Source organism: Lonchura striata, chromosome 3 (assembly GCF_046129695.1).
Source record: "Lonchura striata isolate bLonStr1 chromosome 3, bLonStr1.mat, whole genome shotgun sequence".
In the NCBI taxonomy this organism is placed as follows: domain Eukaryota; kingdom Metazoa; phylum Chordata; class Aves; order Passeriformes; family Estrildidae; genus Lonchura; species Lonchura striata.
In genome coordinates this window covers 20,281,585-20,342,866 of record NC_134605.1, presented here as the reverse complement: position 1 = coordinate 20,342,866, position 61,282 = coordinate 20,281,585, and the positions used below count along the sequence as shown (strand labels likewise).

Here is a 61,282-nt window from a genome sequence, read left to right as displayed (position 1 = left end):
TCAGGGAAGCCTTCTGGAGGAAAGGGGAGAAAAAAAAACCCCAACTGATCTGAAGGCTGAAAATTCAAGCAGAGGTGATATTGCTTCGCCTTCCCAGATGCGAGAACCACCCTCATGTGTAAAAACAAAGATTTTTACAGCTAAATATGCTGGGAAAGGTCACAGCAACAGTATTGCTGGACTACTATGTAATTATCTCTAAGCTACATGCATTCACTCAGACTATTCAAAATAAGAATATTTACAGCTACCTGTAACCTCAAAACATGTGAAAGAATAACCACAGTCTGTGTCAAACTTAGACAACCATTTCTTCCAAATATATCTAATCTATTAGGTATTTCTTCCAACAACTCTCCTTAAAATACAGCTGGTGTGAGTACATAATTGCTGCAGTTAATGCTTTATTTTGAGAGTTGTGGCTCCATACAGAGGATAATTTCCAGCAAGTCATAACAGAGGAAAACACTCCTGGGAAATTTAACAACAAGCTCAAGGTTCTCAGAATAATATAGTGAATAACAATTAGAAAGGTATCATTAACATATGATACATGGCTGTGGTTTTGTCCAAACTAATTAGTGTTGTCCTCTTATTAGTCTATTAAGATGAACACTAAATCAAATATATTAATAGTGCACATATATTCTGTAATGTGTGATTTAATTTTGTTAGATACAGCAATAAAACAAGTCTCCGTTATCACCTACTGTTATCACCTGAAGTACTGAGAAGGTTATATTGTCATCAGATCCTAGAGAGCAAGCTTCCCTCAGCAATACCAGAGGGTTAAACAAATAAAAATACAAAAGATGGACCAATGTCTGCTTCTAATAGAGATAAACATCATGTCACATCTTGTTTTCCTCCTCTGGTGCTTCTGCCTCTCAGGCACTGGAAGAGCACACAGCATGTGTGTGCATTTGAGAGAAAAGCTGGCTCAGGAACATCAAGCTGAGGTATAAAATGGGATGGGAAATATTATTTCTGCTAGTAAGATGAGTTTTTCCCACCTGTGTGCTTTCCATAAGGTCTTCTGAATAAAGAAACAACAGACATCATAAATAATTATCTAGAGAAAGTAAACTGAAAAAAAAAAAAAAAACAGACAAGACTACGCTGCTGTATCCAGGGACCCGTTTTTTAAATTACCTGTCCTGTAACTAGGCTGTTGATCTTTGAGTCTCATCCAAGTAACTTGGCCAGAGCAATACAGAACAGCACAGAACAGCAAATAATCACAGTAATTTCATCAGCAAAAGATTCAAGCAATTTCTGCTTAAACAAGTGCTTTGCACAGAAGGGCAGAAGTTAGGCAGTAGTGTTTTCAGCAATTTCCAAGATGTCAAAACATTCCTTAGGTTCCAGGTCAAAGGGTGAAACCTTAATTAGATGCTCTTCAAACATCAGGGGCCAGCTATGGATGAATGTGACTGTAAGCAAATCCTGCTATGGACAGATAGGTGTTTCACAGATGTCTTCCAGACACATGCAGACATCTTAACCAACCCACAATGAATCACACATTGGGCTTTTTGCACTAATCCAGTCTTATGAAAGAAGTTTAAACGGGAAGGTGGAATGCTCAGCACCATCTGAGACCTGAGGCAGGCTCTGCAGACAAAGAGAGAACACAGTGCTTTCTGTTTGCAATGCTGTTTATTTTAGAAAAGCCCCTTTGATCATCTGAATGAAAAATGTGGGCAGAAAAGTCACAAATGTTATAAAACAAAGTTTATTCTGCAATATTTTGTCATAATGAATTGCATCTCTTTGGTAAAAATAAAATTTATAAACATTTTAATTAACAGAGATTAGCATACAAAAAACTAAACTTTTGTAAATCGTCTTTAAAACAGGTAAAGGACTAAACCAGAGGAAAAAGGGTTAGAATTGGTCACCTACTGGCAAAATTATTCTAAACAAACCCAAGGACATTGCTTATGCTACATTAGAAACAAGCTAACGGGAATGGTTTTAAAACAACTCTGGTTCATTTGATCAGAAAGCATTCTTACAATTCACTTTTAAATAAATAATAGTTACAATGAATTGGCAATTATAAAATGTTTTATATCACTATATGGCAGTAACATAATACTTTTAATTATGCACTTTTTAGTTTGAAGAAATGTACATTTATAAAACTGACTTGATAATGGCACTGGCAGTTAGGTGTGAAGAATGTGCTTTAAGATAAAATAGCAGGTGCAACATTTAAAATATTTTAACTTTTCAATAAATATTTTGACCACACCATTATTAACGTGTATGAGTATACTTTGCCTTAATTAAAGCTTGTACTTTTCAGGTTGATGAAAAGTTGCAAACCACACAACTTCCATTTTGCAGTTGGATTTAAAAACATTTGATGTGACTTCTGCAGATCAGTAATTTAGGATTGAAATCTGAAAAGCCAGTATAGGTTTGTACAGTAATCACATCAGATTTACCCTGAACAGAGCAACCTCCCATGAACACAGGTCTCATACACTTCTTCACTGCACTTAAAGAATTGAATGTGGTTCATTAATACTTTTCTTGCCAAAACGTATCCAAGTCAACCATTGGCATCAATACTTTACATATGTCACTAAAAAAACCCAAAGCCCAACAATCAAAATAACTTTGAATTATACCCCATTTATACTATATACACCAGGGTCTTTAACTGAGGTGGCAAACAAACCCAAACCCAACAGATATGTAAGAGAAAGGAAGGGCAGCTCTTCTCCCACTGCCAAGAGAGGTGTTCCACACTGAGCTGTCAGCCTGAGCTGCCAACGTGCGGGCAGAGGCCTGGGACAAGGCGGGGGCACAGGGCAGGGGCACAGCTCCTCTGCCTTCCCCTTGGGAAGCAGAGAGGGAAGACAGCAAAGCAGGAAGGGCAGGAAGAGCACGGCCCCGCTGCACTGCTCTGTGTCCCAGGGAAAGGCTGTGACTGCTCCCCCCTTCCACCACTCTGGTTCTCCCAGCTGGAAGGATGGATGGGATCAGCTGCTAACTGCTGATCAGGTACTGGTTCTCACTGGTCAGTGCATATGGTGATTAAATGCATTGTTAGCATCCGAATCCTCCAGATATGCTGAAGTCACTGTCACCAGCTTAAGGGTTAACAGCAGCACAGCCACACTCCCAATAATATCCTCCAAGTTTATCCGAGGCAAAAAATAATTCAGAACCAAATCAAACCATGGAGCTGACTATGAGCACAGCTTCCAGAATACCTAGACCTCGGTCCAGCTTTCACTGGAAGCTACAGAAAGCTGCAACCACTTCAGCAGGAGCCAGGCAGCAACACCCCTCTTAAACAGCGTGACACTGAAATCATGGCACCGAGCAAAACCTCAGGCTGCTCATAGTATTTCTGTGTATCTGAATCCTCCTTTTCACACTGACACAAGCTCTGCCCTTAGCAGTTTTCCATGAGAGTTCAAAAGCAACCCATGAGCAAGAAGAAGCAGTTCCACCAAGCATTCACATCTTCAGCTCCTGAAATCCTCAAAACCACTGTGTTGGTACTTAATTTTCATTTAAATGGCGAGTTTTACCCCTATTACCCATCAGTATTACATCCAATATCAGATCTAATTGGCTAATGCAGCACCTGTGACAGCCAGAACACACACACGTCTGCACACACGTTGCCCTGTTACAGGTGTAGGCTAACAGGAATGAAGCAGAGTATTTTCCTTCCCTTTCAATAAATAAAACAAATCATTCTTAAAACTGAATTGGAAAAAGAAAAAAAAAAAGAAAAAAACAACTTTTTTTCTCTCCTAGTGTTTGTGCTTTAAATTCCAAAAAACCAAGAACCTCAAATATTTCAGGCTTGATCCAACAGCCATTGAGTCAGCAGGAGCACCACCGTTGTCTTCAAGAGGCACTGGAATGGGCCCTCAGAGCAACAGACCTTCAGCAGCATGGCTGTGTTTGTACTGGAAGTAGACAGTTTAGGACAGACTTCATGAAGAGACTGACAAATAAGAAAAAAAAAGAAAGAAAAAAGGGGCAAAAAACCCACACTAGTCTAAGAAAGGCATTCAAACAGCCAGGAAAATACTCCCTTAGGGAAAGGTTAACTTTTGGCTGAATCCAGCACTGTTTTCAACAGTGGACATTGGTTTCCTAAGTGGCTCTGCTCCTAATTTTTACCCAGCTTGCCCAACACCTGGTGGAAGCAGTGGCTTCACGTTGGTGAGAACATTTATGGCACATCATGCTACCTTTCAGCAACAGGAAAGATGACCTTGGATAGCTGTATACAATTCTGCAACATACTTAAGGCATCCTTGTATGTACAGTACTGTTAAAACCCACTCCAACAGAACTGCTTACCCATTTTTGAACAGAAAAAAAAAAAGGCATAGTCTACAGGAAGATGTGAGTAATCACCACTGATTTTAAAAGAAAAATAGGAATAAAGTTCAACATATCACAAAAAATATTTTTTGGGTGAAGGATGTCTAGGAACTATAGAGAGATTTTCTTATTGCAAAATGGATTTGAATCCTTTACATGGAAGTCAGAGCCCTTAGACAGAACAAAATTCACCTCTGCAGATGGGGCCAGTGGAGATGCAAATATGATCCACAGTGTGCATCTGAACAAATGTATCTCTGAAAAAAAATAAAGTCAACTATCAAAAAGGAAAAAAAAATTAAGAAGTGACCATTAAGAAGTATGCTTTTGGGTTTTCACAATTCACGCATATCTTCTCATTTAAGAAGATTAAATATTTTCTTTTTAGGTGGCTATTTAAAAATAAATGGCTAAATTATAGTTTGCGCCAAAGAAAAAAAAGCAGTGAGTCCTTTTATGGCTTTGATCTCCCTTGTGAAGGGCAAAAGTAGAAGAGTATTGCCACAATTAAAAAAAATATATGTATATATTCAACACTGACAAACACATTATTTTTTCCTTTGCTTGTGACAGTGGGTCTTTGCAGTACTTATTAAGGAGCTCAAGCACGTTTGGATGCCAGCAAGGTGGAGCAGAGACCCTGCTGCTTCCTTCAGCTCCTCATCGATCTCCTGACAGAGCTCCTCGAGTACTTTCTTGCTGGGCTGACTCTCCTTGGAGGAATCTCCACAAGGCTGGGATGCGTAGCCGCTGTCTCCGAGGGGATCATCTTCATAGTCGCCGTCCGTGTCCACCTCGCTGTGAAAGCCCTCGCTGCCATCGCTGCCCTCGTGGCTGGCCTTGGAAATGAACTCGTAGACCTCGTCCAGGGAGGAGAGGGAGGACACGCTGGAGCGGGAGGCGCAGCGCTGGGAGCCCATGCTGCTGGCGCTGTAGTTGTGATCCTCGCTCGGGTCGATGTTGGCGGCCGCGGAATCGTTCTCCGGCAGGGTCACGGAGCTGGGGGCATCGAACGCGCTGCCGTAGCTCCTCTTCTTGGGCGTCTTCAGAGGCTGAGGTTTCTCACCTGTGAAAAACAACGGGTGTCAGTAGGCAAATGCCCCAGAGAGATCTCCTGCACCACGAGCACGCTGTGCCTGGCTGGCTGCAAGGGAAACTGAATTCCAGCACTTAAAAGTCACAATGTGCCCATTTACTGTCACCTACAGAGGACAAGTCACCACCTCATCTCAGCTAACAGCTAGAGAGGGAAATGATGCCTCAGGTTTTAGCTTTTGTATTTTCCAGATTCTGTATTGCTTTAGTGTGTGGTTCTGAGCTTCATATTAGGGGATAGTAAGCTCTCTACACAAAGTATATAGACAAAACAATTCCTTCTCTAGCTGGGGACAAAGGACAAATGATCCAAATCACAGGCCCAAAAGAATAAACAATGGTGGACTGAAGAGAGAAAAACAAGAAGGTTGGGACCTCATAACATAAAGCTGTAATTGGACAATTAACTCCAATATGCAAATGGATCAGAACTTACAAAAGTGTGAGATCCCATATCAGTTGCCCATTTTGTGACCATTTTGGATTCATTGTGGATGTAGCCCTGTCTGGGCTCTTGTGCTGCCCAAGGTGTATCCATTGAGGCCTTCAAATAAATCCCTACTTTATTCTTTAACGTCATCTAGTCTCTCTCCTAGGTCAGCCTTCACAAGGCATCAAAGTAGCCAAGAAACTCTTCTTACTGTCAAGTACAAGAGAAGGCAGGGATAGAACTTTGCAGAAAAAAATCAAAATTAACTGGGAAGAGAAAAAAAAGGCTGCTTCTAATAAAACTCTTGCAATGCTAGCTGAAAGAATAATTAAACCAGAATTGCTTCTTGACTACTCTTACTGTTTGGAAACTAAACCATACTTGTTTCCTGAAATTTTATAGAGAAAGTATTTAGTTACTGAGTAGAGCAGAAAAACAAGAGTAAAACGGGTTATGCTTACAGTCCAGCATCCCTTGCTGAATGGAAGTATTTAACAGCATCATTGCAGTAGCAGCATCAATATCAGATTCTGTGAAGCAGAAGCAGCAAAATGTTAGAACTCAGCCTGACAAGATGAGGCCTCTAAAATATACAAAGAATATATATATATATATATATATATTTGCCTGTACTGGCCTACACCAAAGAGCAAGGGTGGGGGGGAATGTACAAACTCAGAAAAGCATTACCCTTATACAGCTCAATGCTATTCCACATCAGTCTCATACCTTAACTATGACATTTCAAAGGCCGAGCTCTCACGTTGCACTCACCGAAGCCAAGAATCAGTGACACAATTAGACTTTCATGTGACAATGCTGTTGCTATACTTAACAAGTGCCTTTTGTTTGTACCAGTTGGGAGAGAAAGATTAGAGCCATGGCACAGCAAAGCACCTCAGCAGCTCCATATCCTGGCTGTGTGAATGTGTAGGGCCCAGGGCAGCCATGCCCATTAACGCAGCACTAATTCAGCACACCTCCCTCCTCCAGCAGAATTTTCCACACCAATAAGTCAAATGGAAGAAATTGAGACTGCACAGGGGGAAAGGGCACTGAACTGCTCAATCTAGAAAGCAGGGGGATCTAAATAATAAATAGGCATATAGAAAAGGTTGAGGTGAATTGTGGCACTGTCAGCTGCAGTGAGAAGCACTGCTGCAAAATGCCATCCTTTGCAGAGCAGATTGCTTACATTTCTGAAAGGCACCTTGAGGATAACAGGGCAGAGAGTGACATTTCTAACCAGAACAAGGTGAAAGGGAAAAGAAACAAGCACGCCTTCCCCACTCATTTCAGGACATGTTTGTGCCCTTTACAGAAGAGGAAATCCAATCCATTCTTTGGCTCACTTCTGCAATGGAGGAAGAATACTCCTTATACAGAACAGAAACAGATATGGAGGACTAACCAGGCAAACAGGAGCACAGAGATAGTGAGCTCTCACAAGAGCCTGGATGTCTGAGAGCAGATCACATCTGAGGTGCAGGCGGGTATGTACATATGCATGAGCAGTGAGTGGAGAGCAGGGTTGGAAGGGACTGGCAGCAAGCAGAACAGGCTCTCAGTTCTGCTGAACTGGAACTGTGGGGGGAACTGCTAAAGCAAAACATCAGCATTGTCATTTTTGATGGCATTTGCTTTCCTCCCCACATTACAAGCATTAACTGTATTACTGAATTTAAGGGGAGGGCAGTATCGGGAGGGGGATTGCAGAGTTTGTCAGTTTTGTCAGCATGGCTTCCTTATCTCAATAATTCTTCCTAACTTCACCCCCGGTCAAGGAGAAACTTGCAGAACATGACACTTTGGGAATGCTGTACCAACATGGGAAGGGGATTGAGCTGCTGTTTCCAACACAGGTTATAAAACATACACATTTTCCCCCTTGTTTTCCATGTCTTTCATTTTAAATCCAGCATATTTTAGGCTCTACCCCACTGTACTCATGTGACTTTTTTTTCCTTCTCCTTTGGCTTTCTTTGGCAGAAACAGAGCCACTGAATTCACAGGTCATATGCACCCAACTGACAAAAAAGAAGTAGAAAAATAAAGCATGAAAAATTACTTTGCTCCACTCGTGTAATCAGGAAGTGAAATATTCCCATTCCTTACTTGCTATCCCAAACATTTTATTTTATCATCTGATGTTGGTATATAAGAACCACCTCGTTAAAATGACAAGCAACTGGAGGCAATAATGCAATGCAGGATTACTGCCTACAAAGAGTAGGCAGTAATTCTGCACCTTAACACTCCCAAAGAACAAGGAGAGGCACTTCTGCAGTGGCCTCTTAGCAGTGCTCTGTGTCACTGATAATATGCTTTGGCTTCGTTTGTGATTGCTCTTCTCAACAGTGCACTATTTCCCAAATTTACAATTCTCCAGCAGAATGGCTGAGGAAGCACCTTATTACAAGGAATTCTGTTCATCTGCACAAGAGCTGCCCTCTGGGACCCCAGGAACATGAATGGCTTGCCTCTAATGCCAGAGAAATCCTGAACAGGCTCCCCCACATGCAGAAACTAAATGATACCAGATACATGTAATTATTCTGGCACCTCTGGTGTAGCTAAATGGATGAGGGAACATCAGACTGGAAACCTCCAAGCCTGTCACGGAACACACCAGCAAAATCCTTAGGAGAGGGATTTCTTGTGTTTTCCAACAAGCTCTGAGAACCCCAGATCCAGCAGCCCTGCAGCAGCCAGCCAGCCAAGGGATGTTTCCTTGCCACCCAGATGCCACCTCTGGGGTGCATGGCCATCATCACCTGTGGGCCAAGCAGCTGCTTGGTCTCCAAAAAGCCTTGGCTTTGCTGCAAAACCAAAGCTCCTGGTTTACACCCAAAAAACGGAAAGCAACCTTCTCACCTCTAAGCCTACTGAGCCAGCAAATCAGGGAGCTGGGTGTCTGCTCAGGTCCCACCTGGGCAGTACCTTTCACTATCCTGCTGAAAGAGCTGTAACAACACTCCTCTGCAACACATTTTGTTAGATTCAACCCTTTAAAAATGAGTACTGTTCACTTTTCAGCACTTAAAAATCAAAATTATTATTATTTTTGTCTAGGACAAGCCTAATTTGGCTTTATTAGCAAGGTGCAAGAGCTGTGCCCAACTGGCTCCTTCAAAAGAAATGCTGCAAGCCCCAGCACACTTTCTAGCTCCCTCTTGGTACCACAAGTTTTATATACTAACATTTACTGCCTTTGGTTGTCAGTTCTCAGCCAATAAAACTGATAAAGAGATGAGCAGCTTTCAGATTAATTTTCTGCTGAACTATTCATTAAGTAGGTCATACTTGGGAGTGATGCATGTGCTGTATACTTTGCTGTCAGAACAAGATGGCCCCAATTACACCTTGAACTACCCCTCATGGATTTAAAATTAACACAAATAGCTAACACAACTCATGTGCATTGTACTACATCTGGGTTCTTTTGTCATCTAGCAAACCCTCCAAAGCAGGGACAGAGACAACATCAGCTGGGCTGCAGTCCATGTTTGTGACCAAAACCAGGGCAGGAGAGTGAAAGGAAATTCCAAGTTTACCTTTGAGAGCTCGGCTGTGATTCTGCTGAAGGACTGAAGTCAGGTAGTGAGGGGACGACGACCTACTGAGAAAGAAATTCAACAGCTCAAAGTCAAGCCCTGATCAGGCAAATGATCTGTACAAAGTATAACAGACAAAATATTGTGATCATAGAAGGCTAAAAACAAAACTAATCCTATTCACCATAGGAAGGCAAGCAATTTCTGCCACCCTCAGTAGATAGCTCAGCACTGGTTCATAGTTTGTGTAGCACTATTTAAGCCATCACCAGCATTTGAAAAACACCTCCAAATACACTCCCTAAGCAAAGTCTTGTTGGCAACAGTCACTGACTTCTACAGATTTCCTATACCTGCCTAAAGGCTGGATTTTAAACAAAGATATGCATTTTTAGTACATAAAACCTACACGTGAACAAAACAATAGTTCATACAGGGATTCTCAGAGGACTGGTAAGGACCAGTTGTGATCATTTGCTTTTCCAAGAAGTGGTGGGCAATTAACAGAAACAAAAAGTAATACCAAATTAAAAACCAAATCAAGACAACTGCTGATTTTCAAGTTGATGCTATCCAGGGTGGTTTTTAATAATCAGACCAGCCTTGCCCCAAAGTACCCATAAATCCCTCACAAAATAAAGGGCAAGTTAAAGCTTTCACATGTTGTTTTTTTTTTTCCTGCTACACACCCAGCCCTAATTATTCAGTTTATTATAAATATATCAGTGAGCAGTTAGAAGTCAGTACAACAAAAATAGTACACACTATTAAAATTGCATGAAATGTAGCAATGTGCATCTTTTATAGTGCTGCTAGAACAATCTGAAGGGTGATGACAGAATTTTCAAGCCAAACGTGCAAGAGAAACCTCAACTGAATGGGAAAAATGTGCAAAAATAGGGTTCACTGTCTGGTATCTTTTCTTGTAGTACCCACAGAGTGCAAAGGGAACAGATCCAAAAGTGGGTGGGGGGAGAAAAATATTAAAAATAAAGAAAAACAGTGGTCTAACCCAAAATGGCTGGCTTTGCAGCCCTCAGACCCATTGTACAAAGAGATGCTAAAAATCATCATCCTTTTGTCTAAGCTCAAATCCTTCAAAAATCATGTCCACATAGTCAATTAATAGTCCCCAAAGTCAATTAATGCCTGCTATTGATTAAGACAAGCCATGCATAAGGTCTGAGTAAGATGAGGACTGTGGCTGTCCCCAGGGCTGTCATTTGTGTAGCACTAGAACTAGAATGCAGCCAGGGGCTTCACAAGGACTTGTTGAACAAGCTGTGCAGAAATAAAATGCATCAGGCATGCCAATCATCTATGATAATACAAATTTCAGTGTCACTAGACACAGATTACAGTTTTGGAAAGCTTCTGCTCAAAGCAACAGTATACATTTTATTTTAAAATCGTGCTGAATGATAGGCAGACTCCCCACAAATAATCATGAACACCAGTCTTCCCACTGGAAAATTCAGAGACTGCCACAGCTGAATTTTAGGATCACTCTGAATATAAATTTGGATAGCATTTCAGCTTCTCTCCAGCTGAACCTCTGGGCTTCCTCCCTCTCTACAACAAGGCAGATCCTTGGGGGCCCTTCCCCAAAATTAGGGCAGAATTTAAATCAAATCTAAGCATGGAAGTGGAAAAAATAAATCTGTTTTTCTGTGTGTGATAGAAAGTCACATAAATGTTTTTCACTGAAAGAAAATAAACCAGCTTTCATTAGGGAGCAGTTTGGTATCTTAATATGTTGTTTCTTATTTTCTTGTACTCATAAATATAAGCACTGCAAAACCCTTCCTGTGTTGAAGTCAGTGGGAATTTTGCCATGTGGCTTCATTAGATCCAGGATTTCCTTGTAATTGTTGGCAAGTGTGACTAGTACTTCAGTAAAGTGAAAAAAAAAGTTACCAAAAACAACAGCTTCAAATTAAAGTCCTGCTCTTCCAAGTACTTAGGCATGCAGATGAAATGCCTCCTTTCTTACTCCTAATTTTGATATGTTGCATTTATCCAAGTTAAGTAAACCACATTTAACACAACTTTAGCTGCACTGATCTTGGAGACCCTGGAGATTTTAAAAGCTTAACTAGTCAAGGCTCTGAACTCCCTGCCCTGGGCTGAGTCTGTCAATCCTCTGCACCTCTGGCAGGACAGACAACTTCCCATCTGGATTATTCTCTACATTTTAAAGTCTGGCTGTACTAACACAGACAGAGCATTGAAGCTTCCAAGGACCAAAGCTTCAACTGAGTTGTACCCAGAACCAGAGGTCCATCCCCTTACACAGAGACATTAAAGCCTGTAAAAGCATTATCCTCTAGAGCCCAATTACAGATATTTCAATAATCTTTATTCCCATAAACCCCAAGCAATACCACCAGTAATCCCATAGTTTCTAATCAGACTACTTCTTAATATTTAAATGTTTCAGAGTTATTTTAGTAGTGCTCCCAATTCCAAGAGCAAGATGGAAAACAGGATACTTCTGCCTGGCTTGTTCCAGCCCAGGAGGGTCCTGGGTTGAAGAGAGACCAAAGACAACTGGTTTTATCTTGTGGGTTACAAACCCCACTGGACAAGCCCATGCCACACAAAAGTCTCAAGCCCCTAAGGCTTGCACAGGGGTGCAAGCAGCTCCCAGGGTCAGTGTCCTACTAGACCCTGAGAAAATGTCTTCTCAGTGTTACCAGTCTTACATCCTGCTCCAGGAATCCCAGTTCCTCCTGTTTGTCAAGGAAACTCCTTGCAGTAAGGTTAAGGCATAGGGCAATGTACAGACACCTTAATGACCTTTTATCTCACCCGAATTCTTTCCTGAACTAGATAAACCAGCCACATGCCTTCCTCAGAACTGAGCTCACCCAATGTGCTGCGCTGCATTCTGTCCTCCTGCCTCCACAGGCTGACAGAGCTGCTGCTCCTCTTCCTCTGCTCAGGAACTCTGAGTCAAACTCTACATGAGTTTGACTTCAAATTCTCCAAAATCTAGTGGCTAATCTTAAACTGTTTGGGTAAGGAAGTCCTGCATGCCTCACCGCAGACTATGTTTATGGCTGTCTTTTCCATCCCTGCTGCAAAATGCAGAGCCTCAGAGAAAAAGAACCCTCTCAGGGCAGCATCTCAGCACTTCAGACTGTGGAAAAGTTGATTGTTTTTGACAAAAGCAAAGAACAGATACATTTTATATCTAGACAAGTGACTTACAGGAGAAAGACATCCACCTCCTCTACCCTAGCACAGTTCTGATGGACTGTGCTTGAAGGAGGATTTTGCTCCAGTTCCCAGGACTGCCTGCCCTCTTGCAGAAATTGGGCTCTCCAGAAAGCAGCCAGCACACCCCTGACCTTCTTCTTTTACACTCTCCCACAGTCAATAAGAGATTTGAACACAACCCAGCTGTGCTGCCTGGGAAGCCTGAGCTCATTGCATCTCCCCACCTCACCCAGCTGGTCCCACCTAAGGCCCACTCAAATTCTGCTCTTGGGTGGCAGCAGGTAAGAGCACTTCAACACCCACTGCCACCCAGAGCAATGTGTCCTGCTGGGATGAGAACTGCACCTACCTGGGTGGCGACGCCGGCGGAGTATAAAATGCAAGTGCTGAGGAAAAAGGCTGTTTTTTCAGTGCTTGGACAAGATTAGGTTTATATTTTGGGTCAACGCACCACAAGGACCCTTTTCCATTCACCTGCAATGAAAAAACACAGCAAATTAGAAAATCCAGGACCAGGCTGGTACAGTCCTTTCTAATTTAATATCCCCAAGTTGCAGCACAGTGCAGTGACTACATGACACACAACATCCACAGGCAGTTCCATCCTCGATGGTCCCAAAATTGAGAAAATGGCCCTGAGATCCTCATTATACACTACTGAAGCACCCATCTTGCAGTTTGGGACAGCATCCCCAAAACCCCTTCCCTAAAGCCCCATACCTATTCCCATTTGTCCCCTAAATGCTGTAAACTTTAACACTCAATATGCACAGCTGTGAGTTTAGGGACCTGTCCAGGCATCAGTAAACTGATCAGCCATCTTTTCTTTAACAGGTTTCTAGATAAGAAGCCAAAGCACCTTCCCCTTGGTTTAAATACAGACACATACTCATTAAATTTTACACCACCCTGGAAAAGGATCTTGCTCCATGTCCAGCTACAAAATGGATTATTCCCACTTTCTCAGAATCTGAAAACCTAATGAATGTATTTTTGATGCATCTAACAATGTAAGCACCCCTGTGCTAGTCATTCTCTATATTAAATTTGGTATATTGAAGCTTAAGGAAGATAAAGCACCTCTTGCTTATCTCAATACTTTCTTCATCAATTTACTAAATAAGGAATCATTTTTTTTGAGCCTGCTATTTCTTGCAACTTAATTAAATAGTTCTATTCTAAAATAGAAATTCTATAATCACTGACCTGACAGATCAGCTAAAAGCTCTGCACATAGCGGCACCAGATTTTTTGGGGAAAACAGATGCTACAGAAATGGAAATGTACATGGCTGAAGGATGAGGAAGCTGTATACCTGAACAGTAAGATCCTTCTAAAGCATTTCTGGGGGCTAAATATCAGAGCAGAAACCCAAGCTTCATGGAGAAGCTCCTGTGAGCCCACAGTGGCCAGCTGGTCTCCTGCCAGAATCATGGGGGCCAATAATACCAGTTTATGGATGGATGCTCCATGATTTACCCCAGACTAAAAACGACTCAAAAAGCATGTAAGTCTGTGGTTCTATTTAAGTCACAGGGGGTTTCTGAGAAGAGTAAATACCTTGCTATCAAGAGAGAAAAATCAAGCCAGGGAGAGCCCCAGGTGAGAGAGATGCAACTTCAACTGCAGCTAAAGCCACTACCTTTAAGGAAAATCTCTGAGCTGCTGCATCTCTCCAAGTTATTGTTTTCAACCTGAATCTTCCTTATACTTACCTTTTCATACTAAAACTGAGCGCAGCCTGTAAAATACTTATCAATAGCTTACTTTTAATTAATTCACAGCCATGGTGCTGGCAGGACGATTTAACCACCTAGATACTAACAGGAGGCATCCTCTCAGCTCGCTCTATCCCTCATCTCAGTGACAGACTTACACCCTGATCTTTTACTTATCCCAGAACCCCCTTTCCCAGTACCCCAACCATGCCCTACTGGCTTTTTTTTTTCCCCTCCCTTTCACAGTTTGGAGGCTGCTGCCCCCAGGGAGCAGCAGAAAGTCCCGAGCAGCAAACCAGTGCTTATCTGCTATCTTATCTGGTACTTTAGGTGAGCAGTTTTGCTTCATACCTCATTCAGTTCAGCTGCTGGGGGTTAGTTTCCCTCTTTGATCTTCCCAGCAAGGTACTCCTCCAGCTTGCTGCCCTGACAACATAACACCAGGATTTTGGGTGGGTATTGCAACAGCAAGCTGAACCCGGGCACACCCTGAAGCCATCCAGATACCGATAGATCCAATGCAACAGGCAGTAAACAGGGTGACTTCTTCTTTGGGTCATGTGTAATGTGAAACCACACTTCCACCCACCTTTGGAGACGCTAAAAGTAGACATTGAGCTGAGAGATGATGGAGCTGCTCCTGTGCTTGGCTTGCACCCTCTGCTTAGCAAAGACAGGGGGAGAAGTCCAGCCCAGGTCTGGAATCAAGAGTGTCAGGTGTTAGGGAAAAGCCTGCCACAGCTGGAGCTGGAAATGCCACAGAACCAATGTCCAACTTTAAAACAAGCCAGAACAGACTGTGCCATTTTTCCTAGCAAGGACTAATTCAGGACACTCTAAAATGCTAAACTGCCTCTGGAGGTTAGCATTTCACTTCAACAGTGAGGCAAGTGTTGGAATGAAATTGTAAGTGTAACTTTTACTTAAGATCTAGAGAAAAAAATCCCTCCAGAGTCAGTGAAAAGAGGCCACCAAGCTCTTCTTGCTCTGCAACTCAAAACAGGGGCAATCATATAGTTCTGAGTTTAGTTTTTGGTCTATCACCTTTTCTGCATCTAATATTTCTAATTTGACTTGCAGGAGTTTATCTAGGCAAAAGTGAAGAAAGGAAAATAAGTCCTGCACTTTGAAGTATTGGAGCTATTTTGTAAAGACAGTAAGTTTCCATCACCCAGCATTTCAGGGCTGGATTACAGAAATATGAGCTGGAAACAAAATGCCTCCATGATCCAGCCTTATCCTTTACCACCACCCCACCACAGCGCCACACTAGCCAGTGAGCAAAACCCAAGGAGTAGCCAAAGCAGAGCAGCTCAGCTGGTGCTGGTGGCTCAGGCTCCCTGCAGGCACAGGTCCCTGTGCTGCAGAGCTGTCCATCAGCTTCACACCTGGCCAGCAGGCCTGGCTCCATCAGGGATGGACAGTGTTCACCAGCTGTATCCATCTGAGCAAAGTGAACCATTGGAAAACACTGTGTGTGCAAGGAGGTATAAAATACATCCACCAAAAGGTTTACCACAGAAATGGCATCTCTCTCCTATCTCCACAGGCATACAGATGAGACCTCCCCTGCTCTTTGCTCATATACTTGAAAAGCTACAGATCGTTAAAAATAACCTACCATAAACACCTAAACCAGGTATTTACCAAGAAAATGACATTTGTTGAAGATATTCAAGCCCTGTAACCCCCAGCCTCGAGAAGAAACAGTGGCAGGGCCACATCCAAATTAATGTTTGATATGCATGCTCTTCCTACCTCTACACACCTTTTCTCCTCAGCATCAATTAATGAGTAACTCCCAATGCCATAATCATAAAAACACATCTAAGCAAAGAGCAGGGAGACTCCTCATGGCTTTTAGCCCCAAACCCTTTTTCACCTGAGGTCCTCCTGTGCTGTAGATCAGATGCTGCTCCCTCAAAAAAAGCAAAAGAGCAATGTCACAGTGTAGGCGCCTCTCTCCCCAACGCCAAGGCAGCACAACAGTGCTTAAGATGCAAAGAGCTTTAGCTGTATCTTCTGAGGATCACTGACTCACAATCACACCTCCACATCTTCAGGAGCACCAGGGTCACAGCAGGAGCACTGGAAGGCAAGCAGGTGTCCCTGGGACTGCTCCAGCATCACCCCCTTGATGTTCATCACCACCATTACACCAGAGACCCACTGGGAATCTCACCTGCCTGGCTGACTGTAGACGTTTTCTACTGCAGTTCTAAATGAAAAGGTATTTCATCTCATGGGTCTGTCACCTGGGGTAAACCTTGGCACACCACTTAGATACAGCAGCAGTGTGCTATGTGCACAAAGAGCAGGCAATGGTATTTTATCAGAGTGATGATGTCCATGCATCCTGATCCCATGGCACAAGAAGTTCCTCCTCTTGACTGCAATGCTGGATCATGAGGCATCTCAAGGCACTTACTTTCCCTTCAGCACCACTCATTAAAAGAAAACCACAACGTGTAATTTTTTCCAGTGGTCCAAGCAAGGACAGTCTTCCCCCAGTCTCTGTTGGATGCTGTCCCATGACCCCTGAAACCCTGCAGCCTGCAGGGATTTAGCTGGCTGATGCAAATATACACACAGAACAATCAGCCACAGATGTGACCCTCCAGAGCTACATTTGCAACATGATGGAGCACAGTCTGGTGGAAAGAGCTCTGCAGAATAAGGGAGTTGGTGCTCAGGGGGTCACCTGTTTGTGCCTTGGATATTCTGCTCAGATCTGCACCAGCAGGGCCTTGCAGACAATGCGCAGAGCACAGTAAGCATGGTCTTGCAGCAACTCTTCCAGGTCAGCACCAGCCACAATGATTCCAGTGCAAGTGTCCTGAAACTGCCCTGCAGTGCCAGCTCAAGGGGGGTAAGTGGGGAAAGATCAGCTTTCCTTCAACGTGCACTATCAGCATTATGGTAAAGATGAGGATAAACTTTTCCTTCTTTTGCTGCCTAACCTCAAAGAGATGATTTCACAGCTGACAGCCAGGAGCAACCACCAGGGAGGTGTCAGAGAGCAGAGCCTGCCCTGGGATGCAGGGGCACAGACCATCCATTCCCTACTGTCAGACATCTCGACTCTTCCAACGCAAGAGCTCAGATTCATTTGAAAGGCTGTAAAACCCTTCATACCTTGATGTTACCAAATAAACCAGGTTCCTCTGATACAACATGCCATGGACCTTTCTGCTTCCACAGGCACTTGGCATAGAAGGCTCATTGCGTGCTCCCTTTGAAATACAAAATGCCATCAACAAAGGAAAAAAAGGGAAAAAAAAACCCCAACATTATCTTGTCCTTTCAGGGAAGCACCCAGAGGCACGGCTAGCACATGGTTACATGCAACAGGATCAACAAAATGAGCTTGTGAGCAACTACTGCTTGCTCCAAGAAGTGACACCTGAGGAGCTCATCCAAAGGGATTTGCAGCATTTCCATTATCTGCCAGATCAACTCCCATGGGGTTCAGGCATGCTCCTGTGTGTCACAGAATTATTTTGCAGGAAGAATTTGGAGCAGTACCCTCATCTGGTCCTTTTCTAGGTGGGGAGAGGGTAAAGACTGAATTGCTGTTTGCTGGAAATGAGGAAGCTTCAGCAAAGTTTCAGGAGGGGCTTTTTTGGGGTGGTATTTTTTGGTAAGCGCAGTTTCTGTTCTTCAGAATTACACAGCTGTGCAGTTTCTGGAGCCCTGGGAAACCACTGACAGGGCACATCAGCATCACCTTGCTGGTAGCAGTGGGAAATATTGTGCATTTTGCTCTTCCTACTAGAGATGTCACATCGAGCAGCAAGCCATCCTCTGAGCCCAGCAATACCCATGGAGATGCCAGGGTAAGCAGGGCACCAGGCAGTGTCAAGCTCCTGCCACCCAAATGCCAAGACAACAAGTTTGACTGCTAACTCCTAACCCATGAGGCTGGAAAACATCAGAGCATTAAAGGCAGTTCCACAGGCAGAAGGAATTCATACCAATTTAGATTTCCCTTTCCTGCCCTAATTTTTCTGCAACTCATGTCACCTTCCCTGGACACAGCCACCCAGGCACTTCTGTCACCTAAAGCAGCATGTGGTCCCTGCTCAGATCCAGTCCTCCACACAGCAACAGCCTGAGCATCTCAGTTACCCCATTACAGCACCTTGAGCCACATTAAGAGCCCATCCTAACACTGAGCAGGATTCAGCAATGGGGTAGTTACTGGACTTACCACACTGCAATAAAAAGTCACCTTTTTTTCTCAGGGCAAATCTGCTGCTTGTGAAAACAACACCCTAACAATTTAATGCAAAAGCAGGAATACTGAGAAGCAGTGGTGTTCAGCTCTATCAGTACAAGGCAGTCCTCCCCAATGACCACTCAGCTCCAGGACCCCTCTCTACGGTGGGAAGCTGTCAAGCACTCCAAGCATTGCAGGCATTTCTGATAACAAGCCTGCTACCACCAACTCTGACCTCCAAGCACAGGACTTGTTTGTTGACTTTCAGTATGTGGTTTGTTAGTTTATTTAAGTCGGAGCCAGCTCTTTGAGGAACAAGATGGGGAATGAGAGAGGGAAGAAGAAAGTCAGTAGTAAAATCATATGTACAGAAAAGAGTATCCTTGACTTTAAGAAGTGCGTCTGCACCACACAGAGATGCACATCTTATAACAGATGTTAAAGCACTACAGTCCATTAAATGCAGGAATTAATATGGTTATTGGAAAGCTAGAGCTGTGCTAAGTGTAACAGGAGATCACAAGTGGAAGAGTCAATTTAATATCTGAGAAAGCTGTTGGACTGAGGAACATTCAAGCATCTAATCTAGTGAGCCCACAAGCAAGGGCACCTTGCAGGGGACCATATCTGCACCCAGAGGGGCAACATCCTTACTAGACAAGCAGGGAAGCTGGTTGGCATCCCATAATCTCCTCTGCTTGCCAGTGTGACTGTAGCCATGGCCATGCTGGAAAAGCAGGGAAGGAGGAACATACCCCAGAATTTCAGCACTGGAAAATAAAGAAAGCCCTGGTTTAGGAGACTTCATCAAGAAGAAATCCTAGGAGAGTTACCTGAAACTTCAGGCTGGTTATTTATTGCAGGCTAACAAAATTTTAAGCAAATGGAAACAAGAGTCCTTTGCAATTGCATGTGTGCCAGACTTAAAAAGGATACACCACAGCTGGGTGTACGTAGGTGAACAATAAACAACAAAACCCAGTGACTTTTGTCATCCTGTGATTTCACAGAAGCAGCATTTCCAAACCACTTCCATCTGCAAAAAAAGTGTTAATAACTGTAATAAAGTGTTCACAGTGGGGTGAAAATGACCCAAACAAAACATGCTTATGAACAACAGAAACTTCTCCATTTCTCCCTGGATTTTCAACCTGCTCCACCTCTCTCCTGCCAGGTCTCACCTTGCCATGGCTTTTCTCCACCTTTCGGAAACACTTGTTCAAGGAGAGGTTGTGTCGGACCGAGTTCTTCCAGCCGGTGGGGGCCGTGGCAAAGTAGGGGAAGCGGTCCAGGATCCAGCTGTAGATTTCTTTGACTGGCAAGCTCTTGTTGGGGGACTGCTCAATCGCCATGTAAATGAGAAGGCTGAAAGAGTAAGGGGGTTTGGAAGTGGAGGATTTCTTCTCAGGGTTCTGGTAGCAGGATGGTGAGAAGGACGGCACGCTGTCACCCTCGATGTCGTACAAGGGGCTAACAATGGGAAGGCCCTCGCTGCCGAGGCTGAAGTTTGTTAGCAGGTTAGTACTTTCGTGCAGCCAGTTCAAATTTGTCAGCTCATCATCAGCTGAATCTCTGTCCACCACGGTGGCCTTTGGCTTGCCGGCGTCACCCGTGTCAGGCAGGCTGCCCATCCCATGGCACTGCCGTAGTCCTGCGGCTTTTTCTGCTCCGGGCGTTTCAGCTTTCTTATCCGGAGTCATTCCAGTGACTGGACCCATTTAGCTTGATTGGTCTGCAACAAAGGAGATGGTCAGAAATCATTGCAAACTACCCTGATCACGTTCAGCAGGAGCACACCAAACCCAAGCACAGGGCTGCACCATCCCCATTGTCGCCTCAGGCCCCCAGCTGGGCAACAATTAGTATTGACTCCATGATTGCAGAAGGCTGATCAATTGCTTTATTATATCACATCTTATATTATAATACACTTACTAAGAAACTCGGTAACCCTTACAGCCAGTGCAATACAGCTTTGACCTAATTGGTCAATCTATCCAAATACCATCCAGTGTCTAATTAAGAAATCACCCTTTGGTAAACAAATCTCCATGACACATTCCACAAGTGCACAACAGCAGGTGCAACAAGTGGAGATAAGAATTGTTTCTCACTCTTTTCTCTGATCTTCTCACAGCCTTCCCCAGGAAAATGCCTGGGAAAGTCTGTGCCTGCTCTCTGTGGCCAGAGAGCTGCTGCCACAACCCAGGCTGTTCACTAAACATTGAAGCCACTGGCTAGAGCCAGGGTCCAACAGGAGCCTCCCAGTAAACTCATGAGCACAAACTCCCCTTGGTTTATAAGCAGAGCTTATGGGTAGCATTTGGAAACTGTTGTATCTATCTAGAAACACCAATTCAGACACAGAAATAACAGCTGTTTTCATGTCAACACCTGAAACCTGGAAATAACCTTAACAGGTAGGACCTAATCCATTCAGATCTCACATTAACTCTTAAGTTACCCATTATATTGTAAACTGATCCTGTTTAGAAGTGTTTGCCTTTCATGTCCAAAGAGTGAAAAAGGAATTGCAAAACTTAAACCAGCATAAAGTCTATTTGTGGTCTCAGTGCAAATGAAAGCTTTACAACCCCCTACAAGTCACAGTCATTCCCAAGTGCTGCTGCGTGGTTCTACCGGGGAAGATGTGGCCAGCCTATCTGTTCATCACCTGTGTCCCACAGAGCTGCCTGAGTCCAAAAGATCCTTTTCCCCTCCTGAAAGGGCTTGCTGCCCTAACCTGGGCTTCCCTGCAGACCAGAGAGCACTAGGACCAGTTCTCAAGAGGAAGGGACCAACCACTGAGGTGGCAGCTCAGACCTGCAGGAACACTGGCTCACCACTTAGATAAAAAACCCCAAAACAACAAAACACTGAAACCCTAATCATAATATTATTATCTATAAAACACTGTCACTCAATGCAAGGTCTAACAGCTACCCATGCTTTAGAGGCATTACACCAACAGATACCACCTTGCTTGTAGAGTTTCAGAAAGGGTCTTCTAGCAAACTGTGTTAAGGGAACAGCTGGTTTTTTGCTGCTGATGTGAGCACTGTGCAGATGTAGGGGATGTACTTGTACACACATATGTACACTACAGACATAAAACATTCCAACTATGAATGCAGCTCACAGTAGTAAATAGCACAGAGCCACACTGAGGTTCATATTAACTGTAAAAAGATCCAACAAAACAACCAAAGAAAAACCCAAACCCCATTCCAGTTCCGTGTCCCTGTAAGCTCTATCATTCTGGTTTCATGCTCCAGCTCCCAGTGCCAGAGCTCAAGATGAGGACATATCACATCTCACCAGACAGCGCTACGCAGTTACTGCATGTTTTCTTACACCACTTTGCAGTAAACACTTGTCTTCTTGCTCTTCCATCTCCTCTTACCAAGGGTCCACTGCCTGGCTGTGCCAGCCCCAGACCCAGCCAGCTCTAAGTTGGCAGCCTCACTGTGCCCCTGGCAGAACACTGCCAGCCTCCTTTTTTGGGAGAAGGGGAGTGATACGTGCAATGGAGGAGTGACGTGGTGACACAGAGAGGCAATAGGACAATCCATGTTATGCTCCCCAGCCCTGCCAGCCTCTGCCTGGTGCAGAGGTGCAGAATTTGTGCCTCCCCCAGGAAACACAATGTGTTTCCCACCAGCAGTTTTTGTTCCTCTCTTCATCTGCTCAAATGCTCTTGCACCAGCATAGCTGTGTTGACAATAGCACCTGCACTTATGCTTACCAGTAAAAGTGCTGGAAAACATCCATCAATTTTTTATTTTCTGTTTCTATTAAGTGCAGGGACGGGTATGATTAACTAGCAGCTCAGTCAGTATCAAAAAAAGAAAAAAAATTAAAGCTAAGTGAGCTGCAGAAATAGCTGGTCAAAAATAGCTTTGCTCTCCCTACAATTTACTTCTCCCCCAAGGCACCAGAGCAGATTTATATTGGCAGTCAGAGATGGCTGGCTTTAAACACAGCCATATATACATATGCTCATGTCACTTCTTCAATCCTTTCTTACATTAAAAAAACCCCAAAAACTAAACAAACAAAGAGCTAGTGATAAAATTCATACAGTGAGACAAACCCCAACTCTGCTGCAACGTGAGCTGCTCTGTTCTCTTTCTAATGATTAACTTTGCCCCATTGTTGAGCACCTCTTTAGGCAGCTACACAGGAGCTTACACCTCACAGCCGTGTTTTGGTAATTTTAGCTCCTGGTTCAGGTTGCACAAAATCTCCCTTTACAAACCCTTCGTAAGCATGGCAGATCAAGAACGTGCACATGCTGACATACACATGCAAGTCTGAGGTCACTGTACTCTTTTCCTAGGGGGCAATAAAATCTGTTTTCAACAAAAAAATGGCCTAGGCATGCTCAGTCTTCTCAAAAACATAAGGGAAAAATATAACAACTTACTAAGTTGGCACTTAAAATCAGGTGGACTTTGTGGTGCCAGTGCACTGTTTGTTTGCATGCCACTGTGTTTTAGCAGAGAACCATTAGCGTATTTAATGCCCTACATGAAAATAAAAACTATTTGCAGGTAACATACTGACAGTAAATAATATAGGTTTGTGTCACATTTCTCTTAGTAAATATATTATAAAAATCCACATCTCATTACCTTCTTATCCTAGTTCACCACCTCACACACATTCTACATGAACATATGAGAAATTAATTTCTTTTTTCTAGAAAGGTATAAAGGCCATATTAGACTATTATCAACTAATAAATAAGAAAAAATAAAGTCACAGGAGCAATACCAGTGCCACTGGAGCATATCTGAAGGCACACAAGTGGTCAGCTTGTGTGCTCTCCAGAACCCCTCTTCATTCACACAGACCCTTAATGACATCCAAAATGCACAATTTTTTTCTCTGTATGTGCTCTGATTGCCTATAAGCAGACACACCTGTAAGAACACAGCTTCCAAGATGTCATTTTCAAGATTAGCACATCCAATATTTGGCTTTAATGCTTTACATAAGGCTGATGGAATTCACCAAAGCCATCTTTGCTGTAAGCTGGCAGGGTTTTGTGCTCAAGGATAACCCAGCAGAAAAACCACACTAAGAGCAGGGAGAGGAAAGTGTGAGAAAGAAAAAAGCACAAAAGCAGCTCTCCAGTACAGATGTTTTGATAATTCCCATGGGGACAGCCCCAACCCTGTAAGCAAAGCCAAGAAGGCAACCTCCAGCCAGGCAAATGTAAAATTAATATGATTTAAGCACACCTCTGAAAATTAGGGAAGGGCTTGTGTTCTGCCCATGTGCTTTACCCTACCAATGAGTACAGTGACACAGCACACTGCTGTTTGCTGGTACTAACACTTCCAATGGGAAGCAGACCCTCATGCATCCAAATCCTAAGGAACTCAAGGATGTATCTCCTGTTGGTACCTTCTAAAGAAAGGCCAAACAAAGCATCTACCCCTTGAAGTATCACAGTGGAGGTGCACATCATCTTGCATGGTCATTACAGACAGAGGACTATGATTCCAGGGAAAGATGATTAAAAGGCTGCTAAGTCAACTGAGGCTACTCAAATAAAAGTTTAGGATGCATCAGAAAAGAGGCCAGAGACACAATCTTCTTCCAGCAATCTGATTTTTGGCATCACATAAAAGCCAGGAGCAGACCTCCCTGCTAATCCATGCCAGTCCAGCACCCAAAGCCCAGTGAAGACCTGCTCTTCCAGAGCACTCAAAACCCAAGCAGCAGAGCCCAGGTCTGATGGGGCTGGTTAAGGCTGCAGGTGTATCAAGGCAGCAGTTTAGAGATGCACAAACAGATCAGAAGAGACTCCATATCTCAAGGCAAGGTACTGGTTTTTTGCAGCCTTCCCTCTAACTCACTGGAGAGCTAAGTTTGGGAAAGGTTATGAGCACTGAAAGCTCCTCAGCCTAGCAGAGCACATCTGGGTTAAATCAGGTTTGCTTCCTCCCACAAAGATCCCCAGCTCTGACTGAATTTTGATGCAAGACCTTGAAGAAGAACCTGCTCTGTTCTGCCACAGGAGCAAGTGCTTTGATGTGACCACTTAATGAAGACCAAGTTGCTTTATTAGAAAGAAGGTCAGCCATTTAATGAAACTGGAAGTCCACTTGAGCAGATCCTCAGGAAAGCAGGGAAGCACGTTTACTTTGCTGCAGCCCTTCTTGGAAGAAGTCTCACCTCCAGCAGAATCCAGGCCAGAAGGACAAAGTTGTGGCAGATGCCACCATCCCACCAAAGGTGACCTCCTCCAAACTCAGCAGTGCTGCAGGTGTAAGTGTGCAAGTATCATTTCAGTGGACGCCACACTTGGACTCACTGAACTGGGAAGAAAGAATTCAGCCTTTTTGTCAGAAGGTGCCACAGCCTTGTCCGCACCAAGTCAGCATGAGAACAGAGCTGCTCTTGCTGCTTGATCCTTCTTCACAGTGGCATCAGATGAAAGGTGCCCTTTTGGCACCTGCACAGCATCAGTGCCCCAGGTTAGGACAACCTTCTCCACAACTAAATGCACCTTTTTATTTCTGTAGCACCAGCCAAGCAACTAGGTCACCTCTGTTAATAGTGGGAAGACCTGGAGCCTGCCAACAGCACAGTGATTTCCCTCCAGGTTTAAAAATAAAAATAAAATCTTACCGTGCATTGCCCATGTCTGAGGAGTCAGACATAATTTTAATACAGGAAAAAAGATTTTCAGCCATATCACACTTAATGACAGCAGCTCTGCACCCACTTTTTGCACCACAGGCTCAGGGTGTGCAGCCTTAGTTACAGATCCAGGCAGTTGTGCCCTACACACAATTTCTCAAGTTCTGTTCTGACACAAACAGGCTTTGTGAGAGTATTTAAGACAATTGGTGCCTGCTTTTGCATGCAAACAACTACACCAACAGCAAACTCCTCTATTGATTTTTCATATTCCCTTGAATCTACAAGAAGCATAAGGGCTTGTCCTGACTCAAATACATCAATATGTGCTGTCTAAACAGCCCAAGAATTAGACAAATAAATGACTAGCACTGCTCACCTCCCCAAGCTGAGGATAAACTTCCAAGTCATCAGGCACATAGCACAGGACCAGCTACAAGTCGTTGCATGTTGGAGGGAAGAGCAACAAAAAAATCCAACAAAAACAAACAAACAAAATAACCCAAACAAACAAACAAAAAATCCTGGCACGACTAATGCAAACCCATCAATAAAAAGCACCCATCTGCCTGACCAGGAGCATTAAAAGGATGACACCAAACCATTTTGCCCCCTACTAATTCAACCTTTCCCCCCACTCATCTCCCTTGTCTCGGGCTGCCCATGCCCTGCACACCTCCCACCCCTGCTGGAGGTCAGCTGAGTTCCTCCCCCAGCCCTGAGAAAGGCCTATATTTGATTATAACACTCTGTGATGTCATGTATCCAAGACAACTAAAGGCATTGCAGTCTTCTGAGGATAAAACCACCTCTCAGCCATAGATTTCAGCAAGCTGGGACCCAGTGTCTGTGGAAGAGATGAACCCCTGGGTGACAAAGGACACGCAGAGATGCTCCCACGGGCAGCACCTACAGCAGGCAGGGCTCTCTCCGCTCCTCCTGGCTTGCAAAGCAGAGGGAAATTAAAAATAATAGATTTTAAAAAACATTAAAAGGACACTTACCACCTTCTCAAATCCAGCCTGAAAATAAAACCAATCAACCAATGAACTGGACAAGCCATAAGCTCAGGGGCTTCATCTGAACCTTGGCATTGGTGGGCTCAAAGGGGAAGAGAGGCTTTCCAGGGATTTGCAGAAATACTTCCAAGCCTCTAATGTCAATGTTCTCCCACACCCTGTGATATAATTAAAGGCAGGGTGAGGAAAAAAAGTAACAAAAATCAATTCACGGGTCCAATATTAAGAAAAGTTAAGAAATTCTGCAATAGGGAAGGGATTAAACAAAACATTATGATAGTCCAGGGAGCAAGAGAAAGATTTCATCTAACTTTTTTCATAAAAGTTTGCATTTTTTAAATTAAATCCACACACAAGTGGGTTTATGTTTGAAACAAATATCTGAAAGGAAAATGATACATGAGCTCAGACATGCCCTGACCCCAATCCAGACCCTGTACATGACCCAGAGCCTCTGGGACATTTATTCCACTGCTGCCTTCAGAGACTTTGCAAATGTAAAGCTTTTCCAAAGGCTGCAGTAACTGTTGGACCTGATTCCCCGTGCCTCAGATTTAAAACATGCACATAATAACAGTCTAACAGAGAAACTGGGACATGAAAATAATAATAGAAAAAAAAAAAAAACAACCTGAACAAGCAGGGAAATTTAACTATTAAGAAAAACCTTTGGTGAGACACCAAAAAAGGGGAGGGGAGGGAAATAAGTGCTTTCAAGAAAAATGCTTTACAGCCAATAGCTTTTCAAGAGATGCTTATGGGTCATTTTCCTCAAATTCAATATTGAGCTTGCTAAGTGGACTAAAATGCAAAAAAAAAAAAAAAAGTAAACCACTGATATGATCACAAGTAAGCCATTTAAGCAAAAGACTTGCAAAATAATTCTGATGCTAATTCCAGGGTAACCCATCTATGTGTTTCTCTACTATCCTCTTGGAACAGAAGTGAACATAGCTACATTTCAGCTGGTGTCAGTACCAACTCACCAACAATAGAAGGCATAAAGCTATATTTTCCATACAGCTTTTCTGCATTTGAAGAACCAAAACTCCCAGTTTCCAGTGGAAACCCAACAACTTGAAGCTTCACCCCAAGCAACCCTTGTGCAAGATTTAACTGGAAAGCACCACTGGAGCTGTACATTACCAGTACAACTTCATGACTGCAAAGCTGTCCCCCACTTGCTGATTCCCAGCTCCTGCTCCTAAAGTGCAAGATTTCCTCCAGAGCCCAGGGAAGGCAAAGCAAATCTCTTCACTGTGCTGACCTCCCTGGCCAACTTACTTTTAATTTTATTCTACCAGTGTGGAATTTGGCTTTCTGTTTAAGCAAACACGCAGGCAAACTAAAAACTCTCCAACTTTTGACTACTCAACATCCCTAAACCAAACCAAACTGGCTGATAACTGGTCTGGGGATGATCCTCACAGAGCAGAGGATGAGGGATGGATGAGTGGATGCTGCTTTGCAGGAAGCTTCCCAGCTCCCACTCCATCAGCCCTACTTCATGAAAGTTTTCCAGGTGCTGAGGTCTCTTCATATCTAGTATTCAGCTTTTAGGCAACCATGTACTTGCCCCAAATCTAAGCACAACACAACCCAGTGACACTGTTGAAAAGAAAGCAAGCACAGGACCACGCTTAAACTGGGAATCTAAAAGTAGTGACAAACTGCAAGATAGGAATGCACTGAAAATAACCTGAGAGAAGATATGAAGACCGAGTGTGCAGAAGAGTAGGGGTGGGTGATGATGCCTGCAGTAGTCAATTTAATGGAGTTCTTAACATTCTCCAACCCTTGAGGAAAAAGTAGGCAGCACTAAGTCTAGTCTGAACATAACAGGAAAACATTTTGAATACACTCAGCAAGAAAAAAAAGTCAAAATCCACATAATAGACTTTCAGTATAAGTATTCCTATTTGCACAAATTACAGACTTCTCTTAAAATGGTCCCGGGTGCCCCTGAGCAACCACTCAATAAAAGGGGTATTCCTGCCCCAAACACAGCTGGCCAAGTTTCCCAGTTGCTGACCACAGGCCAGCACTGAGCACTCAGCAGCACCCTCCCAGCCTGGAGTGACCCAACCCTCGTGCTTCCACAGCCATAATGTTTTACAGGGAGCAGGCAGAGTACCAGGGATTACAAAGATGCTGACCGCCATCAGGTAGTATTTCTTCCATTCCATGTAATCTATTACCCAAGCATTGCGAGCTGTATCTTCTTGTTGACCTAAATCGTATTTTGGAAGCACCATGGAACATCACTGCCTGCTTTTACCCAGCATGGTGTAGGATGAGGCATGAGGATGAGATGGAGAGCACCATCACCAAATCAACAGGTGCAACGTGACAGGAACAAAAACACTCCTATCACATATAAAGATCGAGCCAGGAAAAAAGTGAAGCAGCATCCCAGGGGTTTCTTGTGTCTTCTCTGCGAGACAAGGGAGCCATTGGATTTGGAAAGAGACACCCCAGATGAAGGCATAGGGAGCTTGCCCATGTGGACAGAGTTTGCAAGCGAGCACTTGTCGAGAGCAGAGCTGGGCTCCGCTGTGAGTCACCCCGAGCCACAGGAAGTTGCTCAACACCATTTCAGTTGTGGAGCGGCAACACACGCACCCGCTGCCTCCATCCACTTCCCCCAGGAAAAGTACCATCATCCGTGAGATCCCACAGATGAGCTTACACAAAATGCACTCGTTTACCAGGAAGGAAGGAACGGCAAATGCTCCAGGAGCCAAAGGGGAAAACCCAGAAGTTGCTGAAAGGTCGTGAGCATTCATCGAGACTGCTGACAGCCATTTACTTACGGGGACTAGAGGCTGCTCCCCATCAATTTCCATCCATCCCACCAAGGAAAACTGTGTTTCACACAGCTTGTTTTGCACCACAGTAGTGCAATAAGGCTATCCCAAAGCAGGGAACAGCATCAAGAGATGCATGGCAGTGGTGGCTGTGGGCACACTATCACTCCTCCCAACACCCATCCCTTCTGCCACCTCGCTGGCTATAATCCCTCTGTGCAGCTCTTTCTGATAAGGTATCACAAACCTGCATATGGAAAAAGTCTTCTGAGAGCCTGGGGTCCTTCCTCTCCTAAATACCAGCTCCTTTTAACCCCAACAAAGTACACAAAGAGAGATGACAGAGCAGGAAGGTGTAATTACAACCCCGGTGAAACCAATATGAAAATTTCTGCTGCTGTTGTGGGAACCAACAGCTCTGCACGAGAACCAACATGGCTTTCTCACCAGTCTAAACCACATCCATGTACAGCATCTTCAGATGCCAAACTATATAATTCACCAGGAGAGTTTGCTTTTACTCAACGTGTTGGGTTTTCAAGTCTACTTCATTGAGCAGAACAGAGCCCGTGGGTAATAAAAATGGCAAAAATCAGCCTGACATGTCCCTAAGCCTCTGTCTTGTTTCCAAGGCAGTCCACCCACCTGCCAGGCAGTACTTCTCATTCAGCAAGACCATTACACACACACACCTCTATCTGCTCCATCACTTACTGGACTGGCATGTCCTGACACAGAGAGTTGCTGGCAATGCTAGTGCCTTCAATCCCAAGCTCTCTACAGGACACTGAAAGGCTCCTCAAGCAGAAATTCCGTGGGGGGCTGGAGCTGTTGAGGCACACTCCTTGGCTGGTGCCCCTTTTAGACAAAAAATATCTTCTGCGCTGAAAAATCCCTGAGGAGGCCCTTCAGCACAGCTCCAGCAGCAGCACCCAAAGCAGGTCACAACTTTATCCTCTGGTCTAGACACTGCCAACAAAGACATCAACCAAGTTATTCCAGCAAGGTCCCCGAGAGTGCTCAGGGCCACACAACTGGACTGGTAAAGGGCCATTGCCTCCAGCTCCCTTCAGGACCTGCAGGGCAGCCAACACAGCATCTCCACCACAGTCTGCAGGTGTAAACACCATGTACAGCAGCACTGCCCAGCTCACAATTACATCTGGTAACAAACAAGAAATACTAAAAGCACAAAGGAGTCTTATATGTATTTCAGGCAACTCAAACACACAAAGTGAGAATCGCCACCTCCTCCCTATTTCTACAAAAGTGAAGTGGCACAGCTGGACACAAGTGAGCCCCAGCAGAAGCTGATCTGCTGCAGCAGTGTGGCTGAGCTCAGAGATAACACACCCTGGCACCCGGCTAAGTTCATCAGCTCAAGCCCTGTGCTGCACTCATTGCTTCTATCAAGCTTTCAGCTCAGACTCATGTCCAACTACCTTCTGCAGAGCTTGGGAAATGTGAGTAGGCATCTGCCAAGAAAAAAAAAAAAAAAAAAACAGCAACCTTCAAACTACTTCAAGTTTCCTGACATAAGATAATGCCAGCTGAATTTTTCTTGCATAGATGTAGCATCACACCAGACTTCAAGGAGGGGAGAAAAGACCCCAATCCAAGAAATACAGCTGAAGAAGAATGATTCACATGTCAATATATTACAACCCACCTATTACTAAATTTGTCTAAATGTAAGCCCACCAATAACAAGATCTGGAGAGTGTCTGTGTGCATACATACACATGGTAAATTATATATAAAGTTATCTTGATTTCATTGATTAGGCACAAAGCTATTCAAATCGCTTTCTCAGCATTTAAGTCCACCACAATTCAGCACGTTTAATTCCACAATTAAAACACAGTATCCATCCACAGGCAGGCACCACAGCGGGAACATGAGTTTATCGGGTTCTCTTCAAGGTTTATTTTATTTCTTTGTTCCTTTCACTCTTTGTTTGGGCCTTGTCATAATCCAAACCCCTACCAACAAAAGCCAGTTTCCGCTCCCACAGAACCTGAGCACCAAGCACGCCGGTGTGTCCACGCAGGAGTAAGGCAGGAAGGCAATGGGATGCTGCTCCGCTGCCGCCAGCAACTCAGCGCCCAACTTCACCAAAAAAATCCCGAAAAAGACGGAAAACTCCGAAGGGCCACGTGCAGATCTCAGCCTGACCTCGAGCACTCCGCCAGGAGTTTCCTGGATTTTACCCCAAAACGCGGGAACCCCGGAGCGCCTCTCGCACGCTGCCCCCACCTCTGCAAGCCGCATCCCTGAGGGCTTCCCGCCGCTTCGGGGACGACGGGGCGCGGCGGAACGACGCCGGGAGCGTCTTTATTTTTCACCCAACGCAGCGCTCGCGTCCGACGGGCTGACCCGGAGGCGAGGGGCACCTCGGGGCCGCGCTCCCAGGTCCCGGCGCCGGGCCGGCCGCGTTTTCCATCCCCGCGGCTGGGAGCGCGCAGGCAGCGCGGGCTGCCCCGCCGGGGGAGCGGCCGAAGGGGCGGTCACCGCGGACAGCCCGCGGGCGGAAGCTCCGCGGAGCCGCGCCGGGAGGAGGAGGAGGAGGAGCCGCGGGTGCACGGCCCCGCGGGGACCCCCCCGTTCCCACGCACCGCCACCGAGAGCGGCCGGCGAGGCAGCGCCGCCTCCGCGCCTCGTCCCCGCGCGGGGAACGAGGGGACCCCGGTCACACCGCCCGCCGCCTCCCCCGGCACCGGCGGGACCCGCCGCCACGCTCCCCGCGCTTTCCCCCTTCCCCCACGACACCCTCGCGGAGCGTCGGAAACAAAATAAACTCACCCCCCAAACCCGCGGCAAAGCCGAGAGCTAAACCCGGGAGAGGCGCGGGGGCCGCCCGGGCAGGCGTGGGGGCGCGGCGGCGCGGGCGGCACTCACCGCGGTCATGAAGCCGCGCGGCCGGCGGCGGACACAATATGGCAGCGGGGGGATGTGTCAGGGAGCAGCTGCTCCCTGCGCAGCGGCGGCGGCACCGCCCTCCCGCTCCCCATGGCAACCGCGAGCAAGCACGGCCCCCCGCCGCCGCCGCCTCCCGCCCGCCTGCCCTCGCTCCCGCCCTCCCCCGCCGCCGGCACCGCCTCTGGCCCCGCCGGGGCCGTGCGGGCTGCGGGCGGCTGCCGGCTCCGTGTCCCGCCTCGGGAAAGTTGCCCTTTCCGCCCAGAAATACCACACTTTCTAAATTTAAAAAAAAAAATTAAAATAGGAGTGCATAAACCCTCCTTTTAGTTTCACTTCTCTTTCCTCACCTTCTTTGTTTACACATATATATACATTTCTTTTTTTTTATCTTCTTGACAAAAACGAAGCCATCGCCGCCGTGTTTGCCCTGCCTCGTAGCGCATTGCCGTCCGCTTGTGCTTTCAGCATTCCAGGGCAGGAGCTCTGCTGTTCGCTCACCGGGGCTGGACAGCCCTGCGCGCACTTGCACTTTTACAGCATCATAAAAAGGAAGGATCTCGGGAAGTCGCTCGTCTTGTTTCCGAGCTGATCTTCCACAAAAAAAAAAAAAAAAAAAAAAAAAAAAAAAAAAAAAGTTTACTGGCTTTCTCGCTTTCTCAGGGTTTCCTCACCTTCTGGAGGATACGGCTGAAACTTGCCTCGGGGTGACTTGTGGTAATTTTATTTCTAAGGAACCACGGGAATGCGTTTCAAGGAAATTCTCCCACTCCACCTTAGGAGGAACCAGTGGTTAGGTTGTTTTATTTTTTTATTTGAAACAGTTTCAGACAACAACATCTTGCGTTTTTTAAGAGTAAGGATATATCAGGCTCAGGGTTATAGCAGGCGGAATATTCTCCCAGTGACAGGGAGGCTCCTTCCACTGCCCCATGGCCGGCTTCAGAAACAGAGCCCAGCCACCAGGTTCTGATCAGAATAAATTATTCTCAGCAACTTTCATTTAGCTCCTACCTAATTTCCACTGATTGAATGCGTCATGATTCATTCAACCTTTTCTTTTTCCTTTCACAGCCTCAGAAGTTAGCCAGGGCCTTCCAACCCTCTCGGCAGACAACAGAAGTGCACTTGTATTAATTATGTATTGCTGAAAGCATCCTCCAGTCCCGAATCATAAAAAATAGACCTAGCACTGCTGGTACTAGCAACGCTTTGCCCGTAAGAGGCTCTTTTGCCTGAATTGCTATCCCTCTGAAAGTGCACATCAGCATGCCCTGTGTGCCTTCCACACCTCAGCTGCCTTGGCAGAGGGAGGAGCAGCGCCCAGCACGGTGTTGTTTGCCCGTTGGGATCAGGGTGCGTTGCTCTGACTTTTGCCCTGCTGGGCGGCAGCCTGAAAGAGAGACGTTTGAATCCAGGATCACTCCAGCTCCAATTTATTATGTGGAAGGTTGAGTTTGGGCCACCAAAGGTAGTGTCTGCTCTCAACCTTTGATTGCATTTACACCCTGGCCTTTAAAGTGGGTCTGCTCACAGGTTCTTTCCACTTACTCCTTAGAAATGCAATCTGAGTTCAGTAGGAATGCATGCTCTCTCCCCCTTCAGAGTTTAGTGGAAAAAAACACCACAAAACCAAACAAGAATTAAAAAGATAAAAGCTGTAAGTGCCCTGAAGTTGACAACCCCTCAAAGAAACAAAAATAAAACTTGGCCCTTGAACCGACATTTTATTTTAACCAACTTGGAACACAACACTTCAAATAAAATAAAGTGTTTCTACACCTTCTGAAAAACATTGTCACCTTTATCTCCTTCAGTCTGCTCTATTCCTCAACATACCCATGCTAGGTCTTTTTGGCTTTAAGCCATAACTACATTTTTCCAAATCTACCAATTTTTCCTCAATAAACACAGTAACCAAGATCTGAGGTTTTCTGGAGCACTTTCTGCATCTCCCCCTCAGCTCCAGGTCCAACCACAGTCACCTTCACTCTTTGGCAGCCTGTGAACTTACTGGTGCCTGCAGCAACGCATCTGTGACAAGGGACAAAGAAAGTCCAGCCTCTTAGAGAGGCTTAAACTTTCTGCCTCATGTCCTACTCATCCCCATAAGGCTCAGTAGGCAGAGCTAAGCCTCCCAGCCATGCATGTACAGTTGCAGTGCTGCAGCAGCTTCTCTGTGCCAGGTTAAAGGAACTATAGCTGGCCTGACCTAGTGTGGTGCAGAGAACTTTTGGGTCATCAGGGCTATACTCACACCTCTCCTGATGTTTGTCCCTACCTGTACTGATTCCTGACTGGCAACCTCAGTCAGCATCAGGATGCCTCACTTAGTGCCCAGGCAGCAGCCAGATGATCAAGGGGACTGTGTTTGTCTCTGCTCAGTGTCCACACCATATTTGATCCCTGCTTCCTCACCATAATCCATTTTCCCTGCTGAATTCTGCCTGTCATTAGTGAGAGCAGGAGGGAGCAGGGGATGGAGGGCATCGGACAGAGCCAAGCCCACCAGTGTTGTCCTGCTGTGCATTAGATCACCTCCAAGAAACTGAAAGCTGCTTGCTCCCACGTTTCAGCCTGAAGGCATTAACTCATTTTTCTCCTGCAATGTTCCCTGTCCCACCATGGAGGCCTGCAGCTGCTGGCAGTCTGAGCCCACACACCGCCTTGGTCTCCATCTTAGTTTTCTACTCAGAACTGCAGAGAGAAACCTGCAGCAGAACAGCAACCACACCAAGCAGAGCTCATCCAATAAATATGACAAGGACGTGGCACTATTTTCCAACACAGCTCTTTAAAATTGGTGGGACAGACATCAGTCATGGTACTTTGTGTGGGTCTCTGCACAGTTCCCCAGGATGTCCTGCAGCATCTCCTGCAGCCCCCCGAAGCAGGAGGTGTGGGGAAGACGGGCTGCAGGAGCTGAGGCAGGTGCTGAGGAGGTGGCAGGAGGTACCTTCCACCCTGCCCTTGTCACCTCCTGCTTTGAGCCAAGACAGACACACAGAGGCTGCTGGTGCCTCCTGGCCCAGCTCCAGGCTGTCCTTGAATGTCCTGCCCACTGAAGGACAGCCATGCCTGCTTTGCCAAGGCAGCTGTCATCACTGCAGCCCTCCTTCCTGCCTCCTGCGTGGCTTCTACCAGAGGCTGCCTGTCCTCTCCCCTTCAGGGCACAGCCATGGTTCTTTGGTGATTTGGTGATTTGCCATCACCACAGGTGGTTGAATGCAGGAAAAAAACTTAGAAAAACATGAAGTGTTTTGGTTGTTTGGGTTGTTTTCTGCTATGGGCCGAAAATCAGGCCTTCCACCTCTCCTGTGTCATGGTCAATGTCCTCAGCTCTCCACTCTTATTTCAACGCAAGACATGGATGAAGAAGGGCATCCTGGGAGAAGGCTGTCTGAACCTTCATGGAGGACAGTAATCCAAACCTATCATGTGGAGGACAAGCCCACTGGGAAGACAACACCTGCCTCCTGGCAATTTCAATTTCCTTCTCTTGAGAGGAGAGGGCACAGCAGGGATCCTCCAAGGATGCATTAGCTGACCTGTGCCACCCAGCACCATGAAAGCACCTCCTTGCCCAATCTCAGTGCATGTTCAGAGTTCCCAGGCTGCACCCAAGAGTGTGGAGAGCAGGGAAGGGCAAGAAGGGAACTGCTGCAAAGCAGAGGGGCGGGTGCCAGAGGTGCAGTGCCATGGGTGTGTTGTCCGAGAGCCAGCGACCCCCAGTCACTGTGCTGGGATTTCTGCCACACGTGTGAGCAGTCAGCCAGGCTTCATGGTGTCTCAGCACTTCTCCTCATGCAACCACAAGCCCTTTGATCCTGGAGGCCTACATCTGGTGTATCACCATGTGAAAAGCTGACATAGGAGTTAACAGGTTAATCCATCTGGGAGCAGCATTGTCTCTTCCACGGGAGCAAACCAGGCTGCTGTTCATGGTTCTGGCTAACTTTTCTTTCTGCCCAGGGATGCTGTGAGAGAAATGCTGGCCCAGCACTGGTTGGACACCTGCTTCTTCTAGGAATTTTTGTTGCAAGTGGCATCTCTGATTTACATGGACAGCCCCGTTTGAAGTACTAACTTCAAAGGGACTCCGGGTTGGTGTGTCTGCCTATTCAGCTCCCACACCGTAACTTTCTGCTTGTGGTTTCTATCTGGCAATGGCTCCTGCTTTGCTGTCTCCTACCACTAGCCTAGTTTAGCATTTGATCTCTTCCCTGGCCCCAGGCAAAGCCACAAGGGACATTGTGCAGTTTGTGGTTCACAGCATTTCTTCTTCCACCACCCTGCTGCCTGCCACACTTGCTCTCTCTCAACTCTATGTCCTGAATGGGAGTCAGTGCTGAAGTTCTTGTTCTTGTTGTAGCTATATACAGACAGGTCCACAGTCACTCATTTTTGGGACTGAATATGCCCTCAGCTTTTTCCCTTTCCCCTTAGCAGCTCCTCCTTGGACTGAGCGTCTGTTAACATCCGCTGAGACCCACCTTTCAATTAACATCTCACCAGTGTAAATCCAGACCTCAGACAAGCAGGTAAGCTATAAAGGAAGTCATAGGGGTAATGTTACCTGTAAAAACTAATATTTAGATGATTTCTCAACCATACAACCACTGACTGGAAAAATGTGCAGTGTTGGTTGTAGTATTCCTTCCATGTCTCATGTCCAAGAACTGAATAAAATGTGCTGAATTATCATCAAAATATTAGGACTCTTCAATATCAGATCTCAAAAAATGTTTGCAGAGCTAAGAAGTTACCTATGTTAGAAAGAATCTTGAGAATACTGCTAGTCCAGGAAACTGTGTGGGAATATCAATCCTAATTGCACCTGTTTGTGTGGTATAGCTTATGCTACCTCAGTAAAAGATGTAAGCCTGCATGAGATGGTTCTGCAAAAACAGAATAGTGAATTTTTTTTCCAGTTTAGCTGTGTAACCTGAGGGTGACTTTTTTTTTGTTTTGTTTTAATCTTCTAAATAATGCAGCTGGAAAATACACACAAGGAGACCAGACAAGATGTAGTCGGTTTTGAAAGCTTGTGCAGAAGAACTTACTCAAGAATAGACAAATCAATCATGGAGCAAAGCAAATGTGGTCTACCTTAGCAAGATGTCATATATTTACCACTGTCATCTATTTATTCTTAAGCAGGAGTGTAGACTTGCTATCCTCAACAAAAGATGAGATCAGCATCTTCACTATTGGAAAGAATCATGCATTGTTGAAAGGTAACTTACCTCCCTCTCTTTATGGGTAATACAAATACCTTACAGAAAATAGTAGTAATTTCCTAAATAAGACCAAGTCAATTGTTTTTGTTGTGCACAAACAAAAAGATTCATGCCTTTTAGTATCTCGCCCACTATATAATGTGCCAGGCTGAATTACCCAGAGATACTTTGTTTTGAAAAGAGTGCAGAAATCCTGCAGGTTTAATTGCCAATAAATCAGCATGACCTACAGTCCCTGACACCTTTTTTTCACAATGATCTTTTCAAGCAGAAAATGAAGAGACTGATTTTTACAGTGTGTGCATACTGCCTTTGGAGAGATAAGAGCAGTGACACACAGGCAGGTTCCTCCATTAAAAGCTATCCTAGATAATTAAGGACTCAATCAATGGTGTGTTCTCTTTACTTTCTGCTTATTTTCACCTTGTGTTATGGTACTCTCTTTTTGTTGTGATTAGGAGAGTGGTTGCTTGTTTAACAATTGGCTTTCAACTTGTATTCGGCAGTACTTGAAATAAATTTACTTGTGGTTCATTTTTATGCTGATGCTTTCAATTTTAAGAGAGATGGCAGTAGTTCAAATTCTGATTTGAGGTTAAATATCTTACTAAGGACTTGGTAACTTGAAGATATCTTGAGTACTTTTAAAAGAAACTATTTTGATTTCAATGCAAAATACTCATTATGGTGCCGCTCAGTAACAAAGTTTTATGGTTTTATATTATTGTTCAAAAGAAAAAGCATGATTTAAAACCCAATGAAAAACCCGAAAGCTACCCCTCAGTCTTTCTGCACATGATAAGCTTTACTTCTCATACCAGCTTTTGCTTAGCCTATCTTTAATACAAATATCTTCAAGCATTTACAAGCGCTTAGCTTCAAAACACCAACTGAGGCAGCTGGTTATTATAATCTCCTCTAATACAGATGAGTTCATACAAGGGAGGGGCAGGAGGGGAACAGCATCTCATCATTCTGCAGCGGTGGACTGGGGTTCAGCATCTCTGAAATAATCCCCAGAGAGATTTGCTTTCATCCTGCCATCGGGATGTGTTTTGGCAGAATTAGGAGCAGCACAGAAGATCTGTGCTGTTGGATGCTTTTGGGCTCGTGTTACAGGTGATGCCATCCTCATGCCATCCTCATACGTTCAGCAAGAGGAATGCACAAGATTCCCAGGGCTGGGAAGACAGGTTTGGGACATGCTCTCTGACTGCCCCCTTTGCACATGGCACTTACAAACCGAGGAGCACCTGGCAAGGGACAAAGCAAGGCAATGATCAGCCTACCAACTCCTTGTGTATTCCTGGGTACTTTGCGCAATGGTTTTGACTAGGACAGAGTTAATTTCTTCCCAGTAGCTGTTGCAGTGCTGTGTTTTGGATTTGGAATAAGAATGATAGCACGCTGATGTTGATAGCAAGTGTTGATAGCACGCTGATGTTTTAGGTTTTGCTAAGTCATCTTCATCCTAAGTCAAGGACTTCTTCCTTGTCTCACATTCTGTCAATGAGGAGGTACCCAAAAAACCTGAGAGGGAGCACAGCTGGGACAGGTGACCTGACCTGACCAAAGGGATATTCCACACCATGGAACATTATTCCCAGTATATAAACTGGGGGCAGTTACCTGGAAGAGGGGAGGATCTGGGTTCAGGAATGGGAGAGTCTGGCATCTGTCAGCTGCTGGGGAGCAACTGTGTTGTGCATCACTTGTTTTTTCCCTTTTAATCATCGTTATTATTTGCCATAATTACTGAATTTTACTTCATTTTCCATTATTAAACTGTTCCTATCTTTCTATTAAACGGTACTCTATCTTTCTAATATATGAAGTTTACTTTGATTCTCCTTCCCATTCCAGCGAGGTGAGGAGAGGGGAGAGAAGGGGGTTGAGAAAGCAGCTGTGTGAGAGTGGCTTAATGTCCAGCTGGGCTTAATCCATAACCAAAGCTTTCATGTCAAGAGATTGCTACAGAGTTATGCCATCACTGGTGTCGAAGTTTTGACTCGGGCAGTACAAGCTTCAAGTGACTTCAGAATAAGAGCTCATAAGAAGAGTAGTGTGGAGTTCTGGTCCTTCCTGTCTACAGCCAACATGGTTTCAGACCCCAGGTACATTGAAAATTGTGGGTTTGCAGCCTGGTTCAGCAGGGAATTTACCCTTTGTCTGAATCTTCCCCCATTTCTGAAGTTGCTTGATAATTTCTTCATAAAAGAGAAATTCAGGAAACGTGGTCCTTGTGTGAGGCAAATAGCAATGGCTGGTTTGGTACAAACAAATTCCCAATGAATTTTTCAAGCAAGTTAAGAAATTCACTCTCACATGGATGATATTCCATCATGAAGTGAAAAGTCACAGCCTGTTCTAGTCAACAATTTCAGACAGGGTCCCTGTCTGGAAATGTTAAAAAGATAATGGTCAAGGACCTTGTGTCTGGTTGCTGCATGGTCTCTGACAGTTAAACCCACATTTTCATTAAACGTTCTTTTTCAGACGTTCTGACACTTATCCCCACATGCTGAGGGCTGGTGTGGCTCCTGCTGGCTGTTTCTGAGGGGCTGGCTTGGAGAAATGAATGAAAGCATACCAAGTAGATAAAGACCTGTGACATTGCCATCACTCAGAGTATAAAAGGCATGGAAGACAAGGGTGATTGAAATAGCTTCTTTTTCTGTAGACAAAAAATACTATTTCATTCTTTCATTGCCTGGGCAGGATGTGCTGGACAGAAGGATCAACTGTGTTGAAACTACTGGCTATGGAATAAGATTTGTCCTCTTCAGTACACTGATGCTGGGTGTAATCTCATGAGTCAGACCAGGAGATGGATGAGGTGTTGGAAAGAAATCTGGACTCAGATGTCCTGTTGGTTATGGTCTTATTTGGAGGGAAGAAAGCCTATTCAACAGCAGCTGGTGCATTTCTCTGTGGCATTCAGGAAGGCACCTTCAAGTTGATTAAGGGCAGCATAATGATCATGCAGCATTTTGTTTGGTTGACATATTCCTGTACTTACTGCAGCCAGCAAAACATATGCCACTAATGGTCCTGGTTGAGTGTAGGAAGCCTTTTCTCTGCGAGCCAGTCCTTTTAGGCACGTTCACAATACCCATCACTCACAGATTATCAAGGCTTTAATCCACTTCACTATCAAAGTGCCGACAGCTGGCTTGCCAGCGTTAAGCCTGTGGATCATGGATCTGCCAGGTATCTGTGGTAGCCGTGCCAATAATGGCTGGGGGTGTAGACCTCTACACAAGCTGACACATCCTGCTGGGGAATGGCCCTTGAGATGCTCAAGTGGTATCTCCAGCCCTTCAGCTGGGTGGCTTTGGCAGCTGCCACAGCCCGAGCAGGGCTGGCAGGTCCCTCTCAGCACAGGAACGTGCAGCACAGCACATCTCAGAGTCATATCACTGGGGCATCTGGCTGCAAGCGGATGATGGAAGCTCTACAGGGATGTTTCCATTTGCAAATGGGAATTTACAAACTGATAAAAAGCAGATAAAATAGAGGATGGGCTGAATGCTGGAAGGACAAAAAGCAATTATGTGCAAAATCATGTGTCTCCACATGTACGTCTAGAAAATGTCCTGATCCCCATCTGAGACTGGTTTTAGTCAGGAACCAAAGGATAATCATTCTCCCTCTCCTTCCCCAGATTATTGTTGTTGGCTCTCTTTTGGGACAAACAAAATTTTGGTGTCCAGTTAAAGATAGTCCTTAAACCCTTTGTTTTGTTCACGAAGCACAAGTCTGTGTTGAATATGCAATGGAGAAAATGCACAAAAATGCTGTCTGAGATTCATTTATGAGCCTCTCATTGCCCTAAGGGGGCTGCTTTGACCAGACATGCTCGGTGCCAGAATGAGACAACAGAGTTCATGAAAATGTCAGGAATTAGTAGTGGTCCCCATATTCTGTTACTTACTTTTCATTTATACTTTTCAAAAATCAAGTGTTTTGCCCTCATATTAATCCATCAGGGAAAAAAAATGAAGAGGATTGAATCAGAGATCAAAGGCAAAAAAAAAATTAGAGCTCACATAACTTCGATATGCCTGGTGAGGGGCTCCCAAGTCCAAATGCAATATTAGAGAGGGAACAGGGTTGGAAGATGTATATACTGTCCTCCAGGGCACAAATCTGTAATCAGGGCCAGTTTTAAGAGGCCACTTTGCATAGAGCTGGTGCTGGGGAGGAAGACCCAACACCACGTCCCAGTGAGATTAGTCTCTGAGCTATGGAGCCCCTCACCAGAATTCATCTCTCCACATCATATTTCCAACATCTTCAGAAAAAAATAGTTTCATGACAAATATTGCTCCTATATCCTTGGGAAAAAGTTGTGGATTTATGACCAGGATTTCCTTTTCTTTTTCCAGTGCAAGACTAGGTTTTGGCCAATGAAGCTGCCTGCTGAGTTTTGGAGAGCTGATGGTGTGTGTTCTGTACCTGCTGATGCCAGTGGGGAGGTTCTGCACTCTGACAGGCTATAACAGCCTTGATGTCCTGCTTTCTTTCACCTGTAAAAACCCAAATAATTGAGAACTGTCTATAACTTAAAGCTATCCAGGAGAGAAAAGTTTCCTCTGTCTTCTGCCAATCCCAATGCTTGAGATGATCCAAGGTGGAATTAATATTCCTTCAGTCTCACTGCTGCCATATATCAGATTTCCTTAAAACAACTGTAATTACTGAATATTACACTTAACAAGCAATTTCCACATTTGCATGTAGCATTGGTTTCCACTCAGCAGCAGTTTACAGCTCTGCAATCATTGCAAGGAATTTTCTCCATATGCCCCAGACAATATCCAAGCTGGTGCTCCTGAACTGGACTGCTGAACTTTTTTGTGGTTACCTACATAAAAGGCTTTCAGAAACACTATGAGTTATTGATTTTATTATACCTCTACACTTTTTTTTTTGTCTTTTGAAGCTGAGATTATTGTATATACGTGTGTGTATATATGTGTTTTCTTTATATATGTGAATATATGTGTATTTTGTATATACAAAATTTAAATGTATAATTGAACTGTAAGATTATACTAAATATTCAATATAAATTCACTTTGTTATAGGTATGCATTGGAGTTCAGCAAAAGAATGGGCTATGTTCAAGTTAGAATATCTGGGGTCACAACAAGGTGAAGAAAAATAGTGACAAATGGCTGGGCTCAAGCACAGTAATCCTCATTTGAGTAAATTTCCTGGGATTTTCCTGGGCATCTTGCTTGGTTTGGGATGACAGAATCTGCCTCAGAGCAATTTCTTTCCTTTCTGGAGTCTGTGAGATCATCTCCAGTTGGGTGCACAAAGTCAAAAGCACCTCCTGCACACCTATTTCCCATATTTGATAATGACTGCCTCTGCCAATGCAACCAGGGGCTTTCCCTGCCCCTTCCAAGGAGGCAGAAGAGACCAGAGTTCAGGCTCCAGCACCTTTTCTCCCAGTCAGCCTGAGCTTGTGGTCACAGGATTGTTACTGGGGAACCTTTTAGTGGACTTTCTCCCCTGAGACTGGAGCAGTTGCTATAAAACCCATTATAACTCCTCTGCAGACAGGCAGCTGTCACTGTGACCCCACTCTGCAGAGCACCTGCACTTCCTGGCAATCCTGCTGGCAAACCTGCAAGCTCTGCCTGTTCAGAGCCTTGTTTCCTGCCTCATTTCTCTGTTGTATCTCTCTTGTGAAGGCCACTCCTGATTTGCAGCAACGTAACTTGGACAGGGTAACTCAGATCAAAATCAGTCTATTCTCTTCCATAGACCATTACATTTTATCACCAGAAATTTTTAGAGTCGAATGATTTTGAGAGTTATTTAGAAATCAACAGACCTTGGTATTGTATCCTAGTGGAGGGGCCAGGCTGTGGGCAAAGACAGGAGGACTTAGGTGGTGCCTGTTAGCCTTCCTGAAATATAAATGCTTCTCATGTGCACATCTGTGCAACAGCTGGCAGGGATTACTGCCTGGACCTGATTACAGCTGTCCAGTGGACTCATACATTCTGGCATCTGCATGGGGATAGCCTCTGCCATAGCTGAGGATCCATCTATTTCTGTTTAATCCACACAAAGGGTCTTGCATTAACAAAATTGCATTGTTTGCCTTTCTTGAGAGAGCCCAAGGCCTCCAGACATTGCAGGTGCCTTGGCCAAATCCTGGGGGTGGAGGAAAGCCTCCAACCCACGTGGAAAGCACACACTCATCCTGAGAGAGTCAGTGGGGAGAGGGGAACCTGATGAGCAACCACATAAAATGCAAATCATCGGCAAAGTTTCATGTTACGTTGTTTGACATCCGTTCTGGCACTGACCCCTTTGTCTGAGAGAAAAACATCAGGCAAAGTCAGGGGACTGAAAGAAAAACAAGGTTTTTTTAATTATCACAATGAACAAAACCTGCATTGAATTATGTCTGATGTCCTGCTCAAATCAGTTTTGATTTGGAAACATGGAAGATCATAAAGAAGACCAAATTAATTATTCCACTGACAGGTCTGAGGTGGTATGAAACCATGTTGTTGTTTTTTCTCTTTACTGCAGCTTGGATTTTGGAGCTGCAGTGGATCAGAATGAAGCATAGAAACTGCTACTCCTTACTTGAGGGTTCATTTGATTATTGTGGGAACTCATGAAAGATGAGTTAGACAAATCAAGTTTATATTGTATAACTTCTAATAAAGATAACCATTGCATAAGTACAATTAAAATTAATCTAGGGCTAGGCTTTCATGTAGAGCTTTGGTCACAGATCTATAATTAAATCCACCAGCAATAAGCAATTTTGTTCTGTTAAATTTGAAAGATCACATCTGCTTAATTAAGATGATGAATTTACTTAATGTTTAAGAAAAAAAAGTCATCCAAATAATATTGAAACTTATTTTTGGTGTTATTCACTGTTCCTGCGCCCACAGGTTTGAGACACCAATAGGGCAATCCATCCAAATTGATCACCAAAAAAAGCACTTCATGTTGCCATGGAGCCACACAATAAGGCTGCAGTGTTACCCCAAATCTTCTTGTTCTGAAGACTGAATTATTAATTATGTAGAGGCATGACCACAGCAAGAGGCTGTGTTTTGTTCCTGAAAGCCACTGATGAGGTGATAAGGTGACCACCGTCACTCCAGACAAGGACCCTTCTGGCCTGTTATTCTGTGCCCAGCCATGGACAGAAGTGGACAGCAAAGGGAGGGCAGGAGCAGCACAAGTGTAACATGATCCTTCTGTCCCTAATATTCTCCCAGCCTCTCCTTGTGTTCAGCTCAGGGGCTCCCAGAGCCTGCTGCACTCTGCCATTGAGCAATCAAAGGGCCTCTCCGCCAGGCACTTTGCCATCTTCCCTTTGAACTCATGAAGCACCATCCAAACACCACCCTTTGGAAAAGACTTCCTGATGTCCTAAGCTCCACCACAGCTTCCATGGAGCACCACCTCCTTTGTCCTGACCCTGGTTTACTTGCTTGCTTCCCTGTAATTCGGTAGCAGTCAAGGAGAGGTCACCCCATTCCCTGTAGGAAATTCCAACATCTCTCTTCATAAAGACCAGCTCTGTGTGACAAAGGCTAGCCAGCTCCCCAAGCATACTGACAATAAAGTATTTTGGTCCAGAACAAATGTTTGCCCTTTAACAAAGGGGAGCTAGGATAGATGGATGGATTGCCCAAGACGTGGAGGTAGGTGGCCATGCCAGGGAGCAGCTGGGTGGCTGGTGAGGTGACCTGGCACTGGGTCCATGGCCAGATGGGGGCATCCAGCAGGCACATGAGGAGCAGCCAGGGGTGGGAATGGGGTGCATGGGGATCCCGGGAGCCAGGCAACGGGTGCACTCAGGGCCCTGGCAGCCAACAGCAAAGGCCAGACACGCTGCTCTAGGGTTTTTTGGCTTGCTTTCCACCTTCAAGAGGAAGGAGGCTGTGACAGGAAAGTAGGAATTAATCTCCTGGCTCAATCTCAAAGTCCAGTCTGTTCGACAGTTCTGGTGCAGACTAGTGTTGGACGCTTCCCAGGGTATAGAAAAACCTGTGTTTTTCATCCCAACACCAGGAGTTAAACACTGGCTTCCAGGAGGCCATTCAAGAGCTTTTTCAACTTTATTCTCATTTGGTTTAGCAATGACAATAGTGACACTGGGTATTCCTGGTCGCACCCGCTCCCCTTTGAGAACGGGAGGCAACAGGGAAGCGGAACTGGAAACAATTCCTGTGGCTAAAATCTGCAGAACAGAGGTGAACTGTTGGCTGAGCCAACATGGGCTCATACAGATGTCTCAGAGTGTTCTGGGCAGGAAAACTCTTCATCTGGGAAACAGGAAGACCCCCCAAAAGGCATTAGCAAACCTTTTTAAACTTCCCGATCACATAGCTCTGTTTACACCACCCGTGTTTTCTACTGGCCGTGTGCTTGACAAGCACTTAACATGAGGAATACTAATTCAAGGTGGCAGTAAATTTCAGGAAGACAAGCATTTTTCAACCAACATTTTTTCAATTAATACTATTTCCAGGCTTACCTAAACATGTGGACCTGCTTATATGGAGATTTGTATGGTAAATAATTTACTTTCTCCATACATTTGTTTCAAATATATGTAAGGAATACTTCTCTTTAATTTGCTACTATATCCAAATGATATTCTCTCAAGCAAATGAATAATATCACACCTTTATATACTTGCTAGTTTTCTGATTTCTGTGTCAGAATCTCTTTATATGAAGTCTGAAGGGAATAATATCACTTGCTTCAGCCCTGCAGACCCTTGCCAAAGGAATGTATACTGAGAATAAAGCCAATTAGGTATTAAGATGGCCTCTCCTGCTCTGCCAGGATCACTTTTATATCCACAGCAAACGTTTCTCACCCTCAAGTCAGTTGTAGCTGCACCCACTGTTTTTCACAGCTTCCCAAAAGTGAATGACACAGCAGCTGGGGCTGGCTCCAGTTTGGGGGAGCAGGAGATTGATTTGTCAGTCAAACAGCCAGAGTTACAAAGATTTTGGAAGCATGGATCAAATCCCTGTCCACAGTACATCATCACCTCAAACTGAGATCATCACATGGAATAGATTGATGAGGGCACAGCAAAATCAATCCCCTGTATGCCATAAAGACCTATCAGCACATGCAAGGACACGTGTGATGTGGTATTTACAAAATTGTAGTTACACATGACAGTAGATTCCTCTGTTTATGTAATCATTGTATTGGCATTCACTGCAACCTGCTTTCAGGAGCATATTTTGAATTTTCAAAGCATGGCTAAGCTGGCAGGTGCTGTGTGATTCAACACTGAACTGCAAAATTGCATGTGAGTGATGTCCTACCGTATGTGAATATCAGTGCTACACAGGGACACAAAAGAAACCTTCATATGGTTTAAGTTCAGTATACTTTAATTAAAATTATTTATGGCAATGATCTCAAACTGGATGCAATCACAGCTGATGACTTTGTTTTAAAAATGTAGCAAAAGTTCGAAGCACAACCCTGAGTTTTAACTGCTGGAGATGTCTTTTTGCTTGTTTTTGCAATCAGATTTTGAGATTCTCAGGAAGTCCCTAGAGCTTTGTTGTTGCTGATTATGTAAAAATATACATTTATTTATTTATTACCCCCTGTAACAGGGATAATTCATAAATATTGGACATCTAGACAGACAAAACCACTTAGGCTCTGGCATTACACCTGTCCTACCACAGGCCCTTGGTGACATTTGTCATCACTAAGAAACAAAAGGAATAAAAGTTCTGTAAGTTCAAGTGCAGTAGCAATAACTAATAAAACTACACTGGGATAAATTTTACATGGAGAGAAAACAGAAGGCAAAAAATGAGTGTGCTTGTAGAAGTGACAGAGAGAAACATTGAAGCTGGGACTTTAAAATGTTTGGAGAAGGGGTCTAGAGGAGAGAAGCCTCTAACAAGAAAGCAAAGTGTCTGTTGAGGAGAGGGTGGATGAGCTGTAAAGGATTACACACACCCATTTTGCTGGCTGATACAACACATCCTTGCCATTCAGAAGGACACCAGGTCAGTGCCTCACACTCTGCCAAACTGAGCCACCCAAGGAGAAACCCAGCAGCCACCAAGGTGGTTAACCAACAACACTGCCTCTGGTGCTCCAGCTCTGTGCCCTCAGCTCCTCCTTTGGGCCTTCACCATCCCTTCTGAAAATAAAGGAAATGTTCCTGGGAGCAAGCGACAATGCTCAGGCTGGGTATGGCTGGGCCAGGCTTCAGGCCACCATTTTAGACCTGGGAAAAGAGGAAATTTCTTCTGCTGATGGAACTGGTTCAGCCCCACTGAGCTCTTCAGGAGGATTTGTGTTTGCATCAGCTGCACGCCTGTCTCCCAGCTTCCTTTGCTTACTCCTTCCATGGATGGAGGGATCTGAGAAAGAGCCCCGGAATGTCACTCTGAGTGACTGTTGTGATGCAGGCACGGGCAGGGCAGAGTCCCTTGCGTGTGACAAACCAGGCGTGACATTGACACCATCGGCGTGCGTCGGGTCTGCTGTCAGCTGCCCTGAGCCAGCACAGCCTGGGCAGCAGCGGCAGCACCGCGAGTGCCACGGGGAACAACGGGCTGGCAGCTCCTGGGGGAACCACGGCTGACCTCGCCGTGCCTCATCCCCGAGAGTCTCTCTCTTCAGGGGGTGGCACGTGCGCAAATCCAAGATGCCGAACTCGACGGCAAATGGGAACTTTGCGGTTGGACTCCGCAGAAGTGCAATTAAAGTCATCAGTGTAAGTTAGCTTCATTTTATTTATCCACGGAACATCAGGTTGATGCAAGTCCCATGGTTTTGCTGCTTAGAGCTGCTTTCTGGTTCCTTGGTGGGTACATCCTCTGTTCTTCTGAGTTTTCCCGGCCTTCTTTTCCCTTTTCCCATGTCTTGCGCAATGTTGTGCTGGCTGTCAGCATTTAGTGAGCTACAAAGAAACAAAAGGGTAAACTTTTCCCATGAGAATTAAACCCAAACATAGCAGAAGGTTGTTTAGCAACTTTATGAAGAGCAAGGGAAGCCAGCAGGGCTCCTGATACATCTCTGCATCAGTGTTTCATTAAGTTTTATAACTAAATCAAGTATTAATGCTTTATTGCATTTGAAATAATGTTGCAACTCAGGGTAGGGATATTTTCTTCCCAGTTGTGTGACCAAACATGCATTCCACACAGCCACCTCCAAGCTGCTCAGGTGAAGGTTTCCATCCATGGTCACTTTGAAACCAAATGTGGAGCCACAAGGACAAGAAAAATGCTCTCCCACTGATGCAGCAACAGTGGCAAAATAAGCCACAGGGACATGCAGAACCAGCAGCAGCAGTCGAGTCCCTTTACTGTATTAACCACATTGACTGGGAGATTTTTATCTCTCTAGGAAAAAGGTGAGACAAGTGCCAAGTGCTGTCTTTACTGCAGTCTTTGCTGACAAAATCCTACCAACAAAAACATCTATACAGCAGCTTTCAGTCACTCCTGGGTGCGCATCTTTAGATGTGGATGAAAATATTCTGTTTGTATTAACTGAAAAAGCCTGGTCTTTTCTGCTCCCAGCAGTATTAAACAGCTCCTCACACATCCTCTTATTCATATTAATTTATTCCCACCTTTAAATGTGTTTTCCCGGCTGCTAAAGCAAACCTTATTCACCCTTATGACAATAGAGATTTAAAATCTGTATCAATCTGCTAATATTAGACATTCATCTTGAAAGCACAATTTGAGCCATGACCACAGAAGCAAATGCACTTGTTTATCATCGCTGTGGTTTTTTGTAACACTGTGGTTGCTTGAAAAATACAAGATTCTTTTAAGTGAAGTCTTTTGGCACTCACTAAGATGTATGTAGATGTAGATAGCACATTTTCAACAACGCCAGCCACGTATTCTCAATAATGACTGTAACAGTGAAACTGTTTTTCATGTTTTTACTGATGTGATAATCAGTTTGAATATTGTAAATTATGGGACATGAGGATGTGTGGTTGTTAAATTTTGAAAAAGCTCTCCATTCTGCTTCCGTAACACAGGGGCAGTCATAATTAAATAATTTGTAAAGATGGTATTACATTAGTGGTGCCACACAAATCAAACAAGGCAAACAACTGGTTGAAAGTGTTCTCAATATCCAGCACACATTTTCTGCAATTAAAGTGATACTTCTGTAGCTGCCAGTTAAAAAACCCTTAACCACCTCCTGTAGTGGTGCTTAGTAATAAACCAGAGGAAAGAGATGGATTTGATTTCATGTGAGAATGGTGAGCACGGAGAATGATAATGTATTTATTTCTTCTTAATTTTGTTTTTTTTTTTTTTTTTTTTAATAAACAGCCATTAGAGGAGACAGAATCAGAATAAGAGTAGCACAACATTTAATTTAGCACTGAGATTTAGAACAATCTTAATGTCAAGGTGAAGACTTTAAATAACAGAGCAAATTTCACCCATGCTGTATTTCTAGAGGTGCCATGAAGACACTGAGCTACTTCATGGAAGATACAAACCCTGCTGCCTTTATTTTTCAAGAGTCACATCTTGAAGACTTTGAGCTGGAGGGATCTGTGTTTGCATTTTTAGGAGATAAGACAAGATCTTCAAGCTGGCACAAAAAAGGCAGCATTGCCAGCTTCCACCTGTTCACCTTGGATGGTTCATGTCCAGCCCACTCAGGCTCAGGATGTGCTCCCAGATGACAGCCTGCTTCCTGATTTGGTTTTGAGGTTGCTTTGTTACAGGATTTTTTTCCTTCCAATAGTAACTTGCTGCCCTTAACACTGAAGCTGGAGCTCACAAGCTTCCCCAGCAGATGCTGGCTGCAGATCCCAGCTGGTGGGGAGTGGCAAGTGTTCAGCACAGATGGCACTGCCAGGCTGCCTTGCTGCTGTTTTCTTTTTTTTTTTTTTTTTTTTTTTACCCAAAACCCTCAAATGGCAAGGTGAGGAGTAACCAAAACCCAGCTCTGTTGTAGTGGTGGGTTGGAAGAGTCACTTCAACCTCACTGCAGTGGGGAGCAAGGCTGGGGCACAAGCCACATCCTTGTCCTGTATCCAGAGGAGGCTTTGGAAAGCTGTCCCAGGTCATGTGCAGACAGCACAACTTCTTCATGGGGGGAAGAGATGGGGCAGGCACTGATCTCTTCTCTCTGGTGAGCAGGGGCAGGACCTGAGGGAATGGCCTGAAGCTGTGCCAGGGGAGATCTAGTTTGGATATCAGGAAAAGTTTTTCACCCAGAGGGTGGCTGGGCACTGGAACAGGCTCCCCAGGAAAGTGGTCACAGGACCAAGCCTGACAGAGTTGAAGAAGCATTTGGAAAATGCTCTCAGGCACATGGAGTGACTCTTGGGGGATGTTCTGGGCAGGGCCAGAGTTGGAGTCAATGGTCCTTGTGAATCATTAACAGCTCAGGACATTCCATAATTCTATGACGACCCTGCCTACACAACCTGAATTTCCAGTGGCTGCAGGGATGGATCTGACATGGGAACTCCAGCTGGTCACCCCACTCCTACTGCAACCAGCACGGATGAAATGCACAGTAGCCAAGGGTAGGGAAGTGATTTACTGAGTTAGTAATCTGTGAGGCACTAAATGTACTAGGAAGAGAAAAAGATAATTCCTTAATTGTTGAAAAAAGTGATCGTAGAGGGTGCTTCATGGTCTCTTTTTTACCACCCATTTCCTAGAGAGGCACAGACATAGGACAGGGATGCAGATGGACAATTCCTGCACTTCACGACCCACATGACACTAAAATTACTCTTCCCCACTAAATGAGACAAAGTTTCTAAGAAGATATTACATCTTTTACCAAAGCAACTGCCCACACAGGAAGAAAATTATCCACCCCTTTGGGTGCACAAGCCCCTTTCTTAGGCATGAAGAGGACTTTAGATTAAGACACTTGAAGCACCACACAGCTGCATTTGGCCACAGGTCGTGGCCTGCCTGAGGTTTCTGCACAAGAGATTTGCCTGTCTGCCCTTTACCAGCATTCCAGCTCACAAAACCAATACTCGAATCCCTGATTTTTAATAACTCACCACTCCCAGAGGCAATCTGACTACATGTTCTCAATTACTGCTGTGAAGGAAAAGGGACCTCTGTGGTTTTGGGGATTCAGGAAAAGACAGCTCTGCTGCAGCTTCTCAATTACCTGCCCTAAAAGAAGAAACAGGGTGTGCTAATAATATAACCAAACTTGAATGCCAGACCTGGGAATATTCCATGAGGATACGCTGGTTTGATCATCGGGAGTTAGCCACTGGCCCAGAGAGCACAGGCAATACCTGTTGGGAAAGGATACCAGAGGCATCACCAGTGCTCTGTGTTTTCCTCACACAGAGAAATATTATTATGGGTTGGTTTCTAAAACATCTAAAAATGCACCGTGCCTCAGTACTGAGACACTAAACCCAAACTGTAAATGATATTCTGCTTGTACCAATATTTCAGGAACTGAGCACCTCGTGATACTGTGCTTAAACTATTCACAACAATCTGACTAAAACCACATTGCTGATAGAAGCCCTTTTTCCATTTCTTTGAACTTATAAGGCTGCAGGAATGTTTTATCAGTGCAAGAGGATTGTGGCTGGGCAGGCAGAGGATGTGGCCTCTGTGATCTTTCCTTGGTCACTGTTTATCTGTGTGATGGTGGATGTTGATATACTGGTCAAAGCTAACCTTACCTGGGAGATTTTCATGGAAAATATTTGAACATCTCAATATTTTACCTGCCTTTATGGCATCTATACTGAACAGGGCAATTTGTGCACTGTGCTTTTAGCCAAACACCCAGCACCAACAGGGTTTCAGAGGTGAGGGTTTAGGGTCATGTATTCAAAGCATGAAAACGGGCAGGGAGGGAATGTTCAGCCCAACAGAAGCTTTCTTCTAAACCCTCACTAAGGACACTTGTCTCACATCTAGTTTGCAAATCATCTGATGTAATTGGGGAAATTCTCATTGCTCCTGTAACCAATCTAACATCTGCTCATCTCCTGCATGCACCAAGTCCTGTCCCAGAGAGTGATGCCTCCTTCCCTGCCTTCAGTGCTTCTCCACAAAGAGAGACAGAGAGTGCTTTTGGTCCAGGCTCTGTGAACACACAGGTATTTTGTGCTGCAGTCCCTGCAGCTCTCAGCATCTGCCATCAGTTCAGGGCTGTGGCAGGAGCAGACACCACAGGTTCATGCTGAGGGACACAAAGAAGCGAAGGAGTAAAGGAACTTGACCTGCCTCTTACATCTGCAATGCAAATGTTCCTTGCTCCATGTGTAATGGAAAATGGAGCCCGTTTCTCTTGCTGTTGGCTGTGACCAGCATGAGAAAAATATTAGAGCACAGAGCAAAATATGAGGAAGGCGATATGGGACACAGATAATCACAGCTCGCGTGTGATGAAAGCAGGCTGTGCCAGTCCACACTGCCTGCAAGGACAGGGCTGCTGAGACATCTAGGAAAACATTATCTACTCCATGGCAATAAACAGAGTTCTGTTCCACTTTATTTTTAGCTTGGTTCCTCCTCTTCCTCCACACATATAAGCCCTCCAGCTCAAGGCAAAGGTCCAAGAACAACAGCATTTCAAGCAAAGGACTAACCTCGCAATCAGAAAAACAGAGCCTAGATATGACAGGCTGTGTTATTTACTAACACAGAGCACACAAACCCAAACCAAACCAAAATAACCTACTTCAATATTTTTCCTTCATAGAGCAAAGAAAGCGAGTCTCCCTTGCACTCAGCTCTGATGTGTTGCCATGAGGAATACCCTGAGAAGTCAGATGAGATTTATTTAGAACACTGAAACCTTTGTGTGTATGTTTTTGCCATAAATTCAAACCTCAAATGGAAATGTGATTTGAATTTAAACACTTAAAGCTGTGGCTTTAACAGTAGGCACTTTTGTATATTCATGCTCCCGCCACTGTCCTCAGTCTCCTGTGGTCTTCAATGAAGTGTTGTTTTTAGACAATTGGCTGCTTGTCTGCAGAAGAGCAGTTTGGCCCTATCCCTTCCATTGTCTTTTATGTCCTGCAAGGAGAAGGGGGGAGGAGACTGAAAGAGAGACAGATTTCAATCAAAAGCACTACATTGATAAGGGATTAATAAAAGCCTGCCTTGTGATCAGATGAAACCTAACAGTCAGCCTGGATGCCTTATATTGATAAAAAAAAATGATCCCTTCCAAGTGTCGCCCGTGGAGTCGAGTACCTGCGTCACCTGGAGCAGCAGCAGCTCCCAGCAGTGCCTGTCGCTGGTGGGTTTGTGCTCTGGCAGACCCTGCTGTGGCCAGCTCATCTTAAGGACAAGAATTTGTCATTTGAGTAGTGTAAGGATGGGGTTTAACAGCCACAGGTAACGCTGGAGACAAAAACAGCTCTCTCCTAAAGGCACACAGCAGAACCCGGGATGAGCAACAAAACGGGCAAAAGCAGGGAGCCTGCTGAGCATGGGGTTCCAGTGCTGTATTTTAACTGTTCCAGCAGGTTTTTAGGGCTCAGTGTTTTAAGGGCCAGACATCCCCTGACTGTGGAGGAGCCAAGAGGCACCAGCCAAAGAAGAGAGAAGCACATGTGGGGCAGACAGACACTGCAAAGAGAACACGGCAGTTTGGGTGCAGGCATGGGGATGTGTGAACTCGGGCACAGGCAAAGTTCTTAGCACATGTTGGTGTTTCTTGGGGGACCCAAACCAGTCCCCAGTGAGGAAGGCAGCAGAAGTACCACCAATGTGTGAGGAAGGTGCTTTGGCTATGAGAGCGATGCTCAGAGATTCCAAAGAGAATAAATTCTTGTGGATGCTCACATTGTCCATTTGGGGGATCCACCCAGGTCTCTGGGAATGTGTGATTCACTCAGTGAACTAACTCCATTGCAATCCCATTCCCACTGCTGCACACAGCTGCTACCGCACCCAAACCAGCCAGTCATCCTTTACCCTACTCTTCACAGAGACAATTCAGGGTCTGACTTACTGTCACCACGTTTCACTTCTTTTCATTCATATTTTTTACAGCCACGTGTATATTTGACCTGGACCAGTCCCAGGGAGACACTAAAGGGAAGGAATACCTCTTAGGACGTGTTTGCCAGCTTTGATTTCCCTTTATGCCCAGGGGAAGGGAAAAAAGAGGCACATCCCCATGTCATTTTTTTGTTGCCACAATGAAACACACAGAGGTGCTGTGTAGATATCATAGGTAAACACGGGGTGGTTGCACTGAGAAATAAACCAGCTAACAGAAATAGCAACTACCTCATGCTTTTTGTTGGCTCCTCCTCAGCCTCTCACATGGTTCACATGGTTTGCTGGGAGGAATATCTGCCCTTGCCAACACTGTCCCTGTCAGAACACTTGCTGGTGACAAGCCTTTCTGTCACCACTTCCCTCAGATAGAGATAGTTCAGTCCCAAGGTATTCTCTGAAGCTGAAATGGGGTCTCTTCCAGGCACCCACCTATGGCACAACTCTAAAAATCTGCACACAAAAAAGCAGCACCCACTGCATGTGCACAGAAAGCCTCCTGCATCAATGAGGCATTGCCCATCTCGTGTACCCCCAGCATGCCAGGTTCACCACACACAAAATGAAGAGGCAATCTTGTTTTGGGAGCCAAGATTTCCAGGAATCTGTCAGGCTACCAGGAAATATTGAAGGATGTAAGATTATTGGTAGAAGTGATAACCCAAAGCATCTGAGCTGCCTGAAAGAAGCTTGACACATCAGGAACTGTATGTCAGGTGCAAACAGCACACAAACCAGATCACACAACTGGGAAATCAGTGCAGGCTCAGAAAGCACTAGCAGAAGCACAAACAACCTAAATCTAAATCCATGTTGGCCCTGGTAATTCACAGTGTCTAGGGATGTTGAGCACAGAGATTGTTTTCTCTCACCTGGCCCAATTTTTCCAGTTATTCCAGCAATTCTCCACTGATGAAAACTTCCCATTGCTTTCAGTCTTCCCAATAACCCTTCTAAACACTCTCCTCGGTCATTCCTGTTGCTCGAAGTTTCATAGAATCATGGAATAGTTTGGATTGGAAAGAACCTTAAAGAACATCCCATTTCAACCCCCATGTGATGGGCAGGAGCTCCTTTCACTAGCCCAGGCTGCTCAGAGACCCATCTGACCTGGCCTTGAACACTTCCAGAGACAGGGCATCATCAGCTCCTCTGGGCACTCTGTTTCCATGATCTCTCCCATTCCCTTCCCTTTGGAGCAGAGAAAGGTCCCAATGCCTGCCTAAGTCAGCCCTTGCCACGACTTACTTTTGTGAGCCTTGATACAGCCAGGACCCACCTCAGATGTGCACAGGAATGTCCTTGGATAGGTATGGGTGACACAGTGGTTCACACAGCAGTTTTCTCAGCAATGGCTCATACCCCATCAGCTGTGATTTCCAATTCCCCAGCCCATCACAGAGTGGTGCCCATTTTCTCTTTAGATATGTCCTCCTACCTCTGGGAGGCGAAATAGAAGAGCCAACACTGAATCTTCAGTCAGGGTGAATTTGCTAAATATTGAGTTAAATACAGTGCAGTGGATTTAAAAGGTTCCCAAGAATGGCTGCAGTGCTGACAAGTGTGGGTTTATCATTTGCAGCTGTCCCATGGCCAGCGAGTAATCCACACTTGTAGCCTCTTGCCTGAGCATGTCCAACAGACCCCCCCTCATGACCACTGTGCTTTGAACATTTTTTGCCGGGTAATTTGGCCAGCTCCAACACCATGGAAGATGATAGTCCATATTTCACCTAGCTCAGGGCATCACAAAGGAATGCTGGCAATTTCTTGCATGGAAGCACAGTCACATTTTCCATACCATATCAGGTGCATGGTGCCCTTAGCAGCAGCTCACCTCTGGAATGAGGAGAAGCAGCCATATCCCAGTTCCACAGCCCCATCCCTCGAACACCCTGACAGGACTCTTTAAAAATGACACCACAGATGTTTCACCAATCTCCTGTTCACCATCTGCTCCAAGTGACACCACCAGTTTTCCTCACAGAAGGTCAGACCCAGCGTCAGTGAGAAGACAAATGTGGCTCTCATGTGCTCCACTACAGCTGCGCTGTGCCTGGGTAAGGGGTGGTCACACAGGGGCCACAACAGCCCGGCCCCTCCTTATGGAAATCAGCCCCTCGTTGTGGAAATCAGCCCCTCCTTATGGAAATCAGCCCCTCGTTGTGGAAATCAGCCATCTGCCCATAGCAGAGCCAGCAGCCAGGCAGAGCAGAGCCAAGGAGCCCTGGGAAGTGGTGGGGAATAAAGGCAGGAGCCCTTGTCCAGCAGGAGGGGGCACAGCTTCATGCCACGCTCCCCATGTCAGCCTTGGCTCCTTGAAGGTGTGTCATCTGCTGGGCTGCTGCAGATGTCCCTGTCAGGGTGGTCCTTCCCTATGGGGAGCAGAGATGCAGTTTTCTAAGTGTGCGTTAATTGCAGTCCGAGTGCCGGGAGACAGTGAACACCTTGTGTTATAGATAATCAGGCACTGCCCAACCAGATGTAGTCACATTGTTATGGATAAAAATTAGTCCAGCCAAATAAAAATTAAAAAATGAAAATTGTATTTAGGATCGAATTCTCTCTGAGCCAGGCACCAGGAAAAAGGGCAGTGCCGAGCCCGGGTTCAGCGCTGGGTGCGGGACAGGAAGGAGCCTCTGGCAGAGGTTTCCCTGGACACACACACCGCCCTCCTGGACCCTGCAGTTCTTATAGGAAATTTTCTGCCAGGATTTCAGCCATCCGCCTTTTCTTTCCATTCAGAGTCCCACATATTTATCAAATTCTTTTCTCCGAGCCGGGGTTGAACAATCCAGGTCCAGGTGTGGACTATTTTTCCTGATGAGGTTACAGGAACCGTGGCATTCAGATATATCAGCCCAGAGGACTCCAGCGATCCCAATCTGGGTCATTACCAGGATGATCAGCTCCCAGGTGTTCCAGTATGGCCCTTTGGGACGGCCCCTCTCCGGACTAGCTGCATGTATTAGATTGTAAATGAGGCTTTGTCCAAGAAAACCAGTTCTGGTATAACCAATATGTCTGGCCAGCTCACAGTGCTGGCTCGTGTGTTTTGCAGTAACAACATATTATACATGTCAAATCATATTTCCCTTGATCAAATACAACTATATTGGTGCAAATTATAACCAGCATATATATCAACACCTTCAGACCAAATCACAGGATTTACTCCTACACTCCCTCACCTTCTCACATGAGGTGTTTCAACTGTGTCTGTACAAATGAACCAAACTCCACAGCAGGATAATGTAGTGTCAGCATATCCTGCCATTACGGCTACATTCCAACCTCATCTATAACCAATCACTTAACTGGTTCCTAAGCACTGACAAAAAAGTTCCTCTCAGATAGCATTTCTTTTATATTAGACTTCTATTTAGACCCCATAAGGTTTTTTGGGGTTTTTGTTTGGTTTTTTGTTTTTCTTTTGTTGTTGTTTGTTTGTTTGTTTGTTTTTGGGTTTTTTTACCTTGAAAGGGGCAGAAGAAACATTTCTTTCTACAGACAGAATTAGTGAGCTCTGAGCATTAGGTTCTGCTCACTGCAGGATGTGCAATATGGCTAAGTCATGATATCACAATTTATAACACTTTTATGCAGCTCATACATTTAAAACAAGAGGAACAGAAATATAAAAGCAGCTTGGAGTTACTTTTGAGGCATGAACTCCATAAGACTCAGTGCAAGGGAATTTTGACTAACAGGGGTCCCAGGCATGGGGCATGCAGGGAGTATCAGACAGGCAGTGCTGCAGGAGCCACCATCACCCAGCCCTTGCTATTCCATGAGCTACAAGGAGCTCAACAGCTTTCACTCTGCCTGCCACTTACAACTTCCAAGAAAGTTTTCAAGAGTCATTGCAGTTCAGCTGAGAAGTGAACAGGGAATGCCCAGAGGCAGCTCAGGCGTCTGGGCACATTTATTGATTTGTCACAGTGAACACACCTCATTTAGAGCTCCTTTCAAAACCAAGCCAGGCAGCAACTCCCAGCACAACACATCTTCTGCTCTTCCAAAGCATTTTGCTTGACAATGAATTCAAAAGCAATTTGTACATCTCAAAGGAGACATACAAGTGGGTTTCAGGAGGAATGACAGTGAGAATGACTGGAAGAAATCTAAGGAATCTCTACAGATGCCAGTGTGAGGATCCCCACTTACTTAAAAAAAAAAAAAAGAAAATTAAAGCCTACCAAACTTAGGAAGAGAAGACCCTTTATACATAGCTATGTCTTTAGTGGGAACTCTGGGTGAAGGGCAGCATGGAATCCTGTCTCTGTTATTCTTATAACATTTGCTGTTGTACCATGACCAGGTTGTTTCTCATGGGCTGAGGCTGCTGTGGAGTTTTCATGACAAGAGAAGCAAGATCTCAAGCCCAAGGATACCTACCCAGATGTTTCAAGGCATTTTTGACTTCTGTGTTTGAAGGGGTTGGTGTGTATAAATAAAAAAAAACTGGTTCAAAAATATAGATCAACCTGCCACTGTCAGGTTTTCTGAGACCCCAATAATCTTTAAGGCATTGCAATTGTGTAGCATTATATTCTCATTTTATATTTCAGTATCTATGGATTAGAGAGATCAGATCCATATCCACAGGGTATTTTTTGGCATCCAACTCCCTTCAAGGTGAATGGAGGATGAAAACTACTAAAGCTAAGAGTTAGCAGGGAAGATCTGTCTAGATAAACTTCAAGAAACAGAGCAAGCCCAACAGAAAACAATGCCCAATAATGTCCACAATGATGTTTCAGTCTGCTCATTTTCCCAGCTCTGGAGTTGGTTGGGGATTTACTACCTCACTTTGGGAGATGGACTACATAGCTCCAATGAAGCAGTAATGGAGCATTAACAGAATTAGTGGGCTGGAAGTGCTTTGTAGGCTGGAGTTAGACATTTTCATCCAGAGTGATGGGATCACTTTCCCGCAGTAATTAGTGGAGCAGCTGACATTAACTCGGTAAGTGACCTGTTTGTTGCCATCACTGTGAGTCAAAATTAGATTAGCAGCCCCCCTACAGGTGTGGCTGTTGTGTGGAGGTTAAGAGCACACAAAATGCTCTGCTGATTCAGGGTGAACCAAACTGCATCAAAAGGATTCCATACTGTGTGGATCAGCTGCACACAGAGGGCTTTGGGAAAGATCCTATAGCCCCAAGGAAGGGACGTGAAGTGTCAGTGCAAGAAACAGTTCTTGCTAAGTATGGAAATATTTACTCCCAATGCATCACGAAAATTTACATTTGTCCCAGGTTGCACATATGTGCTGTGTTCAAAAGCAATTGATGAAAACAAATAAAAAAACAGTGGCTTGAATAAATAAAACCCCAGAAATTTCCAATGTAGCGAAGAGATCGCTGTAAAAACACATTTTGGGAGAAGATCAGAAGAACTGGCATCTCTCAAATTATGTCTTGCAGCATTTGGTTGTTTGAAGTTAACCCTTAAATTCCAATTTTATTATAATATATAAAGTTTTAGCCTTCATGGCTGCAGAACAAATCTTGAGAATGTGACCCAAATATAGCCAAAGAACTTCTTAAAAACCCAGTCAAAATAAAGAGAGCTCTAATCTCTTAAAAACAGTCCCATGATTCCTGAGCTACTCTCAAAATGATGTGAGGGCTTAGCAAAATTTATAACACTTCATTTGTTTCAATTCTGCTGTCAGGCATAAAATCCAATGCATGGGGAAAAAATTAATTTAAAACCTGCAAGAATTAAGAAATCAAGAAACATCTTCTGGAGCTGCATTGCATCCTTTAACTTTGTTCATTACTCCATCACAACTGAGTCAACCAAAAAAAAAAAAGGAAAATGAACCCAGGAAAACAATATGCAATTTTTAAGGCAGGCCAGCTGAGGGAATGAGCACAGGAACAGGTCAGGAACAGGAAAGGAAGAGCTCCTGGAGCAGAGACATTGGTGACAGCACATGGCAGAGCCCAGTGCAAGACTGCAGGACAAAGCCTCTTGTAAATGTGGAAGGAATAAAAGATGGGAAGCAAGCTGACATGGAAGGGAACAGCAGAGGGAAACAGGAGTCCAGTGGGGGAAAATCAATAGAACATTGAATAGCAGCAAGGTTTAAAAAAAGTTAAAAAATAGAAAAAGCATCTCTGACTGAACCAGATGGGGAACTTTCACTTTCCACAGGATCCTGATCATATAATTATATGTATTGATCATAATAGATTTTCCATAAATCCTAAGTGTCTCAGCAGAAGCTCTCTTGTTTCAAGCACACAGATGTCAAACTGTTTCTCTGAGTTCACATTTCTCAGCTGATTTAAGGATAATTAAGGACATGCACTGCCACAGAGAGGAAAAGCATGAAAAACTGAAGGAACTGAGGAAACATTAAAAACTAAGGAAGAACTGAACACCAGGCTAGCTGTAGACAGACTTGAGCCATGTTAAAATGTGACAAGCATACCAAGCTGTTCAGAATGCATAGATAAACTGACATGATTATTAGAAATAAAGTTCTTACACACCTTGGACCACAGGATGCAGTAAACAGCCATTTAAAAATATTCTTATGACCCTATCCCACTTTACAAAATCAGAGTGCTGCCAAAGGACAGACTGTGACCAAAGCTACCCCAGACCTGACCTATAAATGGCACTGTTTAATGCACTACTGCTCCTAATCTGCCTTCAAGATGAAAGAAGTGCAGCAAACACCTTAAGTCTGAAAGAAAACATCCTGTTAAATGTAGGTACCATGGCTCACCCCACAGCAGTGAGGCAGAGGGATGTGTGCACTGGAAGAGAACACACATTTTTTTCTTTTTTCTGCTCATTAAGAGTTAACACTGCTGACAACAAAAAGGCAAATAGCATTTGGTGTCAGCCTCGGTGCAGATTTTGTCACAGAAGCAAGTCAATGAGAGTATTCTGCCACCACTTCAGATCAGGAAAGGGGACATTGAGGTCTCATATTTCAGCTGTGTTTCACTGGAAGAGAGGACAAGCAGGACACACTG

At 44.7% G+C, this 61,282-nt stretch overlaps 1 protein-coding gene across 3 annotated transcripts; it reads right to left on the bottom strand.

Moving 5' to 3' along the window:
- Positions 1-1,640: 1,640 nt before the first annotated feature.
- Positions 1,641-32,091, bottom strand: FOXN2 (forkhead box N2). Of its 3 annotated transcripts, none has more exons than XM_077781931.1 (6): positions 31,979-32,091; positions 19,782-20,332; positions 13,013-13,137; positions 9,442-9,506; positions 6,349-6,417; positions 1,641-5,428 (listed from the first exon to the last, which is right to left on the bottom strand). In XM_077781931.1, exons 2-6 carry the CDS (start codon positions 20,316-20,318, stop codon positions 4,911-4,913), a joined length of 1,314 nt encoding a protein of 437 aa, XP_077638057.1. In that variant the 5' UTR covers positions 20,319-20,332; positions 31,979-32,091; the 3' UTR covers positions 1,641-4,910. The 3 variants fall into 3 exon arrangements, with proteins under 3 accessions (XP_077638057.1, XP_021395859.1, XP_077638058.1); XM_021540184.2 differs by having other exon boundaries at positions 31,883-31,996; XM_077781932.1 differs by lacking the exon at positions 31,979-32,091 and having other exon boundaries at positions 19,782-20,614.
- Between the last annotated feature and the right edge of the window lie 29,191 nt (positions 32,092-61,282).

Coding starts and splice junctions, on each gene's coding strand:
- FOXN2 (XM_077781931.1), bottom strand. CDS start 20,318: ATGGGTCCAGTCACTGGAATGACTCCGGATAAGAAAGCTGAAACGCCC. Junction 13,138..19,781: donor TGGAGAAAAGCCATGGCAAG/GTGAGACCTGGC, acceptor TTTTCATTGCAG/GTGAATGGAAAAGGGTCCTT. Junction 5,429..6,348: donor TCAGCAAGGGATGCTGGACT/GTAAGCATAACC, acceptor TGTTTTTCACAG/GTGAGAAACCTCAGCCTCTG.